This window comes from Oncorhynchus kisutch, linkage group LG15 (assembly GCF_002021735.2).
Source record: "Oncorhynchus kisutch isolate 150728-3 linkage group LG15, Okis_V2, whole genome shotgun sequence".
Classification (NCBI taxonomy): Eukaryota; Metazoa; Chordata; class Actinopteri; order Salmoniformes; family Salmonidae; genus Oncorhynchus; species Oncorhynchus kisutch.
Genome location: NC_034188.2, coordinates 41406587 through 41473429, shown reverse-complemented (window position 1 = coordinate 41473429; position 66843 = coordinate 41406587). Strand labels below are relative to the sequence as shown.

Genomic DNA, 66843 nt, shown 5'->3' with positions numbered 1-66843 from the left:
GCTGGTGGTGTATGTCAACAAGGTGCACAAGAATCACATCAAAGAAGTGGCTGCAGAGCAAGTGGGAACTGGCATCATGGGAAAAATGGTACGAATGAGTCAAGTCAACTAAGAGGAAGTGTTTGTTCTCCTATTTCTCCAATCAACTTTATAACTTTATACCATTTTATAGGTAGGTATACAGAACATATACACTATATTTATGCGCAAATGTAAATTAACAGATATTTTCATGCAATATGAAATACACTGAACAAAAATATAAACGCAACATGTAAAGTGTTGGTCCCATGTTTCATGAGCTGAAATAAAAGATCCCAGAAATGTTCCATACGCACAAAAAGCTTATTTCGCTCAAATTTTGCACACAAATGTGTTTACCATCCCTGTTAATGAGCATTTTTCTTTGCCAAGATAATCCATCCACCTGACAGGTGTGGCATATCAAGAAGCTGATTAAACATCACAATCATTACACAGGTGCACCTTGTGCTGGGGACAATTAAAGGCCACTCTAAAATGTGCAGTTTTGTCACCACACAACGTCTTAAGTTTTGATGGGCTGAGCGTCTGTTGCGGGACACTTCACTGAACAAACAAATCAGTCAATCAACATTCAATGCTTTCTTTTCCCATTAGGGGAACAAGGGGGGCGTTGCGGTGCGCTTTGTGTTCCACAACACCAGCTTCTGCTTTGTCAACTCCCACCTGGCGGCCCACGTCGAGGACTTTGAGAGGAGGAACCAGGACTACAAAGACATCTGTGCCCGCATGAGCTTCCACCTGCTAGACCACCCTCCCCTCACCATCGTCAAACACGAGTCAGTCCCTTACAAGACCCATACTGTAAAGTCATAGGCATTGATCCAATGACCACACTAGCATACCACTTAGTGTGAAGCATTGGGCAATGCATTGGGCATGTGTTCTCAATAATAGTATTTCAAGACCTAAGGGGCTTACAGTAGTCGTCATTGCCCATAATACATGTAATTCTTTGAAATAGTACTTACAAAGTGCTGTGGTGATTGTGTTATTGAATACCCAATAAACAATTCTCAGGTAAAAACTAATGTAATTCAACATAATTTCAAAGTAAATAGTGGACTGTAAAATGGTGTAACCATGTCACAGATGTACTTTCGTAGAGTTTTATGATATGTGTAAACTTATGGTGTTACTGTAAGACTTTACATGCTGTTGTGTTACAATGCATAACTCTTCATCCATTCTGTGGTCCAGTGTAGTGATCTGGGTAGGAGATCTGAACTACCGGTTGTTTGTGTACGATGCAGCTGAGGTCAAACAGCTCATCTCCCACAACGAGCTAAGGAAGCTGCAGGAGTATGACCAGGTGGGAATATTTACACACACACACACAATGGGTTTTTACAGCTTGTTTATGCAAACAACCTAAAGTGTAAGGTTCAGCGCTGTCATAAATCGTTGATTTTTAATTCAACAATACTGCACATCAATCATGTTGTCATTCTGCACTGTGACAAATCAGTTACCAAAACAAAAAACGGCAACCTCAACGATAATAGTGACACTAAAAAAAAGTAAATGTTTTTTGGGTGGAGTTAGGACTTCTGTATTCTGCAATAACTTTGGTGTAATCCCTCCTCCTTCCACTTTTTCTCTCTGGTTGTTTATCAGGGTTATAAATACAGGAGTTCCTCTGTCTGTCTCTGAATAACCTTTGTTGTTGGTATATTTCCTCTCCTTCCTCCGTGTGAAGCTGAATATCCAGAGACAGACCAGGCGAGCCTTCACAGACTTCATTGAGGGAGAGATCAATTTCATGCCCACATATAAGTATGATGCCAAGACGGACCGTTGGGACTCTAGGTAAATGTACCACTGATCCTGATTCAGGTTAGCTGACCTTGTGCCTCCTAACCACTGTCTCTCTGTCTGGGGTTCTCCTGCAGTGGTAAGTGTCGTGTCCCGGCGTGGTGCGACCGGATCCTGTGGAGGGGTAGTAACGTTAAGCAGCTCCACTACAGGAGCCACATGGAACTGAAGACCAGCGACCACAAGCCCGTCAGCTCCCTCTTCAGCGTAGGGGTAAGGATCATGGAGCCACTTACTCACTACATTGTCTGTCAGCGTCTGGAAATCACATCTGACTGATTCAGGTCGAGGCAGTCAATGGAGACCTCACATTCACAATAAACACATATCTGCTAAGCCAAAGGAGTCCATTAAGTAAAATAGACATAAAAACCTTTTAACATACTATACAGCTTATTGAGAATCATAAATACATATAAATTGGCTTAAAATGTGTTTATTCTCGAATAGCGTGCTTAGTTATGCTATAATGAATGAATCGGTGTTGATGGAAAATTAATCTGTGTGTAACAGGTGAAGGTGGTGAACGAGGCACGCTACAAGAAGGTCTTTGAGGAGATTGTGCGCATGATGGACAGGATGGAGAACGAATTCCTCCCGTCTCTGTCACTGACCGACAGAGAGGTGAGTAGACAGAACATGCACACGTACAGAGCCATGACTCTCATCGTATTGATTTCCTGTCCAGCATGTCCTCCCCACTGACATGTTGTTTCAGATCAATAATTCTCTGTTTTTGTCAGTAAGCAAGGGACATGGTTGTTTTGAATTGAATCAGGGACTTGTGACAGGCAATTTTTTGGTCTGAATTTAAATCACTAAGAAAATGGATATAAGCCTGCCAAGATGCTTGAGTTACTTTGCAGAGGTAAAATGGCATGGGCATCTATTTGTATTTCAAACAATCTGCTTTGCATAGATCAATCAAATATTATTGCACTCTGGCTTACTGTGCGTCTGTCCTCCTCCCAACATCTCTCTCTTTCTCTCTCTCCCTCTTCTCCCGTAGTTCACCTTTAAGGACGTCAAGTTCCGTCAGCTTCAGCGGGAGCGTTTTGTGATCTTCAACGACGGGCAGGTCCCCTGTCACTTTGCCTTCATTCCCAAGCTGAACGACTCCCAGTACTGCAAGAATTGGCTTCACGCCGAGCCCAGCGAAGGCTTCCTAGAGCCCAGTGAGTCCACTTCACTTTCAGCCATGGCACCTACCTTCCACAGTCAGTCACAGGCCCTGTCTGGTGGGGATACTTTCACAATGCATCCTTTACTCCTTCCTTGGTGGGATTTCACTGATCTGAGTGGATCTAAGGATTTACTGATCAATCAGTTGAATAATCTCCTAGAGGAGGGAGAAGGAAGGCCTGTCCAGATACGACCCCTAGCCCCTACTCCTTAAATACGCTTTTGATACTTATACATTATGTTGAAAGTCCTACCAAGCCTGTCAGAGGGCATGCTGCTACCATATTATTTATAGGCCTACCAATCAAATATTTTACATATGGTGCCTAGGGTCTAGGGGTTGTTTCGCAACTGGACCGAAGAATGCATTTGTATAGCATCTATACTCTGTCATAACCCATTGTGTGCATGTATCTTTTGTTCCCAGTGTGGCTATCCCTCTTCAGTTATCATACCACTAGAGCTTTGTTCTTGAGGCACCAAAAAGAAAGAAAACCGATTGAAACAAGGATTTTGTTCAATAAGAAAAGCCCACATCCACTTTCCATTGCAGAATGTTTTCCATCCCAAACCCTAATGAACACTTCCCCTCTTTGTCTCTCCCCACCAGACGAAACTTTAGAGATCTTCCTGGATGTGTATGTGAGCAAGGACTCGGTGACTCTGCTCAACTCAGGAGAGGACGCCATCGAGGATATTCTGGTGCTGCATCTGGACCGAGGCAAGGACTACTTCATCACCATCTCAGGCAACTACCTGCCCAGCTGCTTCGGTACCTCACTGGAGACCCTGTGCCGCATGAAGAAGCCCATCCGGGAGATCCCCATCACCAAGCTCATCGACCTGGTGAGTGGGACTAGTTAACGTGATAGCAAGGAAGGAATACTTTCGAAGTAGGTTAGGAGTGATGTATATATTGTTCTGTATTGAAGAGATGTTTGTTAAATTATATACACACACAGTACCAGTCAATAGTTCGGACACAACCACTCATTCAAGTGTTTTTCTTTATTTTTACTACTAGATCAAAACTATTAAATAACACATATGGAATCATGTAGTAACCAAATAAGTGTTCAACAAATCAAAATATATTAAAAAATATATATATTTTAAGATCCAATCAATTGCCTTGATGACAGCTTTGCGCACTCTTGGCATTCTCTCAACCAGCTTCATGAGGAATGCTTTTCCAACAGTCTTGAAGGAGTTCCCACATATGCCGAGCACTTGTTGGCTGTTTTTTCCTTCACTCTGCGGTCCATCCCAAACCATCTCAATTGGGTTGAGGTCAGGTGATTGTGGAGGCCAGGTCATCTGATGCAGCACTCAATCACTCTCCTTCTTGGTCATATAGCTCTTACACAGCCCGGAGATGTGTTGGGTCATTGTCCTGTTGAAAAACAAATAATAGTCCCACTAAGCACAAACCAGATGGGGTGGCGTATCGCTGCAGAGTGCTGTGGTAGCTATGCTGGTTAAGTGTGCCTTGAATTCTAAAAAAGCCAGACTTCGGTTTGCAACTACACATGGGGACAAAGATGGTACTTTTTTGGAATATCCTCTGGTCTGATGAAACAAAAATAGGAACTGTAATGGCCATCGTTACGTTTGGAGGAAAAAGGGGGAGACTTTCAAGCCGAAGAACACCATCCCACCCGTGAAGCTTGCGGGTGGCAGCATCATGTTGTGGGGGTGCTTTGCTGCAGGAGGGACTGGTGCACTTCACAAAATTGATTGCATCACGGGGGAGGAAAATGATGTGGATATATTGAAGCAACATCTCAAGACATCAGGAAGTTAAAGCTTGGTCGCAAATGGGTCTTCCAAATGGACAATGACCCCAAGCATACTTTCAAAGTTGTGGCAAAATGGCTTAAGGACAACAAAGTCAAGGTATTGGAGTGGCCATCACAAAGCCCTGACCTCAATCCTATAGAACATTTGTGAGCAAGGAGGTCTACAAACCTGACTCCGTTACAGCAGCTCTGTCAGGAGGAATGGACCAAAATTCACCCAACTTAACAACCAAAAAGCTTCCACGGGAAGCTTGTGGAAGGCTACCTGAAACGTTTAACCCAAGTTAAGCAATTTAAAGGCAATGCTACCAAATACTAATTGAGTGTATGTAAACTTCTGACCCACTGGGAATGTGATGAAAGAAATCAAATCTGAAATAAATTGTTCTCCCTACTATTATTCTGACATTTCTCATTCTTAAAATAAAGTGGTGATCCTAACTGGCCTAAGACAGGACATTTTTACTGGGAATAAATGTCAGGAATTGTGAAACATTTAAACTCAGTTTATTTGGCTAAGGTGTATGTAAACTTCCAACTTCAACTGTAACTCTGGGTCTTCTATTCCTGTTGTGGTCTTCATGAGAGCCGGTTTCATCATAGCGCTTGATGGTTTTTGCGACTGCACTTGAAGAAACTTTCAAAGTTCTTGAAATGTTCCTCATTGATTGCCCTTCATGTCTTAAAGTAATGATGGACTGTCGTTTCTCTTTGCTTATTTGAGCTCTTCTTGCCATAACATGGACTTGGTCTTTCACCAAATAGGACTGTCTTCTGTATACCAGTCCTACCTTGTCACAACCCAAATGATTAGCTCAAACGTTTGAGAGATTGCCAAGAGTGTGCAAAGGTGACTACTTTTAAGAATCTCAAATGTTATATGACACTTTTTTGGTTACTACATGATTCCATATGTGTTATTTCATAGTTTTGATGTCCTCACTATTATTCTACAATGTAGAAAATAGTAAAAATAAAGAAAAACCCTTGAATGAGTAGATGTCCAAACTTTTGACTGGTACTGTGTGTATTTTTAAATATTGTTATTTTTTTTCTTCCCTTTATTTAACCAGCCATGTCAGTTAAGAACCAATTGTTATTTACAATGGTGGCCTACCAAAAGTCAAAAGGCCTCCTGCGGGGACTGGGGCTTGGATTGAAAATATAGGACAAAACACACATCACGAAGAGAGACACCACAGCACTACATAAAGAGAGACCTAAGATGACAACACAGCAATGCAACAATGCAACAGCTTATTTTTTTTATATACAGTACTTCAGTCATTGAAGGAACTGAAGGCAGCAATGGCAGGAAGTTGTTTTTTCTTCATGACACTTTTGGCAAAGAGATTCTGCTAAAGTTGTTTTCCCTAACCCTAAACCATCTAAACGGGTAACACATGAAAAGCAGCCAACACTGCAGCAGGCCTCAAAGGTTGGTGTTGAAGAGCACATAGATTTGCTCTCGATCGTCCTCCATTGGCCCCTCCCTTATTTGTTCAAAAAGCCTGTTCAGAAAGTGATATCTGGCAGGGACACGTGAAGGCCTGTTTGTCCACTCCTTTAAGGGATTGTAAGAGTCTCCACTATGGCTGTTGCGGTGACCGTCTTACCGCCACACCAGCGGTCATGAAGGCAGTCAAATTCCACGTGACTGTTATTCACGGTAATTAGGCTTCTCCAAGCTCTGATGCTGCTGATGGTCATTAGTAGCCTACCAAACATGCTAACTGCCTGGTACTCAGCACTCTATTGTCCCTCGAATCCCTCTGACAATTCAAATGTAATTGAAAATGTAATCAAACACTTCATGAGAGCTCATGTTGCGCAACATTTCTATTGGCTTCGCAATTGCACGAGAAAACAGTCATGGTCTCTACTAAAAAGAAGAGGATCCCATCAGCTTTCTATAGGCTAGGCCTACTATATTTATTTCTCAACTTCCATAATATTAAGCACATTGCTTATCTTTACAACAGGAGTATAGCCTACCTGGCTGGCATGAAAATGAACCACGGGAAAAGGGCTATTTAAGTGCATAGATGGCATGTATTTTTTCACACTGCCCCTATTTCAATTCAGGTGCATGATAATGGTCCATTCTAAATCAAAATAAATTTCACACATATTATTTAGTTAATGTAAAGATGAGATTCAATTAAGAATAGTCTGATGGGTGACAATATTAGCCTGAATTATATATTATCACTTGTGAATGATGCCCAGCATAATAAACAATGCCAAAACATTTTCTAATCATAGTCGGACACCTCATGTAACCTAGGCCATAGTTTATATGTTTTGATAAGGTTTGTATCATAACTAAAGTCGCCAAATAATTTCTTAAAATGAAGCACATTAATCTGCTTTACAAGGGTGTAGAGCCTAACTGGCATACATAAGCAGCACGTGAGTTTCAAGTTTGGGGAAGATAATTTTATAATAAAAGCATTACATGCATAATCACAATTGCGGTCACTTTTAATAATGTTTTTTTCCTGTTAATATAACATTTGCACTTATAGCCTACTGCAATGTGCACATTGCTGCGCTTAAAGTGAAGAAATAGCCTAATTTATCAACATTTTAAGCTAAATGTTCTGCTCTATTTTGTCAGACAAAATTGCAAGAAAAAGGTTTTGGGATATTAGTGGTTGTATTAATTTGGGATCTATTGCATCCCACAACTGTTCCAGACTGTTTTGGAATATTTATTTCTCGCACAGAATAGAATAGGTTGACTATTGTACTATGGGGGAATAGTAGATTGACATAAGCTAGTGCTTTTGCTGTTCGGTAGGCCTACACATCTTGTTTGCTGATGAAAAGTCAATGTGGACAATTCTTCCAATATCTTTAACCTCTAGTGACGAGCAATCCCGTATCCGGGAGCGTAATCATAGCCTCAAGCTCATTACCATAACGCAATATTTCCTATTCATGAAAATCGCAAATGAAATGAAATAAATATATTCAAACACAAGCTTAGCCTTTTGTTAACAACACTGTCATCTCAGATTTTCAAAATATGCTTTTCAACAACCAAAGCTACACAAGCATTTGTGTAAGAGTATTGATAGCCTAGCCTAGCATAGCATTAAGCCTAGCATTCAGCAGGCAACATTTTCACAAACACAAGAAAAGCATGCAAATAAAATCATTTACCTTTGAAGAACTTTGGATGTTATCAATGACGAGACTCTAAGTTAGATAGCAAATGTTCATTTTTTTCCCAAAATATTATTTGTGTAGACGAAATAGCTCCGTTTTGTTCATCACGTTTGGCTAAGAAAAAGACCGGAAAATGCAGTCACTTACAACGCCAAACTTTTTTCCAAATTAGCTCCATAATATCGACAGAAACATGGCAAACGTGGTTTAGAATCAATCCTCAAGGTGTTTTTCACATATATATTTGATAATCTATCAGTGGTGGCAGTTGGCTTCTCATCAGAAGCAAACGGAAAAGTACTGCAGCTGGAGATTATGCAATAATTGCGACGGAGGACACCAAGCGACCACCTGGTAGATGTAGTCTCTTATGGTCAATCTTCCAATGATATGCCTACAAATACGTCACAATGCTGTCGACACCTTGGGGAAGCGACAGAAAGCCTAAGCTCATTCGTGGCCCATTCACAGCCATATAAGGAGTCATTTGCATGATGCGGTTTCAATAAATGTGGCACTTCCTGATTGGATTTTTATCCTTTTTTTTTTCTGTAACATCAGTTCTGTGGCACTCACAGACAATATCTTTGCAGTTTTGGAAACGTCAGTGTTTTCTTTCCAAAGCTGTCAATTATATGCATAGTCGAGCATCGTTTCGTGACAAAATATCTCGTTTAAAACGGGAACGTTTTTCATCCCAAAATTTAAATAGCTCCCCCTATATCCAAGAAGTTAATATGCACCTCGGAATTGGATAAGGACGCGCGCAGTTGCATCCCAGATGTCCGTCTTCACTGGTAGCCTGTGAGAAAGATCTGATCACGTGATTGAGAGCCATGTGAGTAAGAGGTGCTTCGGAGCGCACAGGACTCCGGGAGAAGGGCACAACACAGCACTCCGGGTCAAGGGCACAACAGCCACTGGCCGCAAAAGGCATGGATTTTTTTAGGGTACATTACGGCCACACAAAGGGGAGGCCGCCGTGAAGTTCAAGGCATTATCAAGTGCTTGTCAAATTGTGAATGAGATACTGATGAAGTGTGTACAGCCTGCACAAAAAAACTAAGCAGAGTTCATGCCTTTCAAGCAACTTTTTTCAAATCATCATTAGTCTCATCATGCAGCCTTACAATGTATTAAAAATCAAAACATATAGCCCAACGTTTGTAGAACGTGCATAAATAACTCTAAATTAAGCATATAGGAGTACCTATTTCTTTGTTAACCGCTCAATACAGAATAGCCGCACACCCTCAAATCGTTTCTATTTTATTCAGCTTTGTTCAATTGTATTCTTCATAATATAAAATAATGCCATGGAATTCTAAGCAATTGTGTTCTACTAAATGAACTAGTGTAGCCCAAATCTATTTGGCATAGCCAGATCAGGACCTAACATAAAGACTACTCTATTCTGTTCCTTTGAAATAGACTGCATTTTCTTTTTATCATGCTTCTTTAGACCTGTCTAAAATAAATAATGGATTTATTGTGAAGGTGTAGGCTATATTACATGGATTTTTTAGACTTTTAAATTGTAGATGTTCCAAAGGTCTGCATGTGGAAGCCAGGAAAAGCTACATGTTTATTTTAATTAACGGTCAATTGCCATGAGACCAACAGTTATTTGCTTGACATCACCGGCTGACAAAATTTAGTGACCGCCACAGCCCTAATCTCCACAGTCTGTCGAGTGCAGCAAGAATGTTTCAACATGTGCCATTGTTTAGAATCGCCAAGGGAATAACGAAGTGGCACATGGTGTGTACAAATGTCAGAAGGGCTTTCCTGAAATGCTGGGATCATTGACTAAATGTCTAGGGTTAGCCTGTCCATGCATTTCTATCTATATCCACCTTGGCCACTAGTGTTAGATTAGTATGCTATGTTTATATGATCCATTGCATTTCAAATGATCTCTTGCTTCCACTGTTACTTTTCTACTGTCATTCTTTGCATGGATTACTTTTGGGTAAAATCATTCATTTTTAAAGGTGCAATCTGTAACTTCTTAAACCCCTGTAATGCTCAAGGAGTCAATGCTCAAACAAAAACACACACAAAACAAAACTCAATTTAGGCCAATCAGTGCTCGATACACTCTCAAAGACCCTTTCCCCCAATCCTGCCGGCCTGGGACAATACTTTAAAAAAACTGAAAGTAACCTACAGATTGCACCTTTCAAACAGCATGTCATTATCTTACTCCCTTACTCCTCTGTGGTTACGCTTTATGTCCTATCTACAGTATCTTCTCTGTTCTCTATTTCTCTTTCCTCATTGCGTTGATCATTCCTTTCCAACTCTTCACTGCTGTGCTGGTGGCTGCTGGTGCTCAGGGAGAGGACAGCTACATGGAAAAGGTAAAGTCAACATGGTGTGCCCATTTATAGAAATATATAATGATTAGAATCCTTCTATTTCTATGGTGTCCCACTATGGGAGTGTCCACTGTAACACCGAACCCAAACTGTGTTTTGTGCACCATCGTGCATACATGTATTTTGTCCCCCTACACCAAACGCGATCACGACACGCAGGTTAAAATATCAAAACAAACTCTGAACCAATTACATGAATTTTTGGACAGGTCGAAAAGCATTGAACATTTATGGCAGTTTTAGCTTGCACTTGCTAGCGAATTTTTCCTATTTAGCTAGCTAATTTGCTAGCTAATTTGTCCTGGGATATAAACATTGAGTTGTTATTTTACCTGAAATGCACAAGGTCTTCTACTCTGACAATTAATCCACACATAAAATGGTCAACTGAATCGTTTCTAGTCATCTCTCCTCCTTCCAAGCTTTTTCATCTTTGAACTTATATGGTGATTGGCATCTAAACTTTCATAGTTTTACTACGACGACCGACAACACAGTTCGTCTTTCAATCACCCACTTGGGTATAACCAATGAGGAGATGGCACGTGGGTACCTGCTTCTATAAACCAATGAGGAGATGGGAGAGGCAGGACGATCTGCGTCAGAAATAGAACTGACTTCTATTTTAGCCCTTGGCAACGCAGACACAAGCAGTGTGGGTGCAATAATTGAATAACATAGATTTCTACATTTATTTTGCAACGCTCGCTCATGCGACGCAAGCTGTGTAGTCAGGGTATAAGGCTAGTCTGTTGCCCCGCTGTTGGTCAGCGGAATAGGCAACCCAGGTTCTAGTCTAGTAATGTTGCTTTCTAGATTTGACATAAAAACACCTTAGATTAACCAATTATACAGTACCTCATGTTCTGAATTAGGGAAGGACATTGGTTCAGACAGGACCATGATCAAATATTCTGTTTTGGTATCCAATACTAAAGGCTTAATTTACTACAGCTCTAGACGCAGGGGTTGCATGTCCGTCTCTGCCATAGCAGTACTAGCTGTAAGTGCTGAGCAATTTGTTGAATTGTGGTGTTTTTCCATTTTTTAAAACAACTCATTGACTGTTGTTGGTTCAATTATTTGAATTCCTTTTTTGCTGTGGGCGCCATGTGCAGGTTCTCTAGAGAGAAATCCGATCAAGCCCCAACTGTGTTTTTTATATATATATATATATATAGTAGGGCGTTTTAGTTTCCAGCAGGCCAATATTCTGTTTTGTCAGACAGCATAGGCAGCTGCTCTATAGAGAGGATCACTTGAAATGAAAGAATAAAGTCATCAACTAGGCCAAAAACAAATGTAATATACACAACTGAAATATTCGATTGAAGTAATGTGAATGAATTGTGGTTAATAAGTGATAAGCAGTAATGGGCAGTCACTACCATCATGGGACTTTTTACTCTCTGTTACAGCATTCAACCCACATAATGCGTATTGCATTTAATGTCTACAAAAATATCTGAAATCGCAAAAAAAAAAGTTATTTAAAAATATATATATAATCGACCTAAAGACCTAATCTCTCAGCACTACTAGCTGTACTAGTTTTCAATCTGAGATATTGGTGGCCCGTATAAGACCGTCATGAAATGTGCATATTATATGCTTTAAATATTTCAAATTATGCAAGCACTGGTTGAGATTGATAACCCTAAGGCAGTGATAGACCAGAGAGTAGAGCAGGGCGATATGTCCTAAAAATCATGTTTTTTTTTTTTCAAATACATCTCGATTAAATTTGTTTAAAAAAACAAAAACTTTTTCTCTAAGCTTTGTTGTACAGTTAAATGTCAAATACATTGCATTTCAAACAGTCAGCAATAATCTAATGAATTCAGGGCGTGTGAAATTAGGCTTAAAGCCCCACTGATAATGTAATGATTTATTCTAAATAGTTTATCCTGCTTTTTTTGCCAGCGTCTCTTGATATGGCTTTCAAGTCTATGAAAATGCCCTCGTTATACATTTAACCAGAAACATTCATAATGCACATTCACTAATAATGACCAATTTATTGTAGCAGGCATTAGAGAAAATGAACACAGGTCTCCACAGCAATCTCTCAAGCACAAGCCCACATGCTAGTGAGTAGCCAGCTAATCTTTATATTTCAAGTTTGGCCAACTTGGATATGTTTTGAAGCTAACACGGCAGAACAGTTGAATTGTTTTGAAGACTACCTTCTATGCGTCTCCAACTGTTTGAACAGCATGCCAGCCTCTTCACTTTGTTCAGATGTTGATATCAAGTAACCTACCGTATTTCTCCGAATGATAATAAGTGGCCAAGTCCTAATATAGCTGTATTTTATGCTTATTGCACATTTATAAGACTTGACAGCTGAGTCGTTGAGACATATAAAGGATATTGTTAGACAGGTTAACTTCTACTATTACAGTAAAATGTCTCAATGTGTTTGGGTGTCCATATGACCGATTCTGTTGGACCTCAAATGCAAATGGAGAGGAAGAAGTGATCTCTCAACTTTGTTGGTGTTAGTTTCAGGGGCTTGTGTGTGTGAACAGAGGAAGAGGCGAAGCGAGAGGTTTTGCTCTCGTTAAAATCTGTCCAATATAAGACCAATGCGTTTCTATGGGCTTATTTTGGACCTAAGCTTGTCGCCTGCCTTCCCGCCTTTGGGACGACGACTCCTATTGTTAGGCTGGAGTCATGAGCATCTTGTCATTATATTCAGATCTCTAGTGTAAATGGTAAGGTGCAATGAAGGAGTGATACAGGCATTTAGAATATCGCGCAAAAACATATTAATTTGATGAATTCAAATGTATTCGATATATCGCCCAGCCCTACAAGAGAGGAGCCTGGTTTTCACACTTGCGTGCATGTGTGATCATAGAAGTGACACCACATGTACCACCGCAGTACACAGGCATCACAACCGTCCCTCCACACACACACATACAGTCCTTTTTCCGCACACCCAAGCTCATTTCACAGCAGGTCACCCTACAGTGCACAGGCCTTCACACACATGATTAAGGCTAATGAGAGTTTAGGGAGAAGCAGAGGGGGCCTGTGCTCAGTTAAGCAGAATCAACTTCACCCATATAAAGCCTGATGTTAATCCCATCTTCACCTTCCGTATCTGAGCAGCTCACCGGCCAGTGAAACTGAATCACTGCATGGCTAAACCCACTACAGATGGCACCATAAATATGTAACTGCCAAAATAAAGGAAACACCAACATAGTGTTTCAATAGGGCGTTGGGCCCTACTGCAAGCCACCAGAACAACTTCAATGCGCCTTGGCATATATTCTACAAGTGTCTGGAACCCTATTGGAGGGATTCAACACCATTATTCTACAATAAATTCCATAATTGGTGGAAAACGATGTCTCAGTCGCCACTCCAGAATCTCCCGTAAGTGTTCAATTGAGTTGGGATCTGGTGACTGAGAGACACACACATATCCTTTAAACCCCCTATGCTCTTTTTGAGACCCCTCTTCGAAGTCACTGAGATCCTTCTTCTAACCATGGTAGGCAAAATAATGTGCAACTGGGCATTTTTATACATGACCCTAAGCATGATGGGATGTTAGTTGCTAATTAACTCAGGAACTACCAGTAGTGGTGCGTGGGATAAATCACTGGTCAAGCCAAGACGGTAATAATAGCTGTATTACAACCTATGTTATGATAATTGCGTTGCATGCTTTATAACCCATTCATTCATACACCACTGTGATATACAGTAGAATAAGACCGAGACAACAAAAAGACAAGTCGCACAGAGGTGGAATAAATTCAACTACACATTTGTTTGTTTCATGACAAAACTGGAGAGCAACATCTGTCCGGTGAAGTCCACAAAGCAAATATTAGATGTAACAGACAGTTATATGACCTGCAGCATGGTCCAGCAAGTTAATGTTTCCTACAGGTTACTGAACAACTACTGATTTAGAACCATGGAGTTACTGCAGGTCAGCACAAAGACAACAGGAGCCCTGCCTCTGCTATTCCAGCACCATTTACACTTAAAAATCATCAAATCAACTAGGCTTTAATACAGTGAAAACTAACTTAAAGATACCAAAAACTATTTAGTCCAATCAATGTTGCGAAATGTAATGTGGCTGTCCTTGGAACTGATTTCTGTGTGTTTATTTGTGTGTGCGCACGCCCAAGTAAAACAAAAATTGAACTCACCCTACTTGTAGACTAGTTGAACGCCAATGCCATCCTCTTTCATGTTGGCAAAATGGTCTATGGATTTTAGTTTTTGTTGTCATAGGCTAGCAAGCATTTTTAGCTAGGTAGCCTAACGTCCTCGCATAGGCAACAATGGGCTAGCTAGTTAACGTGTTATGATGGGCCAGCAGCATACTGCCCTGCTTCCCACTTCTGGCTTGCTTTTGAAGCTAAGCAGGGTTGGCCCTGGTCGGTCACTAGATGGGAGACCAGATGCTGCTGGAAGTGGTGTTGGAAGGCCATTAGGAGGCACTCTTTCCTCTGGTCTAAAATAACATCCCAATGCCCCAGGGCAGTGGTTGTGGACATTACCCTGTGTAGGGTGCTCTCTTTCGGGTGGGACTTTAAATGGGTGTCCTGACTCTCTGTGGTCACTAAAGGTCCCATGGCACTTATCGTAAGAGTAGGGGTGTGAACCCTGGTTTCCTAGCTAAATTCCCAATATGGCCCTCATACCATCATGGCCACCTAATAATCCCTCCAATTTTTTACAAGTAATTTTTTTTGTTTTTTGTTTCCTGACCTCAGAATTGGTCTCCTGGTGTGTTTTAAGCGTTTTTGTGAATTTAGAACATCCAGTTTTTGTAGTTTTATGATAGTGTGATTTTGAGAGTGAAAACCAGAAACCTAGAAAAATAAAACAGAATTTACCTAAATATAAAAAGGGCTCTTGAACTGTGGAGTGACTTAAAAATCTCTAACAAAAACACCCTTTTTGGGATTGCGCCGTTATCGAAGTCGTTTGTGGTGACGAGGGGTGTTTGTACAAAACAAAGTCATCAGCGATTGGATCGTCTCCTATCCAAATCTTCGTATCAGATCCACTGAGGAATTGTCAAACTGCCGGTTTACCCATGTTTGTTCGGCCTCTGGCCCAACCCATCGGTGTCTGTACCAATAAGATGGCCCCGAATGTGTTTGCATTCGGTAAAGGGTTGGGGAGGTACTCCGATCCAGACTAATTACAGTGAAGAAACTAACGTCCGTGGTGTGGCGTAGCGTTTGGATGGAGCAAGGAGTCTGGGTATCCCGGGAAATAGGGTATTTGCTCAGCCCTCAAATGAAATATAACATTTAAGTAATGTGAGCGTCATTTGCTTTCCCAGGCCAGTGTTCTTTTCATTCAGACCAGTAGCTTTCAGTTGTCACTGACCAGAATGTCGAGCCCTGCAATGGCATGTTACTTTAAAAGATGGCTCGTCTTTTAGCCTGGTTCTATGGAATGAAGGTACATTATGGGACACTGGTCAGGTAAAAAAAAAATGGTGCGACCAAATCAAGTATTGGTGCCATCAACTGAAAAAATTGGTAGCACCAGTGGAAAAAGCCCCCCCCCCCCCCCCCCCAAATCAACATCCAGGGCCTGATGTATTTGAGTTCTGTAAAAGCCTTTATTTCTGGTCATCTAACCATAGCCTAGGCTACATCTCTTGTAGAAGCTGTACTCCTAGACGCTTAACAGTAACACTTTGAGAGGCTCTCTAGCTCTTGATGTTGTATATGGCTCTGTAGGCTATCATTGTGTCCCATTCGTGTGTGTGTGACCCCCCCCCCCCCCCATTGCCAGTGGTTATTTTTGGCCCGACTCTCCCTAGTTCTCAGAGATCCATTTGCAGCTAGACACAAAACAATGTGATCCGCTTCCAGTCAGATGGCTCTCCTACAATCCGACCCGACATCCAACCCTTGCGTTAATCCGCTCTATGTTCCCTATACCTATAATGGCAGGCAATGTGCCATGTGGGATCATCTTTGGAATGGAATCAACATTTTGATAAATGGGATACTTTTAAAATGTCTAAGGATGAATCTGACCAAATCCTCCCTAGGGAATTAAGCAGTTCATAAGTTTATGAATCGACCGGGTAAAGCTGGTTTCAGTCACATTACTAACAGAGACTTTGTGTCAGAATCTGGTATGCTTATGCTCTGACGACAGTCTTTTTTGGCCTGAAAGTTGTGCTGAAATGCCAACTATTTTCTTCAGTATACTGTGGGTGTGTGTGTTGTCATTATGGTATAGTATGCCATTGACATGCTGTGGTTGTGTGTGTTCTCTCGGTCTAGTATTTATGTTTCTGACATCTTGTGGTGTTCTCAGTATATTATCTATGTTTCTGACATCTTGTGATGTTCTCTCAGTATAGTATATATGTTTCTGTCATCTTGTGGTGTTCTCAGTATATTATCTATGTTTCTGACATCTTGTGATGTTCTCTCAGTATAGTATATATGTTTCTGACATCTTGTGATGTTCTCTCAGTATAGTATATATGTTTCTGTCATCTTGTGGTGTTCTCAGTATATTATCTATGTTTCTGACATCTTGTGATGTTCTCTCAGTATAGTATATATGTTTCTGACATCTTGTGATGTTCTCTCAGTATAGTATACATGTTTCTGACATCTTGTGATGTTCTCTCAGTATAGTATATATGTTTCTGACATCTTGTAGTGTTCTCAGTATAGTATCTATGTTTCTGACATCTAGCGGGGGTCTCTCAGTATATTATCTATGTTTCTGACATCTTATGGTGTTCTCTCAGTATAGTATATATGTTTCTGACACCTTGTGGTGTTCTCAGTATAGTATCTATGTTTCTGACATCTTATGGTGTTCTCTCAGTATAGTATCTATGTTTCTGACATCTAGCGGGGGTCTCTCAGTATAGTATCTATGTTTCTGACATCTTGTGGTTGTGTGTGTTACTTCAGGAGAAGTCCAAGATGAGCTTCCTTATGGTGGACAGTGCTGGCACGGAGGACAAGCCTTTAAAAATCCCCAAGGAGGTGTGGCTGCTGGTGAACCACCTCTTTACCAAGTCCTGCCAACAGGTGAGAGGATAGTAAGGGATTCCGTCTGGAATCCAAACGGAATATCGCTCCATTTCACTATTGTCACGTCAATGATTCTGTTTGGACGGAGCGAAACAGCACAACATTTTGTTTTTGTATTCCAGGCTAACCTTTCCAAGCACTATTCTAGACTTAGCGTCTCAGCCTCTAAATTGTCTTCTAACCTACCCTTATTCCAATGAAAAACAAAATGGCTGTAAACTCTTTACCGTTTTTCCAGGAGGACCTGTTCCAGACTCCGGGCCTGCAGGAGGAGCTGCAGAGTATCATTGACTGCCTGGACACCAGCATTCCTGACTCCATCCGTATCCTTTGCTCATATGTCCCAAGTCATTCCAAACCCTTTGGCCCAGATCCACTAGTAGGCCCAGCCCTGTAACGGGAGACTGTGACTGAGATGCCACACAGCTATATGGGTCACTGTGATAAAGCAGCTGCTATACACAGACTGCTGCCAAGGTGCATGGGGTGGTAGTATTAGGAGGTGCTACATTCATGACATATGCTACGTAGATTTGCCATGTGGATGAAAAATGATGTGTGTGGTTTAAAATTTTTTTATGGTGTACAATTCTCCCTATCATCAGTGTTCCTGCCCATATGTGCGCGCACACACGCACGCACACACACACAACCAGTGTGTTTGAGAGGATCAGTTTGAGCAAAGAGGCACAAGATTGCTATTCTTCATCACTTAATGGGTAGCCATTTCGAGGGTGATTCTGCACAGTATGACAGCAATGTGGTTCAAACACGCACACCGACCCTCGGGCCCCAAATCTGTGTGTTATTCCCCGACTGTGTGTGTGTCAGCTGGTTGTAACCACTCTGTGGCCGAGGCCCTGCTGATATTTCTGGAAGCTCTGCCTGAGCCAGTGGTGTGTTACGAGCTCTACCAGCGCAGCCTGGACTGCTCCCACGACAGCCGCCTCTGCAAACAGGTGCATTGTGTACATATTTCCACATAAAAATGTATGTGTTTGATACCATATGAATCGTAATGGATACAAGTAGGAGTCATTGACTTCTATTGAATCGTTAAAAGCTCATATGGTCATTGCACACCATGAGACATAGTTTGTCATCTATGTTCTAGAAGAGTCTGGTTGGGGTTCTCATTTGTCTTTTCTCTGGGCTGTTTTGACAGTTGATCTCCCAGCTGCCCCGGGCTCACCGCAACGTGTTCCGCTACCTGATGGCCTTCCTCAAGGAGCTGCTGAAATACGCCCACAACAACAACCTCACTGCCAACCTCATAGGTCAGTTCCCCATGGCCACATTCTCTCACATTCGCTTTCTGAGGTTGAGTTCACTAGGGTTCAATGTAGGAAAACATTTAACAACAGAATGCAAATATCAGTGTTCTTATTGGACATGTTCAGGTAGAATAGTTTGTCCCCACTTGATTCCATTTCAACATGTATCCTCTCTACTGAACACAACCCAAATTCAGGGTCAATACCACTTCAATTCTGGAAATGAAATTCTCAAGTTTAGAATTGAAAAAAAATATTCAGGAACTGGAATTCACTGAATTGAAGGGAAACGGATCCAAGCTCCTGTTTCTAACATCTTCCTCTACCTCTCTCTCTCCTCCACTGTGCCCCATGCCAGCTACCCTCTTTGCCAGCTTGCTCATCCGGCCCCCGCCCAAAATGGTGGGCCGACAGACCCCGCAGGACCGACAGCGAGCCGTCATCTTCATGCTGGGCTTCCTCACGGGAGGGGACGACGAGTGAGGGGTTAAGAGTCAGGGGTTAGGGCTCAGACATCCTCCAGGCTGGACCTTTTGATAACTGTTATAAGAGTGGAGTTTTGGTGCACACAAGGCGTGTGTGTGGGGGACCATGGTGTGACTCCCCTGATGCCCCCTGGCCCTTAAGGGAAGTGTGTTGGATCCTGTGGTGGGAGACCAAACAGTGTAGTTATATGGGACCCTTTCTTTTATCACAGGCTCTTACCAATTGCCCCAGCCTTTGTAGTTCTGTGCTTCAGTCACTCACAACCATCACCATAGTTTTCACCTCTGCTCATAGTGTAGCTGCAGATTAGCTGTCGGTAGCTTGGAGTGACAGTGAACTGACTGATGCCTCTCTGCACTTTTTTGCTGTACCAGGAGACCTGTATGCCCTGTCTATGAATTCACCCCCCCAGGCAACCCCCAAGACCCCCATGCTTCATATAACATGTTCCATGCCAAAATGACTCCCTATACCTGATCTGAACTCTGAATGAAAATACAATATGTGTGTATGTATGTGTGTAATGTATTATGTATGTATGTACGTACGAACCCATAGATACTAAGATAATGATGATCCGTTAGTCCATGACACTAAAGATGGACCACACAGGTGGTCGTCCAGAAGATTTGAATTGCAGCTATCCGATGGATACTACTCTCGGGGTGAACTATTCAAAACCATCAGTAGACCCGTGATATTGGGCACAAAATACTTCTAGTGAACACAGAGAGACTGAGTGAGTCCTTTCTTGTTCGGAAAAATCTGATAAAGGAAGATTTTCCGTTGTTACAAGACAACGATGACAATGGGGAGAAGTCCCGTCTGGGTTCTGTGATATTGGGAGATGTTAAAACGATCAGTGGGCTGTCCTTTAAACCAATGTTATTTATTCTCTCTTTTTTTTTCTTACATGACTTTTTTTTCACCATCTTCTATAGTTTATTTCACCTTCATAATTGTTTTAAGAGACCACATTTTGCGTATTGTTTAACTGCCCGTGGTTGTTCAAACCCACCTTTTTGCTTCTGCCGTTCTGAAACACGTGTCGTTCAATATCAGTGAGAGTACATTGCAACTCTGAACCCGTCACACTAACTTCACAATAGAGTGATCAGTCATCATGCCTGCATTTATTTGCCATTTTTATGGGCCAGTTTTTCAGACCCAGAGATGAACATTCTCTATTGAGCATGCTTTTTCTTTAGTTCAAGAGTAGGCTTTTAATCTGAGTCCCAGAAACCAGTCCTACAGAACATCAGAGAGAAAACACCTCTACGGTATCGGTGTCTTAACTGTTGTAAATAGTCCTCCTGTCCCCATTGTCCACGATGTTTGACTCTGCTTGTCAACTCTTACTATGCTGGTGCAAACTATGTGTTCTTGTTTTCAAAATGTATGTGCAGGTGGTACAGTTGTTTTTTAATGTCTGCCATGTCCTCATTTAGTTTTTTCTTTCTTTGCTACAGCCTCACTATCTGCCTTCATGCTGATTTAGAGCGTCATTGTTTTGGGCTTGTGTGCTCATGCAAGGGTATTTTTTGTCACTTTGTCTCCCGCAGTATATTGAGACAGTATAATGTCCTGTTTTGCTGTCTGTGTGTCCCAAATAGCCGCCTATTCCCTTTATAGTGCTCCACTTTAGACCAAGAGCTCTGATCCAAAGCACTGCATTATATAAGGGTGCCATTTCGGAAACACTCTGTTAGTTTTTCAGTCACTAAGCATTTTTTACAGTGCAGGTTGAACAGGATTTAGTTGTTCATTACACCCTGAGAAACGAAAACTGTTTTCCAGACACATTCTCTTTTCTGGGCCACAAAGGAAATGTTTTTCCCCGAACGCTGTCGTGGATCGTGTTATGGTTATGAAATGGGGAACTCCAATGCTGTGCAATTTCAACAGTGTTTCCTCCCTGTGTTTGACACGGTCTAGTCATTTTAGAAGTTATATGTCAAAATGTCTCCTGGCCGGCACTTTACAGGCCGGTTATGTGACACGGTTGGTATATGACGCCCGTTGCCACTGGAACTGTTGCCCTTGCGTAAGTCTCCAGTCAACTAATCATGCCAGAAAAGCCTGTTGCTTAGTCAACAGACACTTCAAGACTAGCCTGGTTCCGTACACTGTATGTGGTGTAGCCAACCCCTCTATTGTTGTCATTCCATGCTAAGGTATGACATCGAGTATTGATTTGCCTACTACAGGTCCAGGCTAATGAATACATTTCAAATACATTAACAGGCATTGCTAAACCAGAAAATGCGTTCTGAGACGGAAGCCTTTGTTTCAGTATGTTACATAATCTTATAGCTATAACACTGATAGTTCCTTAATCAAAGCACTTACCGGTTTCTATGTCAGTGTTAGCTCTGTACCTGAAATGAGTTTGAGTGGAGTGGGCCTTGTGTACATTTCTGTGCCTCGCTGCAATCATCCCATACAGTATATTTCTAAAATGGGCCAGGCATGCCTTTTAGCGTTCCTCAGAGTTGTCATAGACTTAAGCGCTTTGCTTAGCTTGGCCGAACCATGGCTGGCCCTGGATGGATTTGTCCTTCCGGTTGTCTCGGAGTCAAAAGAGGAGGAATAGGAAATCTGGTCTTTTCATCTCATTCACAACACAAAGCTTTTACATCAGAAATATGGCCAACCCAAGCTGAGGAGAGATAGCCAGGACCGAATAGTCATATTTGGGAGAGAAATCCACATTCATGTTTCCTTATTTCTCTTCATCTGGCACCTGTCTGTGTATTCATGTGTTGGCTTATGCGCTCTGCTCCTCTTCATGCCTCAAGTTTTGTAATTGTCTGTCTAGTAATAATGCTACATATGCAAAGGAAGACTTGCACAACTGTTTTCAATGTATATTTTGTGTGGTACTTTTAATTTATTTAACGGAAATAAAATAATGTACAAAGAACATCCATTGTTTGAACTTTTTTTCCTACGAATGATATGATACTCTTAAGTAATTACAGCCCCCCCCCCCCCCCTTTTATTGGAAATCCTAAGAATCAGATAAACAATATGGTGACATCGTTGCTATGGCCGACTTGTCTGCTCCGTGTGAAATGGCCAGCTGTTGGTGTGAGCCCCTATAGTTAGTCCAGTCAGCAGGCCGTGAGAGATCCATCGCCTGGATGCAACATTCCCCTTCATCTCCATGTATAAAGTCCTCAAACTGGACTCACTGTCATCTGTTTGCCATTATTTGTTACGGTAGCCCCAGCCTGCAGTACGTGTTCCAGTATCAGCCATGGCCATGCTGAGAGTGTCGTCCTACCGCCGGCAGTTTGAGGAGCAGTGGAGTCGGAATGGACGGTCCGGCGGAGGCTGTGGAGGGCAGTACCGCTCCTCAGCGGTCAAGGCCAGGTCAGTGTGTGGTTTCTTGGTAGCCCCCTCACCTCTTCATGGCTTAGAGGGCCTGGGTCCTGTTCAGTAGGGTGGTGGGGAAGCATTTAGAAACTGAGTGAAATGTGGAGGTCCTACCTAAAACTCAAGGATTTATGTTTTCTGTCACAAAATGTTTTGCTACGGTAAGCCCTATCAAACATGACTCAACATGCGTATGGAGCACTGGAAAGGGCTTTATGGAGAACACCCTGTGCACTGAGGATGGTTTACTACGGCGTACCACAGGCTGGCAAGCTAGTGTCCTTTCTTCTTGGGAGACTGCTTAGATTAAAACTAGAACGTGTCCGACAACATCTGTGGGACCAGGCAGCAACATCCTAGGGACCAGATGTTTGTTTCCTTTCACTCCTTAAGTATTTCTAAATATTTATTTCATTGAATTGCAAGCACATGTGTGGTAGCTTTGTATGGTTTTCATATGCAGTATTGAATGTCCCCCAGTTGGCTATTGTGCGTTTAGTGTTAGTTACGCACGTTTGGTTATGTTAGTTGTCTGTCCCAAGGGAAAAGTTTGAAGGGTGTTGACAAATGCCTTTAAAAAAAAAAAACTTCCATCAGATAATGATGATATATTCCCCTCGGTTGTGTTCATTTACACAGATCTAATTTGGGTGCGGCAGCAATGCTATGCATTAAATACTTTTTAGGGATTGCAATCTTTGATTTTCTATGTACATGCACAAAACTGATGCTGATACTTTTGTGAAATGTATTGTGCTAGTGTGTCTCTCTCCAGGACTTTATACAAACTCGGGCATCTCATAAGCTGTGTGTCTCCCACAGGGGTGCGGCTGCTGAGGAGTGTACGTGTGTCCAGCTGGACTTTGTGGCTGCCAAGATGCTCAATAAGGAGAGTCTGGTCCGATTTGCTAAAGACCGCAGCATCATTGCCGCCCTAAATGATCGCTTTGTCGCCCTCATCAACATGGTGAGCCCTGGATGGATTTAACCCTTGAAACATTATTCTAAGGTTCTATAAGGTTATATAAACTTGACACCTAAGGGTCACAATGAACACTAACTTGAGCACTGTGCTCGATTTTAGATTGACCAACAAATACAGTAGAAGCAATGGGATAGTCCCAAACGTTCAAAGGTATTTCTTATGCATTTGACCCAAGTCTATTCTACACAGATGCTCCAAGGAAGCAACCCCCCAAAAATTCTGGTAACCTTCCCCAAATTCCCAGATTTTCCAGAAATCACACTTGGAATATTCCCGCAATCAAGAAAGGAATAAGCAGGAATTCTAATAGTCAAACTGGGATTTCTGGAAAAACAGGGAATTATGGGAAAATGACCAGAATTTTGCAACTCTTAACATTCATGTACATTCCGATACCATTTGTACCTGCTGTGTGCGCCCTATAGGCACGCTGCTTTGAGGAGGACAATGAGTCTCTGGAGGCCCAGATCTGTGAGCTGGAGGAGAGGATGACCGGCCAACAGACCACCTCCACTACTGTAGCTGTCCCAGAATACAGCCTGGACGCCGTGATGGAGAGACTGTGCAAGGAGAGGGTACATATTAACAATGCAGCAGAGTGGAGGCATTCATGTCACATGAATGCTAGGAGAAAAGGAACCTGTTGTCTAATGGTGGTTGGTTCCCGTGACAGATAAGTAGTGTGTGCGAACGAATGTGAGTGTGTATGCGTCAGCGTGAGCGTCTATGTACAGCCACTGTGCAGATGGAAAGGGGGGATACCTAGTCAGTTGTACAACAATGCATTCAACTTAAATGTGTCTTCCGCATTTAACCCAACCCCTCTGAATCAGAGAGGCACGCGGGCGGCCAAATTGACAGGTAGCCATTGTCACAGACCATTACCATTACTTACCAATGCCAGACTGATAAGTCATTGTGTGTGTCCAGGACCAGAGCCTGTTTGATGTGGAGGAGCTGAGGAGAGAGCTGGAGTGTCTGCAGGAGCAGTATGAGGAGACCGTTCAGCAGAGGACCCTCGTCCAACTGGAACAGGAAGACGTTGGCCTGGTAATGACCTCGCTTCCTGTGCCATTTTGGTGTCACTGTTTAGTAATTGTGTTGAACTGGTGTCTTCGTTGGTCTTTTATTCTCTGACAATAAGTAGACTTTGTGTGTGTGCGTGCTACTGTCAATTTAGAACGTGTACATAGACATAGATCTAACTTGTGGTAGCTCAACTTTTATACCCAATTTGCCCAGTTTGTTCATTCCTCAAAATGAAAGATTGCAAATAGGCAAGGAAGGGTGGAAAGCAGCCTGAATTATCTAAATATTAAAAGAAGGCCAAAATCTCTTTAGAAGCACTAATAAACTGACTGTACTAATGTCTAACTACCACTAGACGGCACTATTGCCATGATTTGCCAACACTGTTTTATTCTCTACTATTCAAAAAAACGAATTTCATAAGCTGTGTGGCTCAGCATAGCCCTGCTGCTCCTCTGTATCTCTACCCACAGGGTGTTGATTAATTATCAGTCCTACAGTCTGGGCCGGTGGCCACAACACAACCACAAAACCCCAGTCCTAACAAACCCTACTATCCCATTCCCTCACTGCCTGCCACACCACACATGTCCCTGCCGTCACAGCCCATCTCCCCACTGCCAGCTGTGGGAGAGGCCGTTGACGTGTCTCCTTATTGAGTCATTCAGTCTTTAATTTCTCCTATACAGATGCAATACGGACTGTAATGTAGTCGGTGCAGTAATGCTGCTGGCTGGCTCAGCTTCTGGCTCCGATTGGAAAGCAGCTGGAGCGTGGAGAGAGCTTAGAGTCTGGTGGCAAACAAACCAACAGAAACAGGCAGGGAGAGGAGAGATTGTATGTGATTGTGAACTGATGTTGGAAGCAGCTCCACGAGAGGAGGCTGCAGTCTTTCTCAGTAGGCAAGCAGACAGACTTTGGAAGAGGCTTAAAACAAGGCATGGCTGGGTATTTAAAATCCAGCCATGCCATTAGCTATTGATTAAGCCTGTTTGTATTTTGTGGTAAAGCTGCCCACATCTTGGACAACCTCCATGGTCTGTCTGTCCGTCTCTCTGCCAGCCAATTCTCGGAGTGTTCTTTTGAGCTTTTATCTGGGGCTGAGGCTTATAGTGTTTAAAAGGTTCAGCAGGCTCCCACCAAGGCTTCCCACAGTGGAAGAAGGCTGGAGGAGCTGGCTGGTTCTCATCCAAATCCAAAGCAGAAGACGGTGCTATAAAGCACAGCTAGCCTGACGCGATGGATGGGGAACAAGAGAAGAGAAGGGTGATCTAGGGGGGATTTCTTTGGTCTTTACAGCCCATGACTCTCCAATTTACGGCCTTGTGTTTGCCCAGAGATAACAGTAACAGACCGCTTGCCTTACGTGTGACGTCCATCAGGGACCCATGTGTTCAGGCAGCCACAGCAGGAAGGTTCCACCATTGGACCCGACCCGTTTTGCATTCAGATACAAATGCTAGCACCAGGAGTAATTGAATTCATCACCAATTAATCAGGCACTTAAAAGGGCTGGATAAACCCTGCCGCTGAATGGAATCGAGGACGAAGGCATTTTTAGCTAATTAGCCCCTCTCCCTCTGCATTGCATTGTCTAGCTACCTGCTGGTTGAGGAAATAGTGTGTCATGGTACTTTTGTTCTGAATTTCAAATCGACCCCTAGCCCCTACCTCCTCCCTACCCCTTACCACCCCTAGCCCCTGCCCATTACCCTCCTCCCTCCTTCCTACCACCCCTAATCCCTAGCCCTTACCCCCTCCCTACCCCTTACCACGCCTAGCCCCTTACCCTCCTCCCTACCACCCCTACCCCTTACCCTACCCCTTACACCCCTAGCCCTTGCCCCTCCCCCTCCCTACCCCTTACCACCCCTAGCCCCTTACCCTCCTCCCAACCACTTAGATTATTTGGCTGTACATCCAACCAGCCTCACAACTGCAGATCACGCGTAACCATGCCAGCCCAGGACCTCCACATCCGGCTTCTTCACCTGCGTGATCGAAGAATTTCTGCGCAAACTGTCAGTAACTGTCTCAGGGAGCTAATCAGTGTACTCGTCGTCCTTACCAGGGTCTTGACCTGATTGCAGTTCGGCGTCGTAACTGGTTTACTGACGCCGAACTGCAAACTGGTTTACTGCGCACACTGTTCAACATTGTGAACAGTGTGCGCCATGATGGCGGTGGGGTTATGGTATGGGCAGGCATAAGCTACTGACAACAAACACAATTGCATTTTATCGATGGCAATTTGAATGCACAGAGAGACCGTGATGAGATCCTGAGCCCCACTGTCCTGCCATTCATCCGCCGCCATCACCTCATGTTTCAGCATGACAATGCAAGGCTCCATGTCACAAGGATCTGTACACAATTCCTGGATGTTGAAAATGTCAAGGTTCTTCCATGGACTGCATACTCACCAGAGATGTCACCCATTTAAGCAAGTTTGGGATACTCTGGATCGACGTGTATGACCGCATATTCCAGTTCCCGCCAATATCCAGCAACTTCACACAGCCGTTCAAGAGGAGTGGGACAATGTTCCACAGGCCACAATCAACAGCCTGATCAACTCCATGTGAAGGAGACGTGTTGCGCTGCAAATGGTGGTCACACCAGATACTGACTGGTTTTCTGATCCAGGCCCCTACCTTTTTTTAAGGTTATCTGTGACCAACAGATGCATATCTGTATTCCCAGTCATGTGGAAGATTAGGGCCTAATGAATTTATTGCAATTGACTTTCTTGTTATGAACTGTAACTCAGTCAAATATTTTAAATTGTTGCATGTTGCGTTTTATGTTGTTCAGTGTAGATATTATTGGATTGGTGTAAGCCAGTGTTTCCCAATTATGGTTCTAGGGACCCAAAGGGGTAGACATTTTAGTTTTTGCCCGAGCACTAACACACCTGATTCAACTAAAGGCTTAATGCCGAGTTGATTAGTTGAATCAAGCGTCTTAGTGCGGGGGCAAAAACAAACATGTGCACCCCTTTGGGCCCCCAGCACCCGGTTTGGGAAACACTGGTGTAAGCAATCTTGTGAAAAGGACATCTAGTCTATCAAAAGACAAGCAGGAGCTTTCAACATACGGGTGCTTTCGGTTTTCTATTGACCTGGCTGTCTGCTACCCCTTTGTAGGAAGTGGATGTAGTGACCACAGACTGTCTGGCCCTGAGGGAGCAGGTGAAAATCTATGAGGAACAACTGGCTCACATGGAGGCACAGCATGAGACGGTAAGAGAGAAGGGACATATCCTAGATATGGCTGGATGGCAAACATTGATTATCCCACAGTATTAGTACACAAATGAGGAAAAGTATACTACTCAATGGCTCTCTGAGTCATTACTTACATGTGTGACTGGGTTTGAACCCATATTTCATGCATGCCAATAGACTGTTTACCCACTGAGTCTTCAGATCTCTGACAAGGTTTGCTGAACCACCACCTTTACACAAGCAGCAAGCTTTTCTGTTTAGCCAAAGCCACTAAAACTCCAGACAAGGGCAGGTGTTGGAGAGATTCCCATTAGGGTTTGCCGGGGGGCAACACGGGTTCAGATGACCCCGGCCACCTTGTTGACCAGGTTTTTTCCATGAACAGTAGTTATTTTACGAGGAACAATTGTGGTACTGAGACAGGATTAGAGCAAAGCAGGGTAGAGCCAGAATAAGCCTTGCCAAGGATAGATCTCACAGGTGATATGACCAGTTGTTGAAGGAAATTTCTAACATGTGAAGTTCACAAGAGCATATCAAGTATTGGCTTTAATTTCTGGTCAAACAGAGGGAAAGGGGGGGGGGGGGGAAACATCTGCAAACAAAAAGTCTTAAAGGGTATTAGAAATACATCAAAACACAAGTTGAGGTAAAGACCTCTGCCAACTAATATCAACACTTATATTTTGTTTTGGAGAAATTATTTTCCTTTCCTGTTATTTGAATAAATATCGCCTTGTGCCTTGTAATTTCATTACCAAAAACCCACATATCTTTAAAGGGCCAGTGCTGTCAAAAACATAATTGACTTGTGTTTTCTATATATTTCCACACTATATAATTTGTTTTACATTTATTGTCACAAACACCGGATAGGTGCAGTGAAATGTATTGTTGGAGGTTGGAATAATACTGTGAAATTGTGAAAATAATAATGCCCTTTTAGTGTTTGAAAAGACCACCGGAAATGTCTGTTTTAGCTTGCCCGGTGACATCACCAGGTGGTAAATGAGTTTATAGACCAATCATTTTATTTATTTTTCATTTTACCAGGTAAGTTGACTGAACACATTCTCATTTACAGCACAACTTGGAGAATAGTTACAGGGGAGAGGAGGAGGGATGAATGAGCTAATTGGCAGCTGGGGATGATTAGGGGGTCATGATGGTCTGAGGGCCAGATTGGGAATTTAGCCAGGACACTGGGGTTAACACCCCTACTCTTACCATAAATGCCATGGGACCTTTAGTGACCACAGAAAGGCACTCGTTTATCGTCCCACCCGAAAGACGGCACCCTACACAGGGCAATGTCAGAAGCATACCACCCTGCATCCCACTGATGGCTTGCTTCTGAAGCTAAGCAGGGTTGGTCCTGGTTGGTCCCTGCAAGGGAGACCAGATGCTGCTGGAAGTGGTGTTGGAGGGCCAGTAGGAGGCTCCCTTTCCTCTGGTCTAAGAAAAATATTCCAATGCCCCAGGGCAGTGATTGAGGACATTGCCCTGTGTTGGGTGTAGTCTTTCGGATGGAACTTTAAATGGGTGTCCTGACTCTCTGTGGTCACTAAAGATCCCATGGCACTTATCGTAAGAGTAGGGGTGTTAATGCAATATCAGAGGGAGAGGGTCAGAGGGAGACAGCATAATAGAAGATAGGCGAGGCCGAGGCGGTAGGCGAGGCCGAGGCAGAGAGAAAAGAAACTGGGAGCAGTGAGAGAGGGAGAAAGCGAGGCAATTTCCATCACTCAGTTTTTTTTTTCTCCTCTGTGAAGCCCGGCCACTCGGCTGGCCGGCTACGTTTAACACACTCCCTCAGGGACATGCTCGATAACTCCCTGCACTGAATAACTCACAGCACCGGCTCAATACCAAATGAAAACAGAAGTCCCCCTTTGTTTTATTAACTGCTATTATTATCAGGCATTTCCAAACACCTATTCTCCTGATGAATCAGCCACCTTACTCATGTCGAGGAAAAATTAGATGAGGGTCAAGCTGCTTGGGTATTTCTCCAGCACTTCATTCTGCTATGATCGATGCATGGAGGTTAATAATGGAGTTTTAGGTATTGTGACCTGAAGACGTACACGGTGGGGGCTTAATGTTGTTATCTACTTACTTAATGGTGTGTGTGTGTCTGCAGACAGTTCAGAACATGGTGGCCCCTGTAGAGGGTCCAGCTGCAGCAGGGAGAGGAGTCCTGGAGTTCTGCAACCCTGACATCAAGTCAGCCCTCATAGATATCAAGGAGAACTACAGCCAGCTGGCTGAGACCATCCAGGTACAGAGTCTGGAGCATACACACAATGTGCATGTCACAAAAACAGAACACACACACCCGTCAATGTAACTCCTGACAGTGCACTCACCGGCTACACACCACTCCCCCTTTCTTCCCCAAACCGGTCCGGCTAAATCTGAGCCTTCTCACATCGCAGAGGGATGTGCCCGCTTGTTTTCTTTTCCTCTTGACATAACACTAGAGGCGAACCTTAGAATCGGAGGTGCTGCCGCACACCAGTACAGACCCACTGTATGTTGGTGTGTTTTACAGAAAGAGAGTTTGTGTGAGTGTGTTACAAGCTAGAGGTGCTCTGCTGGGGTCAACCTTGCTCTCCAGGGGGGTCTGACCCACCATAGGGTCCCGGGTCGGGGATGTCTGCCCCCCCAAGCGAGGTCACGTTCGTAATCAGACCCCTGGGCTCCTTCCCAGGCCCCTAGGCGGTGTGTATGTGAAAAGGCTTTGGGCTAAATTTACAGCCAGGTTACCCGTGATTAAAGTCAATAGTTTATGTCCATTTGTCTGTGGACGTCAAAAGATGACATGGAAACCGGCCACTATGGGCAACAGTGAGCGCTGTTACCGTCAAGTAAGTTTTGGTTTTGCGAGGCCGTGGTGGACGGCAATGGTGGATGGGCGTGAGCATCTACCTCTGATTCCAAAGGTTGCAAATTTGAATCCAGCGATAGAAACTTTAAGATTTCAGACTTAATGCCTAAACTTAACCCCAACCTTTAACATTCAAAGTTAATTCCTAAACGTAGCCCTAACCTTAAACATTAGAAGTTAATTCCTTAACTTAACCTTACAAATTTGACATTTGTAACTACTTCGAAATTTGACGTTTGCAAAACATGGATGAACGTTTAATTTGGATGTGAGACTGTGAGAACTAGTTGAAATTGACCACAATTCTTAGTCTCTCTAACCCAGACACTTACACTCTCCTTCCCACTTCATCCTCTCCTCCTCCTCCTCCTCCTCCTCCTTCCCTCGTTCATTGCCAGCTGGACAGCTTGCGGTCTGGGCCTGGCCTCCATTAGTGTCTCACAAGGTGCAATTGTCTCTATCCCCAAATGATTGCCATTGGGATTGAAGTATGATTGTGATTGCTGGATGACTCTGACACACCTGTGAGCCCTTGTTGCCACTCATTTGCTGTCTAAGTTGTTCCTCTTCACCATTCCCTTTATGGGGGAAAGGTTAACACTTTACTGGAAGTGTATCTACATAAGGACTTCATTGCACATGAATAACCCACGCATACTGCATTTCTAAACAACGACCGTAAGACTGAAATATCTACTTGTGGTTATTGTACTTGTGGCTACCCCCCCCCCCCCCGGAAAGTCAACTAGTGTCATGCAGTGAACTATGTTATGTTTCCAGTGTGAGTGCAGGGAAACTGGTGCGGTTGTTGCCGGTGCTGTTGTCGCCATTGGAGCTGGAAAGGAGCTGACGGTGGCCAGACCTGCGGGGGTCACAGGCGTTGGCCAAATAACGGACGTCAGCGAACTGAAGAAACTGGTGAGGAACCGTTATCTCTCTCTCTGGCATTCACCTACTTTTTTTTCAGACAATCACTACCTGCTGATTTTTGACTGTTTCTCAAGTTTCTTTCTCTCCCGTAAACTTTCCTTCCAGTAAATTCACAGTTCTCAGACATCTCCTCAGAAAAGCCAGCCCCACCATGAGTTCAGCATCAAACATCAGCCACGAAATCAAGAGGAATTGTAGAAAATGTATGGCTTCTTCCCACAGACAGTAAAGTTTAGGGCGAGAAAGGCAGTTCTTTCTCTGTCTCTCTCTCTCTCTCTCTCTCGCTCTCTCATATTATTAGACAGACTTTTCACAGTACTCTCTCTTCTTCATCATCAACTTCTTAAAACTTCACACATTCCTCCTCTGTGTCTCCAGAGACTCCAACCCCAAACTGAACAATGGAAATAGAACATCATATATCACCCATCCTCGTCTCCTAGAGAAAAAGAAACACACAACAGAGAGGCTTTATTGATAAAATGGTAGAATGTCTCAGTACAGTCTTTCAAGAATTAGTCTCCAACCACCCCAAAACTCAATGATTCACTCAAGTTTACAGTATTCAAGGAAATGCTGGAACTTCCCATTGCAGTTCATCTATCATTCAAGAATCCACACTTAATAGAATCAGTCAATGACTTAAATCGACAGTAACTGGCTTAACTGCTCGCTCCACCGTAATCATCAGTGGTCGGGCCACAGCCGACACCTCTCCATTTCCACAACAAACATGGCGGTTTGGTTCCCATTACCGAGGTTGTGGTCTTTAAATAAACAGGCCCCCTCTGTAACCGCAGTCGCACTCTCATAACACTGTCTCCTCTTCCCTTAATGTGCAGCACGCGAGCCCTCGCTCTGCCTAGCCTGGGCCTAGTCTGATGGACACGTCCCTGCCTGTCTTTCTCCCCTCCCTTAATCTATCTCTCACCGGCCGTGATGGATGTCCCAGTTCTGGTTTCTCACTGAGACACAACTTGGCCAAACAAACAACCTTGCAGTGAAATCAGGCTCAGATTAGAGGTGTGTATAATAGAGTAGAACATGCATTGATGGGGATGACACACTGCCCACACACAGGGCATCCGACCAGGGGAGGGAGAGAGAGACCTAGTTGACTGGGGCCGTCTGCCAGATGGCTCCATATATAGTTCACAACTTTTGACCAGATGACAAAAGTAATGCACTATATAGAGAATCGAGTGCCATTTAGGACGTATCCTCATCCGTTTCTGCCAGCTAATTGTTTAACTTCTCTGGATAAAAAATATAAACGCAACATGCTACAATTTCAAAGATTTTACTGAGTTAAAGTTCACATGAGGAAATCGGTCAATTGAAATAAATGCATTAAGGCATTAGTCTATGGATTTCACATGACTGGAAATACAGATATGCAATCTGTTGGTCATAGATACCTTTCATGGTATTTCTGTGCGTTCAAATTGCCATCGATAAAATGCACTTCCATTTGTTGTCCGTAGCTTGAGCCTGCCAATACCATAACCCCACCGCCACCATGGGGCACTCTGTTCACAACGTTGACATCAGCCAACATGACGCCATACACGTGGTCTGCAAATTCTCTAAAACGTTAGAGGTGGCTTATGGTAGAGAAATCAACATTAAATTCTCTGGCAACAGCTCTAGTGGACGTTCCTGCAATCAGCATGCCAATTGCACGCTCCCTCAACACTTTAGACATCTGTGGTATTGTGTTGTGTGACAAAAACTGCACATTTTAGAGTGGTCTTTTATTGTCGCCAGCACAAGTTGCACCTGTGTAATGATCATGATGTTTATTCAGCTTTGTGATATGCCACACCTGTCAGGTGGATTAGGTGGATTATCTTTGCGAAGGAGAAATGCTCACTAACAGGGATGTTAACAAATTTCTGCGATTTTTTATTTCAATTCATGAAACACTTTACATGTTGGTGTTACGTACGCCTCTCGGAAGAGGGAGCGCAACGCCCTGCTACAACTCAACTCCCCATAGAGTGAAAGAGGTATGGGATTATAGGTGCGAATAAAGATGACAAAGGCAGAGAATTTACCGTTTACTGGGAATTTATTTCATCACACTGTAATTTTTGGGAAAAGGGTCTGGACGGAACCACAGCAAAGAAAGTTAATGTCAAAGTCCCCTCTCCTACCTTATCTGCCTACCCACTACTTAGCACCACCTGGTGCGCTAACCAAAATACAGGGGGTGGTCCGCCCAGGTCTTACCTAGTGTGCATAGACAGTGAATACTACGGGTTATGTATACCCACGCGGGCCTCTTGCCTAAGCACTCCCTAGGTGCCTTCCCCTTCCCCCCTGGGAACAAAAACAGAATACAAACGTAAGTACACAATTTCAATAATCAAAAACACTGCCTCCTATGGACACACATACCTTAAAAGCAGCGGCTACAAAGTACTTAACAAAAAAATACGATCTCAGCAAAAACCAACACATGACATACTAATCATCTCCCTCAGCAACAATCACAGAGCCATCAGCTCTATCTGAGAAACAACCAACACATGATATAACCCTCAGCTCTCTTCTGAGTAACAGAACACTGGCTTATATAGCTGGAAGAAGGAGTCTAGTGGGATACAGCTGTATCCTGAGGAGGGGGCGGGGTCAGCTCTCCAATGTTCGATGTGGCCGACCAATCAGCTGCTTGGGGGGAATTTCAGGAAACCATCCTGAAACACACACATACAAACAAAAACCAGGGAACGTAACAGTTGGATTCATATTTTTGTTCAGTGTACTTACAGCAGGGAGCCAGGTGTGATTGTATGTGTGTGTTTTAGTAAGAGAGTATACAGTTAGAGGTTTCAATGTGCTGTTTAGAATGACATTGGCAGAGATTAAGTCACGCATCTCATGTTTCCTCTGACCATGTACCTGAATTTCTGTGTTTTTGCGTTTGTACCTGTGTGTATAGATTGCAGAGCTTGAAAAGGAGCTTGCAGAGCTGGAGAGGTGTGGTGAGGAGCTGGAAGATGAGATTGAGATGAAGAGAGAAGCGTATGTGGAGGAGATCTTTGAGCTGGAGGTAAGAGGGACAGACCACACCGAGCTTAAACTGACCCCAGTACAGTACCCCACCATCTCTGCTCCAAGTAGACACGGCCCCTAATCACAGATCTATGAACAGTTAACCCTTCCCACAATCCGAACCAAATATCTAGAAACAGTTTTTCCCACCTTCAAACCTAATCATAGATCTAGGAATAGTTTACCCTACCCTCAATCTTAACCATAGTTATAGGATAACATTTTCCTACACTCAATCCTACTCACAGATCTAGGAACAGTTTACCCTACCCTCAATCCTAAGGCTAGAAAGTTAAATATCAGACCAGCTGTTAGGGTCAACCTCTACCTCCACCCATCCCATAAACCCAATGGCTCAATTCCAATAACTTCTACCTCCACCAATCCCATAAACCCAATGGCTCTATTCCAATAACTTCTCCCTCCACCCATCCCATAAACCCAATGGCTCTGTTCCAATAACCACACTAGCATACCACTTAGAATGTGTCCAATACATAGATACATGGCTTAATACTAAGTGGTAGTATGCTTGTGTGGCTATTAGAACGTGGCCCATTATCTCTCTGTTTCTCCTCAGTGTCGTCTTGAGGAGATGCGGAGGCAGCAGCATGAACTGCAGGTCCAGATGAGGGAACAATGTGATGACTACGAGGAGCTGCTGGGTCAGAAGATGGCCCGGGAAATCGAGATCGCTGCCTACAGGTGGACCTTATCAAATTGTTGTTGTCACATGCTCAACAACCTTACCGTGAAATGCTTACTTACAAGCCCTTAACCAACAATGCAGTTCAAGAAATAGAGTTAATGGAATAATTACTAAATAAACAAAAATTAAATATAGATATATAGAAGGAACACAAGAGATTTACATAACAATAACGAGGCTATAATAAGGACGTACCGGTACCGAGTAAATGTACGGGGCTACAGTTAAGTCGAGGAAATTTGTAATGTGACTATGTGTAGATAATAAACAGCGAATGGCAGCAGTGTAAAAACAAAGGGGGGGGTGTAAATAGTCTGGGCGGCCATTTGATACATTTTCAGCAGTCTTATGGCTTGGGGTTGAAGCTATTATGGAACCTTTTGGTTTTGTTGTGCCCTCTTCACAACTGTCTTGGTGTGTTTGGACCATTTGGACCAAGGAACTTGAAACTCTCAACCCGCTCCATTTCAGCCCTGTCGATGTTAATGGAGACCTGTTCGGCCCTTCTTTTCCTGTAGTCCATGATCATCTCCTTTGTCTTACTCACATTGAGGGAGAGGTTGTTGTCCTGGCGCCACACTACCAGGTCTCTGACCTCCTCCCTATAGACTGTCTCATCGCTGTCGGTAATCAGGCCTACCACTGCTGTGTCGTCAGCAAACTTAATGATGGTGTTGGAGTCATGCTTGGCCATGTAGTCGTGGGTGAACAGGGAGTACAGGAGGGGACTGAGCATGCAGCGCTGAGGGGCCCCAGTGTGTTGTTGCTTACCCTTACAGGAAGTCCAGGATCTCAACAGGAAGTCCAGGATCCAGTTGCAGAGTGAGGTGTTTAGTCTTAGGTTCCTTAGCTTAGTGATGAGATTTGTGGGCACTATGGTGTTGAATTCTGAGCACAGGGACTATGGTAGTCTGTTTGAAACATGTAGGTATTACAGACTTGGTCAGGAAGAAGTTGAAAATGTCAGTGATGACACATGCCAGTTGGTCCGCGCATGCTTTGAGTTCACGTCCTGGTAATCCATCTGGCCCCACGGCTTTGTGAATATTGACCTGTTGAAAGGTCTTGCTCACAGAGAGTGTGATCACACAATCGTCCCAAACAGCTGGTCATGCATGCTTCAGTGTTGCTTGCCTCGAAGCGCATATAAAAGCATTTAGCTCTTCTGGTAGGCTTTCGTCACTGGGTAGCTTGCGGCTGGGTTGCCCTTTTGTAGTCCGTAAAATATTTTTGAAACTTAGTCCTGTATTGACACTTTGCCTGTTTGATAGTTCATCTGAGGGCATAGCGGGATTTCTTATAAGCGTCCAGATTAGTGTCTTGCTCCTTGAAAGCGGCAGCTCTAGCCTTTAAATCGGTGTGGCTTCTGGTTTGGAAATGTACGTACGGTCACTGGGGACGACGTCGTCGATGCACTTATTGATGAAGCTAGTGAATGAGGTGTTACACTCCTCAATTCCATTGGATGAATTCTGGAACATATTCCAGTCTATGCTAGGAAAACAGTCCTGTAGCATAGCATCTGTGTCATCGGACCACTTCCGTATTGAGCGAGTCACTGGTACTTTCTGCTTTAGTTTTTATTTGTAAGTAGGAATCAAGAGGATAGAATTATTGGCAGATTTGCCAAATGGATGGCGAGGGATAGCTTTGTATGTGTCTTTTTTTCCTCCTCTGGTTTCTCCTCTAGTTGCACATTTGACATGCTGGTAGAAATAAGGTAAAACAGATTTAAGTTTGCCTACATTAATGTCCCCGGCCACTAGGAGTACCGCTTCTGGATGTGCATTTTCCAGAAGCTTATGCTTATGGCCTTGTACAATGAGCCTTGTACAGCTCATTGAGTGCGGTCTTAGTGCCAGCATCGGTTTGTGGTGGTAAATAGACGGCTACGAATAGTATAAATGAGAACTTGCTTGGTAGATAGTGTGGTCTACAGTTTATCATGAGGTATTTATACCTCAGGCGAGCAATACCTCGACACTTCTTTAATATTAGACATCGCGCACCATCAGTTACTGACAAATAGACACACACCCCCGACCCTCATCTTACCAGATGTTGCTGCTCTGTCCTGCTGATGCACGGAGAAGCCAGCCAGCTCTGTGTCGTCGTTCGGCCACGCCTCGGTGAAACATAAGATATTACAGTTTTTAATGTTCGTTGGTAGGGTAGTCTTAATCATAGATCGTCTAGCTAATTTTCAAATGTTTCCACGTTGGCCAATAATATAGAGGGTAGTGGTGGTTTACTTAGTCATTGGCAAATTCTTACAAGGCACTCCTCCCCCTTTTCTCTGTCTTCACGCTGATGATGGGAATTTGTGCCTTGTCTTGACAAAGCAAATCCTTCACATCGGAATCTTTTAAAGAAAAAATGTTTTTCTAGTTCTAGGTGAATAATCGCTGTTCTGATGTCCAGAAGCTCTTTTCGGTCATAAGAGACGGTAGCAACATTATGTACAATATGCGTTACAAAAATGCAGAAAAAAACAAAATAGCACAGTTGGTCAGGAGCCCGTAAAATGGCAGCCACCCCCTCCAGCGCCATACTCGAGACATTGATACAGTTCACCCAAATGTCCCTATGCATAACAATGGATAACCTACAGGGCTTATGGCTTATGTAGTAGTGAAAAAGACTGCACAGCAGTGTTAACTCTTGGAACTACCCATCCCGGATCCGGGAGAATTGTCATCAACTGACACTAATTAGCATAACGCAATGGACAAAAATTACTAGAAAATATTCTTATTCATGAAATCACAAGTGAAATATAGGGAAACACAGCTTAGCCTTTTGTTAATCACCCTGTCATCTCAGATTTTGAAATTATGCTTTACAGCCAAAGCAAGACAAGCATTTGTGTAAGTTTATCGATAGCCTAGCATAGCATTATGTCCAGTTAGCATCAAGAAGCTTGGTCACGAAAATCAGAAAAGCAATCAAATGAACCGTTTACCTTTGATGATCTTCGGATGTTTTCACTGACGAGACTCCCAGTTAGACAACAAATGTTAATTTTGTTCCATAAAGATTATTTTTATAGCCGAAATACCTCTGTTTGTTCTTCACGTTTGGTTGACAAATCCACCGGAAACTGCGGTCACGACGACGCCTAAAAAAGATTCCAAATTAGATCCATAATATCGACAGAAACATGGCATACCTTTTTTATAATCAATCCTCAAGGTGTTTTTCAAATATCTATTCGATAATATATCAACCGGGTCAGTTGGCTTCTTAGTAGGAGCGAGAGAAACAATGGCCGCATTTGTCTATTACGCACATATCACTCCAGCTGACCACTGATGCAATGTTGTCGCTCATGCTCATTTTTCAAAATAAAAGCCTGAAACTATGTCTTGTGACACTACACACATTAGGGAATCCATAGAAAAAAGAATCTGGTTGATATCCCTTTCACTGCTCAATAGGGACGCAATAAGAACGCAGAGGTTTCTAAATAAGAGTCACTTCCTGATTGGATTGCTTTCGGATTGGATTGCTTTCGCCTGCAATATCAGTTCTGTTATACTCACAGACAATATTTTTTACAGTTTTGGAAACTTTAGAGTGTTTTCTATCCTAAACTGTCAATTATATGCATATTCTATTATCTGGTCCTGAAAAATAGCCCGTTTACTTTGGGAACATTATTTTTCCAAAAATGAAAATGGTGCCCCCTAGTTTCAAGAGGTTAACTAATGATTGTTCAAACATGATTGGTCACAGACAACAGCACAAAGGGTAAGAAGGTAGAGGAGACCATGCATCACGCAAAGCAGCCACAGCTGTCAGTAAGTGTCCATGATTGAGTCTTTGAATGAAGAAATTGAGATTAAACTGTCCAGTTTGAGTGTTTGTTGCAGTTCGTTCCAGTCGCTAGCTGCAGCGAACTGAAAAGAGGAGTGACCCAGGGATGTGTGTGCTTTGGGGACCTTTATCAGAATGTTACTGACAGAATGGGTGTTGTATGTGGAGGATGAGGACTGCAGTAGATATCTCAGATAGGGAGGAGTGAGGCCTAAGAGGGTTTTATAAATAAGCATCAACCAGTGGGTCTTGCGACATGTATACAGAGATTACCAGTTTACGGAAGAGTATAGAGTGCAGTGATGTGTCCTATAAGAAGCATTTGTGGCAAATCGGATGGCTGAATGGTAAAGAACATCTAGCTGCTTGAGAGCACCCTTTTCTACCGATCTATAAATGACGTCTCTGTAATCTAGCTTTGGTAGGATGGTCATCTGAATCAGGGTTAAGTTTGGCAGCTGGGGTGAAAGAGGTGCGATTACGATAGAGGAAACCAAATTTAACTTTAGCCTGCAGCTTTTGATATGTGCTGAGAGAAGGACAGTGCACCGTCTAGCCATACTCCCAAGTACTTGTATGAGGTGACTACCTCAAGCTCTAAACCCTCAGAGGTAGTAATCACACTTGTGGGGAGAGGGGCATTCTTCTAACCAAACCACATGACCTTTGTTTTGGAGCTGTCCAGAACAAGGCAGAGAAAGCTTGTTGGACACTAAAAAAGCTTTCTTGTAGGGCGTTTAAAACAAAATCCGGGGAGGGGCCGGCTGAGTAGAAGACTGTATCATCTGCATATAAATGGATGAGAGAGCTTCCTACTGCCTGAGCTATGTTGTTGATGTAAATTGAGAAGAGTGTACAGAGGCCTCATTAGTAGTCTTCAGATGACGTGATATTTTCGATTTTGTTCACCATATTTGTGTAGCCCTACACTGTGAACATGTAGTATGTGTGACATGTCACCTGGGCAACTCCATATCCATATTAAGACATTCCTGAGAACAAAGGCCTGACATTCAAGGTTAACTGGGGTCACAGGAAACAGACCCTACGACAGCCCCAGAAAACATGATGCAGTTTCCTGTCCGGTGTGCCTATTGAAGACGTTTTTTGTGTTTCTGTCATGCCTCCCTCCTGTTGTGTCTGTCTGTCTGTGCACTCAACCATCTGCCATCCTGGTATGTAGAGTGATGCACTTTGCCCTTGCCCACCCCCCTACATTTGGACTCCCCTTCCTTACGCATCCGATCCTTAGGAGCCCCCCCCACATCCTTGCGGCTCAGGAAGAGGCAGCCTCAAACAATTCCACATTAGAATGGACAGGGGGTGAGGGGGACCTCACACTGTCAGGACCGTGGGCTGGGTCTCTGCCAAGCCCCTTTACCCGCCAGCCTGTTAATGTCAGCAGCCCCGCAACCCACCGTAGCATCTTTTAAACACTCTGGTTCCTGAACAGACTGTTCCAACGACGCGCACCACATAGACTCAAGACACGCGCACACATTTACATACACACACACACACACACTTTGTCAAGACACAGGCAGGCAAGACGGTCTGGGTGCGACATTGCTTAACTTTTTTTAAACATCTTGTTAACAGGGCTGTTTTGTCATCTGTGATTTAAAAGCATGAATAAGAAATGGAAAAAAAGCTTCTCTCCACACCTTGGAAATGTGTCTGCAGAAGAGAGCCTTATGACACGAGTCTCGCCTGTAAAATGTACACTGAGCCATTAGGACCAGATGCTCGCCGCTGTTGTAGCTCCCCAGTGACGGAGTCTTAATGTTGACAATTCACTTTCTTGCAGTGTTACGTGTGTAACTCAGACTGTGAGCAGGGACAATAGGGTTCTGGTCAAAGGCAGTGCACTATAGGGAATAAGGTGCCATTTGGGACACAAACACTGTCTTAGTGGTAGACGACACAACAACAACAAGCAGAGGTTTAACCGATATTGAGATTACCCCTAGTCCTGATATGGTGGCTATAATGAATGAAATAGGAAAAATAGGCACAACTGATGGAATTCATCTGATCTAATTCACATCTTATCTAAACAATCTGGTTGAAATCAATAATATGAAAAAGCAATATCCGTAACTCCGATAGGTATGCTTTCATAGTGGCTTATTAAGAAGTAAATAAAACAGACAATGTTTCTATGGAGGCTAGCCATGTTGGGTCTAAGTCCTCCTAGCTGAAGTGGAAGAACTCTGTGTGTGTGTGTGTTATCAGCAGACCTTCTTACAGTTTTCCTTTTCCTCTCTTCCCTTTCCTCTCTTCTATTCCCAGAGGTTTGGTGGAAGAGGAGGATGAGAGGCTTTGCTACCTGTGAGAGGAACCGATGCAGACCAGACCAACCAACCTGCTTTCGGCGATGGATATCCTCCCATACAGATTTCATGCGTTGCCAAAACGCAACAGACCTAAGTCGGCCATTAGAGATCACATGAAGCTAACCGCCACACAACCATTTGAGCAGATGTAAAAGTATCATGACAGATTAACGAGGTCTGGAGGGCGTGCCAGGGCCATTGATAACAGGTCACTGGCAGGTGACCCCTGTCCTATAAGAAAGATGAAGTTGTCTAACATTGGGGTGGAGGGGGATGGGACTGGATAGAGTGTGTATTCAGTGTCTGTGAAATTTCCCTAAGTGGTCTCTATCTGTTGTGGCTACAGTCTCTGGAGCTAACTCACTGATATGACACACACACACACACAGAATCATTTACCTCCCGTTAACCCTCACTCCAGCATGAGCCCATTAAACGCTCTTAACCACTGACCTCTCCACTGTTCACAGCCATTGGACAGCTCTTATATCCAATAAGATGGCCTTAACCGATCATGGCAGGTCACCATTCATTTGTTTTACAGTCATGCATTAATGTGGGTTTTTACACAGAAATGACAGTCAAGTCAGTTACACTGTTCATGTATACTTGCGAACTGGTATATTAGCTTTGCAAATGGTTGTTGAAGTTGACATTCTGCAGCTCCCATACAGCTGGCCAGCAGATAGCTTGTGTGCTGTTCCTGACTTATTTGCTCATTCTCTGCCCATGACACCTGGAGGAACTTAGTCAAGTTAAAACCAGAACAATAAAAAACATTTTTTTTTGCTTGACATCACCTTCTTGTCCTTTTCACTGTCCACTTAAGTGCCTTACCTCACAATCATAACTGTACCATTTAACGGAGGATGAGTTATGCCGTGTGATCCCTGCCCCATTTGTCTTCATGCTTAACCTCACATGTGAACGTTCTCGGCTTTTGACGGTATCGGAGGCTTGTTTGCTCAGCCATAAAGATGAACAATACCGCTAATAATGGCTCAGATACGATTTGCTACAGCCGGTGATCTCCTGGTGAATTGAAACGCATCCACACACACACACACACACACACACACTAGGAGAAGGCTGCAAGCGGTCAGGGGGACTTGTTTAATTGCGTGGACATGAAACATGGTGAGCAGTGGAGGAAGCAGACCGGTGGGTCTGTGGGGCCTTTATTTTCTCAGGGCTGCAGCACTCAATCATGTTCTCTGCCTCCGAGGACTGGACCCACAAAATACTTATATCCCACCCAGCCCCCTGCCACCCCCCTCTTTAAAAAAAAAAAAGTGTTTTATTTCACCTTTATTTAACCAGGTAGGCCAGTTGAGAACAAGTTCTCATTTACAACTGCGACCTGGCCAAGATAAAGCAAAGCAGTGCAACACAAACAACAACAGAGTTACTCGTGGAATAAACAAACGTACAGTCAATAACACAATAGACAAATCTGTATACATTGTGTACAAATGAAGTATGGAGTGAAGGCAATAAATAGGCCATAGTGGCGAAGTAATTACAATTTAGCAATTAACACTGGAGTGATATATGTGCAGATGAGGATGTCCAAGTAGAAATACTGGTGTGCAAAAGAGCAGAAAAACAGACAAAAAATATGAGAAGAGGTAGGTAGTTGGTTGGATGGGCTATTTACAGATGGGCTGTGTACAGCTGCACTGACAGTTGACGCTTAAAGTTAGTGAGGGAGATATGTCTCCAACTTCAGTGATTTCTGCAATTCGTTCCAGTCATTGGCAGCAGAGAACTGGAAGGAAAGGCGGCCAAAGGAGGAGTTGGCTTTGGGGATGACCAGTGAAATATACCTGCTGGAGCGCGTGCTACACGATAAGGCGGAGCTTTACAAGCAAACACTTGATGACCTGGAGCCAGTGGGTTTGGCGACGAATATGTAGCGATGACCAGCCAGCGAAAAGCATACAGGTCGCAGTGGTGGGTAGTATATGGGGCTTTGGTGACAATCGTATGGCACTGTCTAGACTGCATGCAATTTGTTGAATAGAGTGTTGGAGGCTATTTTGTAAATTACATCACAGAAGTCAAGGATTGGTAGGATAGTCAGTTTTACGAGGGTATGTTTGGCAGCATGAGTAAAGGAGGCTTTGTTGCAAAATAGGAAGCCTTTTCTAGATTTCATTTTGGAATGGAGATGCTTAATATGAGTCTGCAAGGAGAGTTTACAGTCTAGCCAGACACCTAGGTATTTGTAGTTGTCCACATATTCTAATTCAGAACCGTCCAGAGTAGTAGCTAGTCGGGCGGGCAGCGATCAGTTGAAGAGCATGCATTTCATTTTACTAGCATTTAAGAGCAGTTGGAGGCCATGGAAAGAGTGTTGTATGGCATTGAAGCTCGTTTGGAGGTTAGTTAACCTGACAAAGATGTTGGTTCCCAATTGGGGACCAGCCCCCCCACCGTCAGCTGGAACGGTGGCGCACGGAATGCAAAAATATTCTTAGAAATATTTAACCTCCACACATTAACAAGTCCAATAGCTCAAATGAAAGATAAACAACTTGTTTATCTAGCCAGCAAGTCAGATTTCTAAAATGTTTTACGGCAAAAACATACCACATATTTATGTCAAACCACCACCGAAGACACACCGAAGACACAGCTAATTTCCATAGCCAAATTTAACAAAATATGCAATCACCAAACGCAGGATTAAAAGAAAAATAATTTCACTAACCTTTTGAAATCTTCATCAGATGACAGTAATATAACCCTTTCATGCGTGAGTTCCAAATATCTCTAACGGTCGCCCCAGCGTGAGTTTTTTTATGCACGTGATGTTAGAATGTTCTCTCCATTCCAGAATGTGATTGATACATAACAGTACATTTTATCCGCGCTGCCCTCAAACTAAAGCACGCACCCTGTTTATATTTATAGGTTGTTTTAACTTCAATTTCAAATGATTTTCAAACAAGTTTTTATTTTCTAAAAACAGTTTGAATTTAGGTGTGTTCCGCCTCCTCATTCATTCACATAAAAATAGTAATTTTTACTTTTGTGGATAATTACATTTTTGGGACATTTCTGACACGGACAAAATTCCCCAAGCACTTCCCAATTGTTTGTGCAGTTCACGTCTGCAGACATTTGCTTATCTCCCGTCAGAACAGGATCTGCACACGTGTTCACATTTTCTATTCCACATTTCTATTGTAGCGTACTGTATGTATGGAGCATAATATATTTGTGTATATTCTTTATCACCGCAGACACGTGAGGTAACGTTACTCATTTTATAACCTTTATGGTGTTATAGTCAATCGTGCTTAAGTAGCCACATTCTTCTATTAGCTCTGTAAAACAATGCTAAATGCGTCAGAGAAGTATTATCTTGTGTTGCATTTTGAAGCTACCATGGCCTTATGACTCTCAAGTGGTGCAGCGGTCAAAGGCACAGCACATCAGTACTAGAGGTGTCACTACAGACTCCCTGGTTCAAATCCAGGCTGCGTTTCCATCAAAGTAAGTGCCTTATTACGTTATAATAGTTATAATAATAGTTTCCGTATGCCGTTTCTGCTGTAGCTGTAGATCATAATATATTCCTTATAACTGTGTATATTCTTTATCACCGCGGACACGTGAGGTAACGTTACACATTTTATAACCTTTATGGTGTTATTGTCAATCATGCTTACCTAGCTACATTATTCTATTAGCTCTGTAAAACAATGCTAGTTGCGTCAGAAAACTATTAGCTTGTGTTGTATTTTGAAGCTACCCTGGCCTTATGACTCCCAAGTGGCGCAGCGGTATACTGGTTCAAATCCAGGCTGTATCACACTGGCTGTGATTGGGAGTCCCATAGTGCAGCGCACAATTGGCCCAGCGTTGTCTGAGTTTGGCCGGTGTAGGCCATCATTGTAAATAATAATTGGTTCTTAAATTACTTGCCTAGTTAAATAAATAAAAAATATGACCATGGTTTGTTTATTTGGTCTATTCAGCATAGCTCTGTTCTGCCCTGCCTTGCCCCCTTGTGGAGCTCAAAAGTTAGTTTCTTACTGTTATAACTCAAATCTGTGATTTTGTCAATGCAATAAACTATTTATTTATAGCAGTGTTTATTATGTTACTTCTTTGTAGTATTGTTTTATTGCTATATCCTTATATTGTATTCTAATGAATAATTCCTCTTTATTCTGTACTTTCAGAAACTAGAAACATTATTTGCCAATATCATAACTGGAGCTGGACATCTTTGGAGCTGAATAATGAGGACAGCTTTTGTATGCTAACGTACACTCCTTAACAGTTGTACTGGATGAAAACACAGCAAGAAAACACATATGCCAATATGTAATATTCATCTATTTTATTGCAGTACTGGTAGTTGGTTCAACAACTTGTTTTACTAGAGGACAAAAAACTGAATATGCATAACCTATATTTAATATCCATGCAGTGACTGAACAACAACTGCATTTCCACCCCCATCTCTAAGGCATAGTATCATGGCTGGTCACCTATCAAGTCACATGTCAGGTCAGTCAGTCACCTATTGCTGCAGATGTGCTCAATAATGCTTGAGCATGTGATACTCCTCAAAGCATGGTGAAATACATAGAGGTGTATCACAAGCTAGACACATGTATTTTGTCATCTTCCTCTGCTTACTTCTCCTGGCGCCAGACAGGCAGACTTTGCAATGCCTCCGTGTGCGACTACCTTGAGAAGCAGTTTGAGGGACTTTGCAGGGAAAATGTCGTGCAGTGAGGCGTAGGGGATTGTCTGCAGCAGGACGGCCCCCAGTGGATGGGCGCCGAGGGGTGTGGTGCTCCTCCAGCAGCTCTCTCATGAGGTTCTCTCTGTATTTTTGGTAGGTAATTACTTTACCTATGAGGGAGTGGGTAAGATGAGGAAAGTTAGAGGATAATGAGGCAGTGGGTAGGTGGGTGAGATATTGTCACTATAATTGCATAATGGATTTGTATGTAAACTGTACATCCAATTACAAAAATACCTTGTTCAGTAATCATCTCACCTGTTAGTTGGCGGTGAACTATGCTGCCGTTGAGGACAGCAGTGTCGATCAGATGGAAAAATATCTTCTTATACCACTTGTTCGTTTTCCGTGTGCATTCCACAAAGCTGTTTATCATGTCTGCCTTATCCACGGCCCCCATTTTGAGGTTATAATCAAGCACACAATCTGGTTTGATCTTTCTCTCTCCGGTCAGGTGGTCCACCTTCCCTGTGGCCGACATGGTTGCTGTATGGACAGTGGAGAGGACATGGACGTCTCGCTTGTCATGCCACTTTACTGCCAGCTGTTGACCGTTCTCCTGGAATTCCACCTCCCCTCTCTGCATCTTCCCGCATCCGAATGCCGGCATCCCCTTCCGGTTCGACCTGACTGTGCCACAGGCCCCTGTGCTGTTGGAGAGCAGATGCTGGAAGAGTGTGGGACTGCTGTATCACTTGTCCACATGCAAAGTGTGTCCCTTGCCGAGATGAGGAGCCAGCATGGTCATCACCACGGACCCTGACACCCCAAGCCCCTCATAATGTTTGATGTCAGTGGTGGACCCTGTGTAAACTATAATATCCTGGACAAATCCTGTCTTCACGTCGCACATGACAAAGAACTTGACTCCAAACCTGTGCCTTTTGGAGGGAATATATTGACGGAACGCCAGCCTACCTTTCCATAACATCAGGGACTCATCAATGCATAGGTCCTTGTATGGTACAAAGACCCGACCAAATGCTGATGTCAGGCTGATAAGAACATTTCTTATTTTGTGTAACGGGTCACTTAGGATGGCAGTAGCATTGTTGACAAAATGCAGGCATCGCAGCAGAACTAGGAAGCAATCTTGGGAAAAGAGGGAGGCAAAGAAGGGAGTTGCAAACATAGGATCTGTGCTCCAGTATTCTCTTAGGGAGTTCTTCTTTACTATTCCCATGAGAAGGACTGTCACCAGGAAGGTATACATTTCACTAATTGTGGTTGTCACCCATTTAGCGAGTTTTCCCCTCACTCCTGGCTCTCTCTTCTCCTGTAGCTCTAAGGCATAGCGATTGGTCTCCTCAACTATCTCTCCCACCAGCTCCTCTGTCAGAAACAACTTGAAGCACTCTGCCTCAGTTGGAAATGGCAAGGGGCGTTGCACTCCAGACTGGGACTCGTCAAAGCAGACAGCAGGGCCAGGTGGGGTGAAATGACTCCTGTACTTCATCCACTGTCCGTCTGCCTCCATCACCACCAGCATCTTCAAAGGGACCTGGTACTTCCTCAGTTGACAAGGGAAATTCAGATTCAGGGTTCTCAATGGCTACAAGGTTGAGGGGCAGCTCCTCACTGTCACTGTCAGAATCTGATTCCTGACTTTCATACTCAGACTCATTGTCAGAATTTTAAAAAAATCTCCAGAATTTCCACATTTGTGAGTTGTCTCCTTTTGAAAGACATTGTTAATGCTACAGCTTAGCTCACTAGCTACATACATAAACAACAACACTGAATGGCGCAGAGTGGGAGGTTACGTGGTTGACTGCCGGCACGCGCCACTTGTATCAATAAATCACTATCAGAAAATGTTTTGTGTGGTAATTATTTTTGTATTTACGATTTTATTCACATGTTTTCAATTCTAGGTGACAACTCATGCATTCCGATTCAAGCACAGATTGTAATGTGCACATATTATGTGTGTAAAATACTTTTTTGAAGGTTGTACTGATTATGATGAGCTAAGCTAATTCCAGCTGTGTAGCCATGTTTGTTGACATACAATGCATTCTGGGATTCACGTCTGTTTGACCAAAGATGTTATAACAAAATGAGGTGAGTAAGAGTTCACTAATATTTTGAGGACTTCCGGGAAATTAATGGTGGGATGTGAACGACCGTAGATGACACACCCCTTCAACATGCAATACTACAAACAGACCAAACTCATCTCGTCTTCTCTTATCTTCGGTTTCTGTGAGGAAAAAATGCATGGCTGCGCGCTGAAACTAATCGTCGGATTACTTTCGATTTCTATAAAGTGTTTTACCTAGTTATTTCGATCAATGGTGAGCTCACCCGTGATGTGATTAATTATATATAGTAATTGCTATTAGCTAATTCATATTGTAGTTTGTAGTCAGCTGAGAGTTAGAAAATATGACTGCTTGTGTTGGGTCAATCTTTCCTCAGCGCTAGGACAAATGTAGCCTACATTTTTCCGGTTAGGATGATTGTGTTATGCTATATTTACTTCTGTGAATATCTGAACAATGCATCCAAAAATAAACTGCTGACATTCTGGACATAACTTTGTAAGGACTGTGTTTGTGTAAATAGTTTCTGAAAAAAGTGGCCAGCTCAAACGCTGATTGTTGCGTCATTCGAAACTGCCGTTCTAAACGAGCATTCTAAATGAGTGTTCTAAACACACGGGTGTGATCGTACGCTTCAGGGACCACTGTAGAACGATCACACCCGTGTAATGGTACGTGTGAAAGGGATAACATGTTACACAGTACATTTATGTTTTTTTCAATAATATGCTATAAATATCCATAAATCTCTGTTTACAATGACGCCATGTTAAAAAAATGCTACTCAAATGTCCGGAGAAATGATGATGGCTTCGGCACACACCGTCAGCTAACATGGAATACACAACATAAACTTTGACTAAATATGCATGTTCTACATATATATAGAAAGATACACTTCTTCTAAATGCAATCGCTGTGTTACATTTATTTTTAACTTTACAGATTTCGTTCACTAGGCTATAATGTGAGTCGGCGCTCAGGAATTAGCATTTTGGCTCCTCTATCTCGGAGTCCACAGAAACCCAAATTTAACACATAAATGTTCCCTTACCTTTGCTGTTCTTCCATCAGAAGACCTGGAAGGGTTTATACTTACCAAAAACAGCTTTAGTTTTGAAGTCTGTGTCTTTCGGTTATCAAACACGACATATTTCGGTTGAAATGCAGCCAAAAAGTAAAGTTGGTGCGCACCAAAACGTTGAAATTACATATTATATGTCAACTAAACTTGTCAAACTTGGTTCAGAACACAGCGTTAGCATGCTATATAGCTTCACAGCAATTCTCAGGACGAAGAGAAACACAGGCATCGTTTAATCAATCTTGGAAGAAAGACACCACCGGAGCAGAACGCTCATGAGAGTAACCTGTTTTCTTGCGTGACCGAAAGGATTCGGCCCGACATTACTCTCGTGAGCGCACGATTCACACAATGAGAAGCCCCATTGAAAGCGGACACCGCGCTGAAGGCATAGAAACTGTTCCCAGGACTGTAGGTGCTTGGGAAGGGTGGGGGCGATGACGTCAAAGTTGGGCCAACTTTTTTGATGACAAGAGAGAGTTTGGGAGAATGACTGCCCTGAGAGTTCTGCTTTACTTACAGACATAATTTAAACGGTTTTAGAAGCTTTAGAGTGTTTTCTATTGAATAATAATTTTTAATTGCATATATTAGCAATTTTTGACAGATTTTCTTTCTGTTTACCATGGGCACGCAATCACCCCAAAGGGGGCAGCAATCAGCCCAAAGAAGGGCATCAGATATATACAGAATGGTGTCATTTGCATAGAGGTGGATCAAAGAATCACCCGCAGCAAAAGCGACAACATTGATATATACAGAGAAAAGAGTCGGCCCGAGAATTGAACCCTGTGGCACCCCCATAGAGACCGCCAGAGCTCCAGACAACAGGCCCTCCAATTTGACACACTGAACTCTATTTGAGAAGTAGTTAGTGAACCAGGTGAGGCAGTCATTTGAGAAACCAAGGCTGTTTAGTCTGCCAATAAGAATACGGTGATTGACAGCTGAAAGCCTTGGCCAGGTCGATGAAGACGACTGCACAGTACTGTCTTTTATCGATGGGGGTTATAATATCGTTTATGACCTTGAGCGTGGCTGAGGTGCACCTGTGACCAGCTCGGAAATCGGATTGCATAGTGGAGAAGGTACAGTGGGATTCGGAATGGTCGGTGATCTGTTTGTTCACTTGGCTTTCGAAGACTTTAGAAAGGCAGGGCAGGATGGATATAGGTCTCTGACGGCCAACCACCCATCTCCTCTACCACATGGTGATGGTCGATTTCTGGACCTTCTGTACAAGTGTCAAAAAGTGGTGGAAGATAAACTCATATGTGCTTAAAGAGATAGTTTAGTATAGTATGGCCTCTCTCTCCCTCTATCATTCACACTAATTCTGTCTTTTGACGGTCTCATGGGGAAATGTTCTTACATAGCAGAACTATACAAATGCACACATTTTTTTAACTTTCCAAATACAAGACAGGATGGCAAGATTTTTATTCATTCCATGCCAATTGGCTGTAGCGAAGTAGTGTCACGTTAACAACAAGCTGATATATACCAGACCAGTATCACACTGAGTCACTGACTTTTGCCAGTGCCACCATGTTGATGAATCAAAAATGATCTTGAATGGTCAATCTGGTCGCTAAGAGTTATTTTATTGCTCTCTTTATTTACTGGGATATTAACTGGCTTATTGTCACTGCTGGTGTATTATTTCTAACATCAATGCAAATCTTTGTCATTTGAGTTTAGCAGAGCTTGTATAAAAACATGACAGTGAGGACGGCCAACTATACTGAACAAAAATATAAACTCACCATGTAAAGTGTTGGTCCATTGTTTCATGAGCTGAAATAAAAGATCCCAGAAAAATGTTTTGTGCACAAATTTGTTTACACCCCTCTTAGTGAGCATTTCTCCTTTGCTAAAATAATCCATCCCCCTGACAGGTGGGGCATATCAAGAATCGGATTAAACTGCGAGATCATTACACAGGTGCACCTTGTGCAGTTTTGTCACACAACACAACACCACAGATGTCTCATGTTTTGAGGGAGCATGCAACTGGCATGCTGCCTGCAGGAATGTCCACAAGAGCTGATGCCAGAGAATTGTTGGTTGGCACAACCAAAGATTTTCTGCACAAACTGTCAGAAACTGTTTCAGGGAACTCATCTGCATGCTTGTCGTCCTCACCAGGATCATGACCTGATTGCAGTGTAGCATCGTAGCCGACTTCAGTGGGCAAATGCTCACCTTCGATGGCCACTGGCACTCTAGAGAAGTGTGCTCTCCATGGACGAATCCCAGTTTCAACTGTACCGGGCAGATGATAGACAGCATGTATGGCATTGTGTGGGCGAGCGGTTTACTGATGTCAACATTGTGAACAGAGTGCCCCATGGTGGCGGTGGGGTTAAGGAATGGGCATGCATAAGCTACGGACAACGAACACAATTGCATTTATCGATGGCAATTCGAATACACAGAGATACTGTGACGTGATCCTGAGGCCCATTGTTGTGCCGTTCATCTGATGCCATCACCTCATGTTTAAGCATGAAATTGCACAGCCCCATGTCGCAAGGATCTGTTGCACAATTCCTAGAGCTGAAAATGTCCCAGTTCTTCCATGGCCTGCATACTCACTCAACATGTCACCCATTGAGCAGGTTTGGGATGCTCTGGATTGACGTGTATGACAGCTTGTTCTAGTTCCTGCCAATATCCACAAAGTTCAAAGTTCACACTGCCATTGAAGAGGAGTGGGACAAAATTCCACATGCCACAATCAACAGCCCGATTAACTCTGTGTGAAGGAAATGTGTCGCACTGCAAGGGGCATACCAGATACTAACTGGTTTTCTGATCCACGCCCTCCACCTTTTTTAAAGGTACTGTATCTGTGACCAACAGATGCATATCTGTATTCCCAGTCATGTGATATCCATTGATTCCAATTGACTGATTTCCTTATATGAACTGTAACTCAGGAAAATCTTTGAAATTGTTGCATGTTGCGTTTATTTTTGTTCAGTGTAGCCTGGTTCAGTTCATTTCTTGTGAACCTGTTGTATCATCTGTTTCAATGGTTATATATTCCTGTCTATACTTGTTGGAAAAGGTATAGTTTTTTTCTGCTCTTACAATTCTGTTTTTAAAAGTGTGTTAATATCACTCTTTGTTTACTAGAAATGGTCAACTGTGTTTATTGTAAATGTAATTATTGCATTGAGTTCGAATTCTGTTGGTTGTAAATGTTATTTTTGTACACAAACTCAATGTTCACTCATATTGAGCACCAGCTGCTAACTCTGTTTTTTAGCATTCACTAGCAAGCTATGCAGATTTGTTAGCATTTTAGCAATGCTGTTATTTTCATTGGTAAACCGAGTTTATTGTATCTGTCATGACTCTCTCTCCTCAGTGAGGATCAAAGGTGCGGTAACAGCTACCCCCAGGGGTACGCGCAATGCCGTCGAGGGGTACGCCAAATAAAAATGTGATTCCCATTTTTTTTTATCATCTGTGTAAATATTTACTTTTTTTCTTCGCATTTTCAAATAGTCCATTTATATTTTCCAACAGGGCTATACATTTGGGTGAGGTTCTTTTCTCGCCTGAGTAGCCTCGTTTCACTGCCAAAAATAAAATGAAACCATCTAGTGTTTAGCCGAAATAACAACACAATGTCAGATAAAGGTAGCTGAGTGAAATAATTAACATCCAATCACATTAACCATTGTTCTCTGGCGGGAATTCCACTAAAGGTCCGTATCTAGCCAAACGTAGCTGCTGCTCATTCCGTTTGCTCGAAAATTGATAAATGGTTAAAAAAAGGTAAGGCCCGCGTCCAGAGACACACACCTAAACCTGTCGACAACACAAGTTGGTCTGCTTCCACATGCACATCCAATGCTAGCATCAGTAATTCTACGTTTGTTGTTAGCCCAGCTAGCATGGACACTGACAGTTGTGAATTGGATGCAGCCAAAGAGCTACTGCACCCTTACCCTGGAAAGCACCGAACAACAGACGGGGACGTTGAACCATCGAAGAGGCGCAAATATGATGAGAACTACATTGATTTGGGGATCACTTATATTGTGAGTAGTGCCTTTCCTCAGCCACAGTGTGTTATATGTGCAAAAGTACTATCTCACAACTTGATGAAACCTTCACTCTTGCGCAGACATTTAGAAACAAAACATGCCAATTTGAAAAATTAGCCACAGGAGTTTGAGTGAGAATTAAGACGACTTCGAGTACAAAAGCAACAGATACCATTAATAAGAAGGGGCTAGAAGCGTCATATATGGGGAGCTACTGAGTGGCTAGGACAGGCAAGCCCCATACTATTGTGGAGGACTTCATTCTTCCTGTTACCGCAGATATGGCTGGGGAATGCTGGGGGAAAAGGCAAAAAAACTATATAGACAATGCCTTCATCAAACAACACTTTTTCACGACGCATCAGTGACATGGCAGGAGATGTTTTGAAACAATTACTGCTTCGCATACAAGCCAGTGAATTCTATGCCTTACAGCTGGATGAGTCAACAGACGTGGCGGGCCCGGCACAGCTCCTGGCATATGTCCGTTATGTTTATGGCGGGTCAATTAAAGAGGACATCCTCTTCTGGAAACCAGGACAACAGGAGAGGATATTTTTTAAGTACTGGACAGCTTTGTGACATCAAATGGACTTTGGTGGTCAAGATGTGTTGGTGTCTGTACTGATGGCACAAAAGCCATGACAGGGAGACATAGTGGAGTGGTAACGCGCGTGCAAGCAGTTGCTCTGCAGCATCAACCGAGAGGCTCTTGCTGCCAAAGGAATGCCTGACAGCTTGAAATACGTTTTGGTCACTACAGTGAAAATGGTTAACTTTGTTAATGCAAGGCCGCTGAACACTTGTGTATTTTATGCACTATGAAATGATATGGGCAGCGACTATGTAATGCTTTTACAACATACAGAAGTGCGCTGGTTATCAAAGGGCAAAGTATTGACACGTTGTTTTAAAAATTGAGACATGAGCTTAAGGTTTCCTTTACGGCCATAATTTTCACTTGTCTGACCGCTTGAAAGATGATGAGTTTCTCACATGGCTGGCCTATCTGGGTGATGTTTTTTCTCGCCTTAATGATCTGAATCTAGGATTACAGGGACTCTCGCAACTATTCAATGTGCGGGACAACATTGAGGTTATGATTAAGAAGTTGGAGCTCTTCTCTGTCTGCATTAACAAGGACAACATACAGGTCTTTCCATCATTATATAATTTTTTTGTGTGCAAATGAACTCAAGCTTACGGACAATGTCAAACGTGATATAGTGAAGCACCTGAGTGACTTGGGTGCATATTTACACAGGTACTTCCCTGAACGGATGACACAAACAACTGGATTTGTTATCCCTTTCATGCCCTGCCTCCAGTCCACTTACTGATATCTGAACAAGAGAGCCTCATCAAAATTGTTCTGTGAAAATTTTATTTAATTAGAAGCCACTGACAGATTCCTGGATTGGGCGGCGCTCAGAGTATCCTTCCTTGGCAATTCGCGCTGTTAAGACACTGATGCCCTTTGCAACTACGTACCTATGTGAGAGTGGATTCTTGGTCCTCACTAGCATGACATTTAAATACAGGCACAGACTGTGTGTGTAATGGTATTGCTTCCATCCCTCTCCTCACCCCTACCTGGGCTTGAACCAGGGACCCTCTGCACACATCAACAACTGACACCCTCGAAGCATTGTTACCTATTGCTCCACAAAAGCTGCAGTCCTTGCAGAGCAAGGGAAACAACTACTTTAAGTTCTCAGAGCGAGTGATGTCACCGATTGAATGCTATTAGCACGCACCCCGCTGACTAGCTAGCCAATTCACACCGGTTACGTGGAAAATTATTTAAGACTGAGACTTTCTCCAATACAACCCACATTGCATATCTATGTGCATCCTTTCAAGCACAACCTTCTCATTAACCGGTGGTGAGTTATTCACAATTTTCGATTAACAAATAACATTTTATACGTAAGATGGCTAAATAAAGAGCAAATTATTGATTATTATTATATTATTATTTGTGCCCTGGTCCTATAAGAGCTCTTTGTCACTTCCCACGAGCCGGGTTGTGACAAAAACTCACACTCATTCTTATGTTAAATAAATATATTGTATAGTGTGTGAGTGGCAGGCTTACAATGATGGCAAAAAACAACATTTGAGAGTGCACTGACCCTGGTGCTAGAGGTGGTACGCAGCTGGAGGTTGAATGTTTGAAGGGGTACGGGACTATAAAAGTTTGGGAACCACTGAGCTAGGCCAATGGCTGACAGATAGCCAAACTCTCTCTCTCCTGGGGGAATTGGTCCGGTTTTATGACTTAACTGCCAGATCGTAAATACCTAGCAGAAACCTTCCCTTTGGCTCTGCAGTATTAAGAATGGAATGTCTTAGTGTTACAGAGAGACTCTTGCCAAATAACTAAAACATCAAACAATGAACATTGAAACAATATTTCTAACATAAAGAATGTTGGTAATGATGTCAGATGGAATATGGAACATTTGTGTCTATTTGTGATGTCATTGAGATTTTCAGAAAGACTGTTATAGAAAGATAGCTGTAGCTCTGAAAGTGTTATCAGGTTTGCATCTGAATGTTGTATAAAATAGGTGATTAAGTTTAGGAATACTTTTGAGAAGATGGAAGCGGGATTTTGGCCGTCTAAACAGGATAACGTTGGCCCAGGTCATGTAGACCTGGGCCAGGTCAGTGACCACGCTCACGTGAGCACACACATTGTGTCAACAGGATAGAACACCCTCCAAGACCAGAGTGCTTAAAAGGACTCGTAACGAAATTTACATTAGACCAATCAGGTGGACGGTGTAAGCCGTCCAATGGTTAGACTCTACCAGACCAGACAGCATGGAGCGGTGGCTACAACGATGGAAATGGTTAAAACTACAAGACCAGAAAATGGTAAGACCCCCTGAAACGCTCAACGAGTGACGAAGGTGAAGACTCGACTAAAACATGCACCGCCAGCAGCTCTACATGTAACGTAGTCTAGGACAATTGACCAAGATGAGATGAGGGAAGGACAAATTCCTCTCACCATCATAGGTACCTCTGTATCTATTCTAACAAACATAGGGAAATACAGATCCCTTTGAACACGGCTTGGTACACCTCTGATGTATCCATTTTAACGAACACTCCGAGACAAAACAGACTACAACTAAAGACATACACAACCAGAAACTTACATCGAACCACTTCCCAAAGATGGATCGAGTTCAACAGAGAGGCGACAAAGACATCCATGTGTAAATATATACATTGCAATTATTTTCTAATGAGCGGTCATTCATGTGCAAAGTATTCATATTCCCATGTGCATAGCTTCCACATGTATGTTCGATAAGTCCACTCACTCTGTCTCTCCCGCTCTTTATTTCCCCACCCCCTTTCCATTGTGTAACAAGCCGTCATATTAGGTTAGTCCACTAGGGACGTTTCATTGCATTATGTAAGTAATCAATATAACCTATACCGTGTGTTTATGTAATTCTGTGTGATTATTTAGTTAGTTATTAAGTCAATTTGATTATCGCTGATTCATCACTTATTTATTTATTTATTTATTTTATTTTACCTTTATTTAACCAGGTAGGCAAGTTGAGAACAAGTTCTCATTTACAATTGCGACCTGGCCAAGATAAAGCAAAGCAGTTCGACAGATAAAACGACACAGAGTTACACATGGAGTAAAAACAAACATACAGTCAATAATGCAGTATAAACAAGTCTATATACAATGTGAGCAAATGAGGTGAGAAGGGAGGTAAAGGCAAAAAAGGCCATGATGGCAAAGTAAATACAATATAGCAAGTAAAATACTGGAATGGTAGGGCTAGGGTTCGTGCAGATTTATGAGGTCAACGACGTTCAGAATGAGACTGACATGAGGAAATTATTAATTGATTAATTGATGACTGGTATGATATCAATATATTCTGATATATTCTTGAGGTAATTGGGAAAGGGGGCGGCAGTGTAGCCTAGTGGTTAGAGCATTGGACTAGTAACCGAAAGGTTGCAAGTTCAAATCCCCGAGCTGACAAGGTACAAAATCTGTCGTTCTGCCCTTGAACAGGCAGTTAACCCACTGTTCCTAGGCCGTCATTGAAAATAAGAATTTGTTCTTAACTTACTTGCCTAGTAAAATAAAGGTAAAAAAAAAAAGAAAAGGTAACTCATTAAACAAACTTTTCCCATGGTGCCCCAGATTCCTAATGAGTTAATTGTTACATGATTAATTTAATTGGGTAATAATTAAATGTAGGAGATAATTATTTGATGAATAGCAGTCATCACATCAATGGTAGTCACGTCACGACATATCTCACTGGTCGCGCACTGACAATGATGTTGCTTTACTTTCCAACAGGCGCGGATGCAGTTGAGAAACATTGAACTGAATGCTGTTTTCGATTTCTATAACTCTATGCAGCCTGTTAAGAATTAAAATATATTTTTATTTTCATATTGTATCGTGCTGTATTTATTTAGTAGTGATGTGCATTTTATGTGTGTGTACATACACTAAGTCCTTATTTTACTTCTTCTTCACTGTTCTTCTGCTCATATGGGAGAAGGCGTGGAGGCAGTTGAGAGACACATTGAACAGAACATTTTATTTCTGTAACTATGCAGGCAGGTAACTCCGATCCATCAAGACAGAAGTTGGCATGAACTCTCCTCAAAATGCAGTGAAACCTGTTTCAACTGCATGGCAAGTCATTTATATATTCGACTATGCCGAATGAAGACCTTAACATCGTTAAGAGTCTATTTGTTCACCTGTGCATCAATCTATGTAATATAATATAAAAATCCCCATCAAAGTCTGTCAGTTTAAGCTCGAGATATCTGTTTTTTTTGTATGGGCTGTCTCAATCCCCCGCATCCACCTATGTCGGCCTTTCGCAGTTCTCATAGCCTGGTTCCTCTCTAGGTTTCTTCCTAGGTTCTGGCCTTTCTAGGGAGTTTTTCCTAGCCACTGTGCTTCTACACCTTCATTGCTTGCTGTTTGGGGTTTTAGACTGTGTTTCTGTACAGCACTTTGAGATATCAGCTGATGTAAGAAGGGCTTTATAAATAAATTTGACTTGATTTGGCATCTGCAGAAGTGACAAAACTATCAGTAGAGTTGAAAATGTGATGGAAACATTTTGTGTGCACTATGTCATCACCCACTATGTCATCACCCACTGACTTTTATCCACAACAAGTCCTGTTTGGTGGAAACACCACTGGTGGGAAAATGTGCATATTTTCTTTACGCGATTTTAGAAGATTCGCATGGAGATCTGTCGCCAATTGAATGGAAACCAAGCTATTGAAGGGGCTTAGGGCAGCCCTCGATAACTGGACAATTTTACTTTAAGGAAGGGTTGTAGGGGTCATCAAAGCTGTGTCACGGGTCAGTGACTTGGTTGGCCTTTTAATCCTGTTGCCCTTGATGGGTTTCAAGGAGGGGAGAAAACGGCAATCAACAGACCAAGGAATAATTTAACATAATTGACTGTTTGGCACATTTACCCAAACTACAGGGTGGGTTATTGAAATTGAGTGTAATATTGAAATGTAATATTGAACCTGTTAATATGAGACAGGGCCTTTGCCTATGAATTATGACATTTGAGACCAACAGCAGGAGCTGGATCAGTCAACAAATCTCTCCCATCTGCAGCTGAGGAATTTGATTAGAACCTGAGGTAATGGTAACCAGGTCAGCTTTTATGCTTCAATTCAGCTCTCGCCTACTCATAGGTACCCCCAAAATACCCTTATCCCAACCAGATCGCCTGGGCAAATAAACACAGTCTTCAATGGGAAGAAACATCATAAAAAATAAAAAATAATTCAACCCTGGGTGGAAGCTGGGGACCGAGCTGATGTTTATACAGCAAATAAATAGAAGAAAAAGGGGGTTGAATCAAGGAAGAAAATTAAGACTGTAAAAATATACAAACCTGAGGAGGCTATTGAGAAAGTATTTCCTTAAGAAGAGGGGAAGAAATAATAAATGATGGGGCCCCTCTCCCTGGGGGGTGTGACTGGCAGGCCCCAGGGTAGAAGGACGTGGGCATCCCTCTATCTTTATAGGGGTCATGGACTTAGAACCACTGTAGGAGAAGAAGACCAGCATCAAAGTACATAGGCTTCGTCCCCGAGTCCCTGAAAAAATACCAGAACTCTAGCATTGTCTCCATAAGGGAATGTGACCCCATGCCCCCCTTCCAACCTCTTTCACACACCTTTGCCCTGACCACATTGTGATGGCAGTGGTTTAGTCATGTGGCCTAAGGGTCTCTATCCTTTCATCAATATGTTTTTGTGGCCCCTCGTGTCTTCAGTCTCCACTTGGTGCGCATAACTGAGAGACTGTTGACAGCCATGGCCCCTCATTTATCCCACACTCCCCATATGTCTCTCCATAGCAGGTGGCAAACAGTACATTACCACTCATTAATGTTCCGTGTTTGAATCTTGTGTATTTTGCTGTTTTGAGACCCTGGTTACTTACCCATTAAAATATTAGTAGGCCCTTTTATAAATAATGTCTGTATTTTCTATGGAAATGATCCTAGTGATGATAATGTTGCCTCTGATCTAATGATAAAAAGCGTAATTTTGGCATATTTACGCTGGATTTCGCACCACTACACAGCGAATCGGTCTTGATCAAAGCTGATAAAAGGTTCCCCTTTTTTTCATGTGTTCAATTAATCAACATCAGAAGGGTGTAATGGATGGCGGCGGATAACAGTCTTGACTACGGGAACACTTGTAAATTGGCAGGATTTGTATGGCGCTTTAGCTGTGGCTTTCATTTGCGTTACAAGGTGTCAGCAACATTTTTAGCGTAGTGACTTTGTTAGGCCATGGCTTACACAGATCCATCCATTTTCCTTATTGGACTCTTGGCAGATGGCCTGAAAGGATCATGGCTTCCCTGGAGTTGAACACCGAGTTCCCATGTTAAGCCTCATCTTCAACCTAAATGTCCCCGTACCCTGTCCTTGCAGTGGATATCCAAGCTTAGGCTAGAATGCTGTAATATGCCTGTATTGCCAATGGAATGATGGAGGTTCATTGTTTTAAATAATTCATTTCAATATATGTTTCTCAAATACACTCATTGTCAATTCCTTTTTGTCCGTCTCATAAGACATGGAGCCAGAACACCAGAAATCCAGCTTGAAACCAAAAAAATGATTTATGTAGGCAGCCATAGCCTGGAGGTATGGCTGGTTTTTAGTATTTTGGAGAAATTTCCGAAATCATTTTCTTGAAGTGCCAGTCATTCATCTTGTCCCAGACAAGTTCCTCACAACATTGACAGACCAAGCAGGTAACTTAACTCCCATGTAGCTTTGCGAACACATTAAACATGTTGGTGCCCATCTAATCCCAAATGGGACTTCCAGTTAGCTGACGTAAGACATCTAAGCCGAAAATACGCAAACTGTGCAGACAAAACCGACATGTTTTTAATTATCCGGATAAAAGCTTAGGAGGCCTACATAAAGGGGGTCAACATATGGAGCACAGTGACATCACTCCATGGTGTTAGTAAGAAGGCTATCCTCCACTTAATCTCAGAATTATTTTTCTGCTATCACCTACAATGGGGGCAGGGCAAGGCTCAAGTGCTCTACATAGACTCAATCCCTGTTGTATTCAAACTGTTAAAGGAGTATCTCCCTTTGGGAACTTGTTTCCTGAAGACCCCTCATCAGTGACCATTAAATGCCTGGTGGAGTGTTTAGCCACCAATAAACCAGCAGAGCCACCGGGCCCATATCGCCTGCGCCTCAACTCCAAGGAGGTTCCACCCGAGGACGTGTCTGCCCTGTAATGTTTTACAGCTCCAGTTGGAGAAAAAAAAACATTTTAACCCAATCCCCCCCCAACAACATCTGCTGCCAATTTAGCAGGCTAGCATTCCTGCAGTCACTGCTGTTTAATATTCACAGGAGCTAGCTAGAAGAATCCCCCCCCCTTCTCGATCCTCAGCTCCAGAGTCCAGACAGTGAAAAATGAGGGGTTAAAAGACAGAGAAGCCGGAGCAGGGGCGTGGTTAACCAGGCTAATTAGCAGGGTTAATGACGGTGTCCCCAGAAGGCCTTTGGGGAGTGGAGGTGGAGAACGAACGCAGACCTGACTGGTTGCACCCGCACAGGAAATTTACGACACAGCTAGCTCGGCAAATCAAGATGTATTTAATCATCAAACAATCAGAGAGGAGCTGGCGGCCAGAGATGGAGACAAATGTGCAGAGAAACAGGGCGGAGAGGGAGTGCCAAATGTGCACCACGAATTAAGTAGCATATTTCGGAGAGTTTAAACCCCTTGATGTTATGGGCATCACCAAACATGTCCAAGGTGCATATTTAATTTGACTTTTACCAAGCCCCTTTGGCAGAATGGAAGCGATATTGAGTGCTTTTTAAAATGTTTTTAATCGGTTTCATGTGTGTATCCAAATATAAATGTTGTTTTAACATTGAAAAGACAGTAAAGATTAATGCATTGCAACTTTTATAGGAAATTACTTGAGTGAGAGACTCAATCCTTTCTTTTAATGGCAACAGTTAAAATTCCCTGCATACATAAACACTTGCCATGCGCGTTGCTGATTAATTTAAGCCAGAGAGCATTAACTCTTTTAATTGATAATTAGTTCAATAGCTTGGCCTTTAATATGACATGACCTCATAAAGTACTGTTGAATGTCTAAGGATATGTATACACTGAGTGTACAAAACATTAGGAACACCTTCTTCATATTGAGTTGCACCCCCTTTCGCCCTCAGAACACCCTCAATTTGTCGGGGGCGTGGACTCTACAAGGTGACGAAAGTGTTCCACATGGATGCTGGCCCATGTTGACTCTAATGCTTCCCAGAGTTGTGTCAAGTTGACTGGATGTCCTTTGGGTGGTGGACCATTCTTGATACACACAGGAAACTGTTGAAAAACCCAGCAGCGTTGCAGTTCTTGACACACTCAAATCGGTGCACATGGCACCTACTACCATACCCAGTTCAAAGGCATTTAAATATTTTGTCTTTCGCGTTCACCCTCTGAATGGCACACATAATCAGTATCTCAATGATCTCAAGGCTTAAAATCCTTCTTTAACCTGTCTCCTCCCCTTCATCTACACTGAATGAAGTGGATTTAACAAGTGACATCAATAAGGGATCATAGTGTTCACCTGGTATTCCTAATGTTTTGTAAAGTCAATGTATTGACAAAGCACTCCTAACCATTTCCATTCCCTTAAAACATTTGCATCTGTTTCTGCGTGTCTATGAGAAAGCTGGCATACATTCTTCTGGCACACATTCTATTCATATTGTCTCACAGGGAATGCAATCTCTAACGAAAGCAGAGAAGATTTTGGACCTTCGAAATGCAAACAAACAAAGAGCTAAAAATACAGAATTCATATCACATTTGTTACAGTGGGATCTGTTCCACAATTGTGGGAATATTTGTATTTCGGCTAGTTCAGCAGCTATCATTAACTCTCTTCTGGGTGGTATTACAATGAATGCAACAAAAATGACTTCTCTTCGGATTGATTGTGATGCATCGTCTCTTCATTCCTCTCTCACCAGCGCACTCATCCAGACTGCCGAAAGAGGAGAGATGGTATTTCTGTGGTTGATATCCAGACTTGTCTGATTACCCTGGAAGGATGATGTGGATCATGCGACACCTCCCTTGCTCCTCTCCAAAAGGACAGCCCTTGCCATGGCAACTGCATAAACATCAGACTCCCTATCCAAGGAGTGTTCTACAGGGGATATACAAGGGCACAATGTATTATAGAGAGGAAGGAAGGGACCCTTCCTGCACGTATGCAGACCCAGTGTTCTGCACGGGTAGCTGATGTAGCCGCATGATAATGAGAGCATTGTGCCTCATGTTTGCACACACACGTCTTGTTGCTGCACATTGTTACACAACCAACAAGAAAGGGAAACAATTTAAGGCAATGTAATGTAAAGCAAGCAGATGATGCATGGTTTGCATTTCATACATGGAATCCAAAATCGCGACGAACAACCAGAAACAACTGAGATATCTTTCCCTCTAGTCTAGCACGTAGGCTGCTTTAATTCAATTGTCTAGCCTGGTTCCTCTCTAGGTTTCTTTCTAGGTTTTGGACTTTCTAGGGAGTTTTTCCTAGCCACCGTGCTTCTACACCTGCATTGCTTGCTGTTTGGGGTTTTAGGCTGGGTTTCTGTACAGCACTTTGAGATATCAGCTGATGTACGAAGGGCTATATAAAAATTTAAAAAAATTGAAATAAATTTGAATTTCTAGAATTGAGAGCATGGGAACTTTATTTCGCATTGTGTAACAGACATGGTTCGGTGATGACTGACCTTGCCCGAGACCTGAATACTTGCATATGCTCCCCTAGCGAATGCCCAAACTTAAACTCAGCGGGCTAACACAGTCTTATGGCTCGCAGGTGACTTGGGTTCAAACACAGTCGATCATACTTGTGTGAGGACCAGGACATAGGCCCGTAGCCTGTCATGTTTAACTCAACAATGTTCCCTTCTGTCAGTTAGGTGCTATATACTGTAGCATATGTGAAGATATGTTATGGGACCAGACCTATACAAGACCTCAACACATCAGAACATGTTTCACATTACCTCTGCATGCCTCCGATTACAATGGCTTAACGATGACAGAAGCTGTAAACAGGACATCTATGACGAACAGGCTACACATTTGGATACTGTATGAACTGAAAGGTGTTTTCTCTACCAGAACCATAGTATTTGTTCGCATTTGTACCAATTCTTTGCTTATGTCTGGATAGTGAAACAGAGCATTATACATTTGGATTCCAGGCTATATAGCTCTGCTCTGGCTATATTTAACCATAGTATGAACATTCTTCTTTACTTGATCCCCATTACCTGATGCCTTAGCGACCACTAGTCTTCCTGAGGTCCACAAAACTAGGCTGGGAATGACCCTAGGTAGTGGCCATGAATAGTACCAGATCTCTATCTTAGTCTTTTTGTCTCGGCAACCTTAAGCTTTTGCTTGATTACCCGACTGTAAGTTAAGTGTAGCGAACGGGCTAATAATGTGTCAGATACCCCAGTCAGGCATAGAGCACCATTGTTGTCCAGCAGATGTTAGCCAAGACTAATTCACAGAGCTTTTGGGATGGTTTGTGTTCCTCTCCTTGTTGCCTTTTGAATTGTGTTGTTGGCACATGGCAAAGTCCATGGACAGAAACCAGCAAGACTAGGGCCACTGCGTTGTAAGGTCCTCCGTACTGCTTACGTCTTACTGGGACCACAGAGCTACTGGTGGCTAATCAGATTAACAAAACACACACACAATTTATTCAAGCTCTATTCTACTCACTGCTTGTGTTTACATAGAAGACTCATTATGGTTGTCAATGTAACAAATCCTTATACTGTGCCTTCAGAAAGTATTCATATTCAACATTCCAGATGTTGTTTTGTTACAGGCTGAATTCAAAATGGATTAAATATACTTTGAAGGCCATCTACACACAATACCCCATAATGACAAATGAAACCATGTTTTTAGACTTCTTTGCAAATACATTTGATCAGGACGTCATACTGAGACAAAGGTTAATTTTACACATGAGCCCTGAATTACAGAAATGACAGAAAATACACGCATCAGAATATAAATACAAAATGCATGCAGAAAGAAAACCATTTTGAAGATTGAAAATGAAATGCTGAAATATCTCATTGACATAATTATTCACACCCCTGAGTCAATGCATTGTTGACAGCGATTACAGCTGTGAGTCTTTCTGGGTAAGTCTCTAAGATCTTTCCAGACCTGGATTGTGCAACATTTGCCCATTATTCTTTTCTAAATTCTTCAAGCTCTTTCAATTTCACCAGCAGCATACCACCCTGCACACCACTGCTGGCTTGCTTCTGAAGCTAAGCAGTGTTGGTCCTGGTCAGTTCCTGGATGGGAGACCAGATGCTGCTGGAAGTGGTGTTGGAGGGTCAGTAGGAGGCACTCTTTCCTCTGGTCTAAAAAAAATATCCCAATTCCCCAAGGCAGTGATTGGGGACACTGCCCTGTGTAGGGTGCTGTCTTTTGGATGGGTCGTGAAACAGGTGTCCTGACTCTCTGAGGTCATTAAAGATCCCATGGCACTTATTGTAGGGGTGTTAACCCCGGTGTCCTGGCTAAATTCCCAATCTGTCCCTCAAACCTCATGGTCACCTAATAATCCCCAGTTTACATTTGGCTCATTCATCAATGAGTACGTGTTCTCAGTCAACTTACCTGGTAAAATAACGGACAAAAATACAAATTGTTTGTTGATCATTGTTATACAACCATTGTCAGGTCTTGCCATAGATGTTCAAGTAGATTTAAGTCAAAACTGTAGCTCGGAACATTCACTGTCTTCTTGGTAAGCAACACCAGTATAGGTTTGGACTTGTGTTGTAGGTTATTGTCCTGCTCAAAGGTGAATTCACCCCCCAATGTCTGGTAGAAAGCAAACTGAAACAGGTTTTCCTCTAGGATTTTGCCTGTTAGCACCACTCTGTTTATTTTTTATCCTGAAAAACTCCCCAGTCCTTAACGATTACAAGCATACCTGTAACACGATACAGCCACTACTATGCTTGAAAATATGAAGAATGGTACTCAGTAATGTGTTGTATTGGGTTTGCCACAAACATAACACTTTGTATTCAGGACAAAAAAAACATTTTTTTGGAGTATTACTTCAGTGCCTTGTTGTAAGCTGGATGCATGTTTTGGGATATTTGTATTCTGTACAGGCTTCTTTCTTTTCACTCTGTCATTTAGGTTAGTATTGTGGAGTAACTACAATGTTGTTGATCCATCCTCAGTTCTCTCTTATCACAGCCACTCTGTAACTGTGTTAAAGTCACCAATGACCTCATGGTGAAATCCCTGAGCAGTTTCCTTCTTCTCCGGCAACTGAGTTAGGAGGAATGCCTGTATCTTTGGAGTGACTGGGTGTATTGATACACCATCCAAAGTGTAATTCATAACTTCACCATGCTCAAAGGGATATTCAATGTCTTCTTTTTTTTACCCATCTACCAATAGGTGCCCTTCATTGTGAGGCATTGGATAACCTGTGGGGTACAGAGATGAAGTAGTCATTCAAAAATCATATTAAACAAATGTATTAGTCCATGAAATGTATTATGTGACTTGTTAAGCAAATGTTTACTCCTGTAGTTATTTTAAATTTTAAATTAATTTGTAAACATTTCAAAAACATAATTCCATTGATGCTTGGGTGCCGGAGGTTTGACA

General features: G+C 42.8%; 1 protein-coding gene and 1 long non-coding RNA gene across 9 annotated transcripts in view; both read left to right on the top strand.

The window, feature by feature from the left end:
* Window positions 1-22139, top strand: part of ocrl (OCRL inositol polyphosphate-5-phosphatase) — a 46847-nt gene extending 24708 nt beyond the window's left edge. For 7 of the 8 annotated variants that reach the window (XM_031790286.1, XM_031790287.1, XM_031790288.1 and 4 more), the window contains 14 exons: window positions 1-88; window positions 640-821; window positions 1243-1354; window positions 1742-1851; window positions 1935-2070; window positions 2371-2481; window positions 2867-3032; window positions 3650-3885; window positions 10352-10375; window positions 17332-17451; window positions 17693-17777; window positions 18286-18413; window positions 18620-18731; window positions 19087-22139. The exon at window positions 1-88 is cut by the window's left edge and continues 29 nt beyond it. In XM_031790286.1, coding sequence (XP_031646146.1) covers window positions 1-88; window positions 640-821; window positions 1243-1354; window positions 1742-1851; window positions 1935-2070; window positions 2371-2481; window positions 2867-3032; window positions 3650-3885; window positions 10352-10375; window positions 17332-17451; window positions 17693-17777; window positions 18286-18413; window positions 18620-18731; window positions 19087-19211 — 1735 coding nt within the window. In that variant the 3' untranslated portion in view covers window positions 19212-22139. The remainder of the gene's footprint in view (window positions 89-639; window positions 822-1242; window positions 1355-1741; window positions 1852-1934; window positions 2071-2370; window positions 2482-2866; window positions 3033-3649; window positions 3886-10351; window positions 10376-17331; window positions 17452-17692; window positions 17778-18285; window positions 18414-18619; window positions 18732-19086) is intronic. The other variant, XM_020502603.2, reaches the window with a different exon arrangement.
* A 12463-nt stretch (window positions 22140-34602) lies between these two features.
* On the top strand, window positions 34603-42354 carry LOC109904737 (uncharacterized). Its single transcript, XR_004203054.1, has 3 exons — window positions 34603-34708; window positions 35291-35415; window positions 41528-42354. It is a non-coding gene; the product is annotated as an uncharacterized LOC109904737 (long non-coding RNA).
* Window positions 42355-66843: the final 24489 nt, after the last annotated feature.